Below are 72,089 nucleotides of genomic sequence, written 5' to 3'. Positions count from 1 at the left end.
ATGAGCCACATCTTAGTGAGGATATCTGGAAAGCATTAAAGAAAGAGGTTGTATATTAGGAATGCACTATAGACCCCCAATGAAGACAGTAATTTCAAAATACATCTTTTTAATATTAAAAAGGCAAGTATAGCCATGGGGACTTTAACTACCCAAATATTAACAGGGTTAACTTTGCAAATAGTGGAGTAGAAGAGGAGAAATTTTAAATGTAATCAGTGATAGTTTTTAACACATCACATTTTGCAGCAAAGTTTAAGGATGATGGACTGGGATACGCTTTTAAGTGTGGAAATTGTCGAGGAGCAGAGGAACATGTTTACAAATGTTTTACATATAATGTGTCCCAAATTTTTAACTTAATAGGGAATTAAAAAACACTCTGCAGTGGGTTGATAAAGAGGTGAAAAAGGAGCTGCAAAGGAAAAAACAGCTGTATAAGGCATATGAGGCTAATAACTACAATGTGAATTGTACAGCTTCTAAGTACACAAGGGCAAACATTAAGTAGGATATTAGGAATTCTAAAATGCAGTTAGAGAGGAAAATAGCAGATAAGGCAAAAGATGACCCAAAGAGATTCTTTCAGTATTTTAGTGGTAACGTAACAGTTAAGGAGGAGGCGAAGTGCATCAGAAATAGTAAACAGGAATTAAAACATACAGACAGTAAAATAGAAGATGCTCTGATCTTGATTTTTTCTGTGGTCTTTACAAGTGGATAAACTCCCAATGGTAACAGCAACTACTAAGGAGGTACAGTACCAAGTGACTTGGAAATTGTAGAGGCAGCAGCTTAATTAGTCTGAAATAAAACAAATCATCAGGACCAGATAATATTTATCTTCGAGATCTCAAGGGGGTTAGAGAATAAATTTATAAACCCTTCACAGATATTTGTAGAAATTCACTGTGACTGGTGAAATTCCGAAGGACTAGAAAATGGCAAATATTGTCCCATTATATAAAAGGATGATTGAGCAGTTCCAAATAACTACAGGCCAGTAAGCTTCATGCACATCATAGTTAAATTATTGGAAGGAATTATTAAGGAAAAGTTCAAGCAAGACATGGCAAGAATATGAGTTTTATTCAACAGTTAGCAAGGGTTCAGATGAGGGAGATTGTGCTTTACTAATATGCTGGAATTCTATGAGGAAGCAACAAAACGATGTCATCAAAGTGGCTCATACAATATTATTTATCTTGACTTTCTGAAAGAATTTAGTAAGGACCCACATGACTGGTTTGGCTTCAAACTAAAAGAAGTGGGAATTTAGGGTAATGTGTGTAGATGGGAAGAGAATTGGCACAGACATACTGTAGGAAGCAGAGGGTTTTGCTGCAAGGAACCTTATCAGAATTAGGTGATGTTAAGAGTGGCGTCCCACAAAGGTCAGTGCTATATATATATATATATATATATATATATATATATATATATATATATATATATATATATATATATATATATATACAGTATATATACTGTATATATATATATATATATATATATATATAATTGATTTCGACAGGAATACAAATAACAAGTAGGTTACTTTTGTAGATGATACCAAGCTAGGAGGATTGGCAGACAATCTAGAATCAGTTGAACTATTACAGAAGAACTTGTACAGATACAGGCTTGAGCAGAACTGTGAGAAATGAAACTTAATGTAAATATAAAGTATTTCACATACAGTAGGACTTAAAATGTGAGGTTTGAATATACAATAGGAGGCCGGAAAATTGAAAGTACAACTTATGAAAAGGACTTAGGAGTCATAGTGGATTTGTCACTATTAACTTCCAGTGTTCAGAAGTTGTTAAGAAGGCTAACAGAATGTTAGGTTATACAGTAATTCCCCTCCTATCGCGGAAGTTACATTCCAGACCCACCCGTGATAGGTAAAAATCTGCGATATAAAAATACCACATTTTTTTTATAGTTTAAGCCTTAAAATACCCACTCCACACACTTTAAACACATGTAAACTTATTAAAACACACTTTGTAAACACATATGATATATGGATGTCAGGCTAAGGATATGAGTAACATCTCTCTATTATAAAACATTTTAACTTCACGCAAGACAAGGCAGTGAGACAGGATAAGAGCTGCTCTACACACTTTTAAATGATTGACATGCAGAGCGACAAGCTGAAAAACAAGCAGCACAGAGCCAGCACAAAGTCCACATCTCCTTAGCTCACACTGAGCTCCCCCTTCCCAACACAAAGTGGCAGGAGTGTAGGGCGCCTCGGAGGAGGCGGGGTTTAAGCGAAGCGATCGTGACCAATCCCAGCACCTCCTTAGGTGTGTTCAGCCGTCACCCCCAACCCCAGAAAGCACAGAGCAAACAGAACAGGAATGCATCTAGGCAGTAGCAGCACAAAACCAGTAGCTGATCAGTCCACTTCTGCTTAGCCTATGTTCAGCTGCTCCCCCTTCACAAAGAGAGCAGCAGAGACACGAAGTGGAAAAAGGACAGCTGCTGTACAGGCTTTTAAGTGATTGAAGCAAAGCGCAACAAGCACAACACACAGCTGGCCAGTATCAGGAGCAAGACACCAGCTGAACCGATCGCATCTGTTTAGCATGCGTTCAGATCCTTCCTTCACAACGCGAGCAGCGATATAAGTGCCGCGAAAAAGATATTTAACCACGCCTGGGGCAGGAAATAAAGGACAAATATTGTTTTTATAAAAGTTTTAAAGTAAGAATGAAAATAATGCATATGTAACAATTCCCATGAAAATAACAATCTCTTTAAATTGTTTATCCGGTAAACCAAACGAGAGCGTGTTCGAGTGAAGCGAGCAGGGGGTGGAGCCCCCTAGTAATAATAATAGTATTAATAAATCTGTGATGTAGCAGGGGCGTGATAGCTGAACCGCGATAGAGCAGGGGATTACTGTATAGCTCAATGTGTAGAGTACAAGTCCAAGAAGGTTATTCTGAAGCTTTATAACACACTGTGGAGTACTGTGTGCAGATTTGGTCGCCATACTACAAAAACGACACAACAGTGCTAGAAAAAGTCCAGAGAAGAGCAATATGACGATTCCAGGAATGCAGGGGATATAAGTTATAAGGAAAGATAAAAGGCTCTCTGAGCCTTTTCAATTTAAACAAAAGGAGATTAAGACAATGGATCGAGTTGTTATTTTAAAATGAGTTGAACAAGGACATGGGGACACAGTTTAGAAACTTGTTAAAGGTAAATTTTGCACAAACATTAGGAAGTTTTTCTTTACGCAGAGAACCAGACACATGGGACAAATTGCCAAGTAGTGTGGTAGATCAAAATTCAACTTGATATCATTTTGGAGAAATTAAGTGGATAAGACTGGTGATCTTTGTGGGGCTGAATAGCCTGTTCTCAACTAAATCTTTCTAATGCTCTATTTGTGCTAAGGAAAATGCTGATGATGGCAATGCCATAAACCTTTGAGTAGTTTGTCTTCAATTTCATTTGATTTTTCTCATTTTAAGAAAAATTAATTATTCCCTTTTTCCAAGCAGAGTGGGTTAGGGTTCTACTAGTTAACCAAAAAAAAAAAAAAAAGCAGCATACGAACAAAACAGTGTAAGATGTATTTTATTCATTCTCCTAACCTAATTATCCAGAGCAAAGTCACAGGACAATTGAAGCCTGTCCCAGCAGTCATTGGCGCACCACAACCTCTGGACAGGATGCCAGTCCACTGTGTGGCAAACACACACACACATATAAGGACTAATTTAGCAATTTACCTAAACTGCATGTCTTTGGAGAGAGGTAACCAGAGCACCCGGAGTAAACCCACAAAGACACAGGAAGAACATGCAAACTGCAAACAGGGAACACCTGGGACATGAACCCCAGTCTCTTTACCACTGTACTACCCAAGAGGTGCACTCTTCAGATGTCTTTAACACAGCTGGAAAATATAACTTATGCAGTGGACATTGAGTGAAGTTTAGGAAAGTTGTACATGGTTCCTTTAGAGAAACACCTTGTGATCCAATAAACTTCACAAAATACAAAATAAAGATTTGGGGACCGTCCTCGTATATTGTCATCAGACAATAAGAAAATAATTGATTCAGAGTCTTTGAAAAAGCACAATGAACCATGAACTGTTTTCAAAATGACAGTTATATAGCAAGAGAAAAACATGTGACAGGAAACGGTTGGCAAGGTGGTGATGTGGCAACAGGAACCGGAAGTGAGGTGTTTTGTGGGTGCCGGAAGTGACATCATCGTGGCCATTTTGGAACCCGGAAGTTGTGGTATTAGATTTCTTCTTGTTTTCTGTTGATGAGAGAAAAGAGTTCAGGTAAGTACCATGTGACAACCCCTTATCTCGCGAAGTTTACTCACCTTTATGCTCTTTGACAGCCTCCTAATCGCCCATGTGTGACAACCTCTAACCTGAAGTAACATAAATGTTGTAATGAAGGATTACTATATATTGCAGAGAGCACATGCTCCCTAAAAACTAGGTTATTTTAACTGTAGCCTAATGCCAGCACCAAAACACACACAAAGAAATAAAAACAGTATGGGAATTAATACACAAAGATTAGAAAAAAATCACATAGTTTAGCTTTAAATTCTGGTATAACTTTGAGCAAATACCTGTGATGGCACCACATTAACATTATCAAATAACAATCTCTACTATGACAGAAACATTGCAAATTTCTTGTCAGAGGCACAGGATCTCTATCATCAGTGAGGTCTGATAGCTTGATGACTTCTAATAGGACAACATTCAATGTTTGAACCAAGAAGACCATGATGTGCGCACATGAAGCCGTGTGCTGGTTTAATTAAATAATTACCAGTCAAGCAGTGGCATGGTAATCAGCATCCTCCAGATACAGGATGAATTAAGTACAAAGGGGATGGGTTAGATCAGGAAAACATTGTCTTTTGGAGCTGTTTTGAAAAAAAAGCAATCGCTGCTTGGAGCGGAAATGAGAGAAGGAATGGTCAGCATCAGCTACACCATGGTGCTGTGGAGCTGACAACAGAGAATGAGAGAGACAGAGCTGGTTTGGTGGAGGGAGGCTCAAGATGTGGCGGCATCCCATGAAGGGCAAGATGCTCTGGGAATTTTGGCCGCCAATAGCAGTAGAGGTTCAGGTCGAATTGGTGGACAGGGGATACGTTGGGGTCCATTGTGGGAGAATGAAAATGCAACAGCATTCGAGGAGGGACAAGGTATTCTGGGAGTCATGGAAACCCCTAGTGGTGCAGTTCGGGTCTGCGTGTCGGCACAGGGTGCCACAGGCTGCACCACAGAGACTCCCAAGGCAATGACGAGGACATAAGTTAGAAAATAGATGGAACAAAAAGGATTTCACCTACCCACTGTTTGAATTTTTAGGGTATTTATTTTATTGAATTTATCTATTTATATATTTATTGAATACTCTGTCACTGGTCACAAGTCACAGGTTTATTTTACAGCAGAATTTTATAGATTCATTAATTTATTGACTTATTGATTTGAGCATGCACTATTTTGCACACTTATTGCATCTTTTATTATCCTGGTTTTTAATAAACTTCCATTTTTCTGATTTTAAAGTCCTATTTGTCTGCACACTCACCATGGTCCATCCTCAACACATAACCATCGATGAACTGGATGAAGGAAGATGCCTTTGGCCACAGGTCCAGGGCATCATATATACAATAATGTATTAAAATATATAGCTTCATTTTATTGCATAGAAAATACAAGTCAGTTAATCTTATGTACTCCTTATCCTGATCATCTATGCTCCCAGTCTATGAAAATTTGTGCAAAAAAAAAAAAAAAACACTGAGGGAAAACTAAAGCAATGTGAATATAATCCATCCATCCATCCATTATCCAACCCGCTATATCCTAACTACAGAGTAACGGGGGTCTGCTGGAGCCAATCCCAGTCAGCACAGGGCGCAAGGCAGGAAACAAACCCCGGGCAGAGCGCCAGCCCACCACAGTGGATGTAATCACTGAGTTTCAATTAAAGGTCCTAGCCTTCCACAATATTATATATCGGTCTGAACAATCTGATTTTCATTTTGGTAAGTAATTGTTAGGGTTAAACCAAATACATGTTTTAATTGAATAAAACAGATATCCATACCATCAATAATCTAAAATTAACATTCAAGACATTAAGAGGTCCATTCAATGTATAGCATAAGCCGGACTTTTCTTGAAACAAATCAGATAAGCCGTGCTTTCAAGTCAGGAGAAAAATACTTAAATCCTATTCCACACTTTATTTCCAAATATATACCAGATGGCTGTTACTCAAGGGGTTGGTTAAATGCTACATTTGAGCATTACAGGACTAAAATAGATCATACTGATGTAAGTATTGAAGTTATTGGCTAAAACACAGGTTCTGTATCTATAATAGCATGTAGTATAATTATCTAATTTATTTTCAGAATATTTTTTTGTGTTCTCATTTAGAATTTTAATTTCTGGTAACAACCAGCTAGAAATGAAGAAGCCTCAATTTTATTCTTGTCATATTTTGTTATGTTAATTTTAGATAGCTAACCTTCATTTGGCTACTTTAATTAAACCATCAGGCCTGTGATGCCTTAGAATTAATGTATTTCCCAAGATTCATGTCTTTGTAAAGGACAAGCCAAAGATATTGTAGGTGCATTAGTTCACTAAGTGGCAGATAATTATTTCTGGAGGCAATGTGTTTATATTACCAACAGCACATCCACCATTATACACACTGCGGCCTGAAAGAAAATTGTGATGAGCAACTTGTGAGTTTTTGGATGCCTGTTCAAAGGCTGTCAGTGTTTCCAGATTGGTTACCTTTATAACTTGTTTGTGCATTACTATAGTTATTTGTACTGTTATTATTATGTGTATTTTACTGTAGATCTTTCTGCTCTTAAGTTTACTGATTGACTTCCATTTTTGTTTGCTTGCTTGTTTACTGACAGGTTTCGATCTGTTTCATGGGTGCCACCATTTGCTTTTTGTTGCTAATTACTTTAAAACTTGCAGCTGGAATTAATTAGTTGTCCCTTACTTAAAGAAATGTAAGACACTGTTGCATAAGCATTAGCCACTGTATGTGTGTGAAATTACACACATCATTAAGCCCTCATTCAGCTCAGGTATCTTTCCTACCATGTTCAAATATGATCTGATAACCCCACTTCTCAAAGAAACCAAACCTCGATCCATCTTAAGTTAGTAATCACAGACCTGCCTCTCTCCTTTTCTTGCTGTGACTAACCAAGCCTCTTCTTTCAATGTACAGAATGGACTGCTTGATACAAACCAGTCTGGCTGAAAGAGGAATCACTCTACTTGACTATGGTTGACCAGCTATGGTTAGCTAAAGCTACCAACATGTCATTAGTCCTGATCCTTCAAGATCTCTCCTCTGCCTTTGACACCATCTACCATGAGATCCTCTCTGACCTTGGCATTACTGGGACAGCTCTCAGATGATTTGGTCCTACATCTTGGGCAGACTCACTGTGTGTCCTGGTGAGTAGAGGTGACAAGGTTGCATCAGACATGCAATGGGGTGACCGAAGGATCAGTGCTGGGTCCTTTACTCTTCTCTCTCTGAACAACCTCATTGGGTCCCATCATCTAGTCCTATAGTTTCTCATATCAGTGCAAAGCTAATTATATACAGCTGCACTTGCCATTCCCTTCTGAGGACAACACGGTGTTGTCAATATTCTCTGCATGTCTTACCAATATTTCAACCTGGATGAGCGACCACCATCTACAGCATAACCTGGCAAAGACTGAGTTTTTTGTTATCATGGCCAGCCAGTCTGTTCAACTCCCCAACTCATCTTGGCTCATTGTTGCTAACAGCTGTTCAGTATGCAACCTTTTGCAGTAACTGATGAGCAGCTGTCTTTTACTGACCACATTTCAACTGACTCTCATCCATGCATGTTCACTCTATATAAATCATCAACAAAATCAGATGTTATCTGACTGCGTATGCAGCACAACTTCTGGGCCAGTCTTTGGTCTTGTCGAGTCTGGATTTCTGAAACTCACAACTAGCCATAGGACCAACATATGCCATCAAGCCACTGCAGTGGGTCTAAAATACCTTTCTTGCCACCTCACTAATTGACTCAGTTTTTCTAAAGTCTTATTGCCGAGTATAAATTGGTACTTTGTGGGTGTCTGTGAGTCAGTAGCCCCTGAAACAGGCCCATCCTGGGTTGGTTCCTTCATTGTGCCCACGGTTGTTAAGGTAAGCTTCCATACCTTGTAAGCTTGAATTGGATTAAGTGCTCATGGTTTTAAGAAAAACATCAAAATGTTTGCCATTCTTTCTTTGAGGTGAAATTGTAAAAAATAAATAAAAATCATGCTTGGTTAATCTTTAATTCTGTGACCATGTGCAATAATTAAATACAATACAATAAATACAATGGAATTATGTTATGAATACAATTTTTACTTTAATTCATTGTTCATTATCATGACAGTTTATAAATTAAAATATAAAAATTAAAATACTCATTTTAATTGTATGTATATACAGTATTTTGAAAAAAATGCACATCCTTCTGGTAGTTTAAACATAATATTTGATTTTTAGCTCCTATGACCAAATCCAGTATTTAAACACTTTTTAAAGATAAGCTTGGAGAAATTTCTTAACCAGTGTTGGCCAGAAGCTTTGGAGAATGAAGAAACAATGATTTTTTGCTTTAATCATTAAAATCAATTATTAGTCAACGGTCACTGTTTAATAAACATACAACTTGAGATAGGACTTGAGTGTGGAAGTGTAATTATCTGTCTAATTTGAAAATTGCAAAATAATGAAGCTGCGCTTGTGAGAAGAAAAGAAATCAGTTATGTGGGTGTGGATCAATAATTCATTTCCTGCAGATTAAATAAACATTGAAAAAAGAAATGAAAATGAAGCCAGTTATTCCAGTCACAGTGTTGTGATGCTAACACACAGCATGGTCAGACAGTACACTTCTTTTTAAGGTATTAAAATGATTTTTTTTCTTCATACTTCAGATGCAAAGGGTTCAGAATGTCCTTGCTTGATAACTCGGACAAGTTCGTTCCATTTGGGCAGGTAATTTTTTTTGTGGGTATATATAGATTCAATTTTTCATTCTTTATTTTGTGCTAAGAATCCTCGAGTGCTGCTGTCAAAATTATGTATTAGCTACTAACCTTTTTAAAAGATACATACAGTGGATTCAGAACATATTGCAGACCCCTTCACTTTCTGCACACTGTATTGTGTTGTACAGTAAATTTAATATTAAATGGGCAAATTTGCCATTTTTTACTAATCAATTTACACTCAATAATCCTTAATGACAAAGTGAAAACATGTTTTCAGAAAGGCTTGCAAATTTATTAAAAATCAAAAACTAAAATCTGTTATTCAAAGAAGTATCAATACTTTTAATTGATTGCTTGGTAGAACGCCCTTTGACAAAAATTAGAGTTTTGAGACCTCTAGGGTAGGTTTTGCATGCCTGGATTTGGGCAGTTTATCCCATTCTTTCGAGCAGATCCTCTCAAGACTGGGTATGAAGGGTTCATGTTCAGATCTCCCCACAGATGCTCTATGGAGTTCAAGTCTTGACTTTGGCACACAAGAACAGTCAGAACCTTGTCCTGAAACCACTCCAGATTTGTCTTAGCTGAATGCTTCATGTCTTTATAGTGCTGAAAGGTGAACCGTCGGTCTAGTCTGATGTTGCATGAACTCTGGAGGAGGTTTTCTTCTTTCTCTGTATTTTGCTCCATTCACCCTTCTCTCAATTCTGACCAGTCTCCTTGTTCCTGCCACTAAGATGCACCTCCATAGCACAATGCTGTCACCACCATGCTTCACCTCAGGGAAGATGTTAGGCAGCTGATCAGTAGTGCCTGTTCTTTGCATGACATAAGATGATTTTAAATTTTGTTTCATCAGACTAGAGAATCTTTTTCCTCATGCTCTCAGAGTCCTTTAAAGACTGTTTGCTGCTAAGATGTTTGTTTTTCTGACAGGTCCTTCCATCGTAGTAAGGAATTTCTGAAGCACTGCTAGACTAACAATAGGGTTCTTGATAACCTTGCCTAGTTACTCAGTTGGCCTCTAGGAAGAGTCCTAGTGGTATCAAACTTTTTTCATTTCACATTTATTGAGGCCACTGTGCTCCTAGGGACACTCAACGCCCACTCACTCTTGCCTTGATGTAAGCCACAACACAATTTGATTGTGGTGGCTTACAAAGAATTCCTTGGACTTTATGACATGTTTTTTTTTTTTTATTTTGACATTGTGAATTGTGGGAGCTTATGTACACAGATGTGTGCCTTTCTAAATGATATCCAAAAAATTCAATTTGCCAAAGGTGGACTCCAATTATATTATATCTAGACACACCTCTAGGAGAATTAAAGCAAACCAGATGCACCTGACCACAACTTGGAATGCCACAGCAAAGGGTCTGAATACTTATAAAAATGGGTGATTTCAGTTTTTAATTTTTAATACATTTCTAAACCTTTCCAAAAACGTTTTCACTTTTCTTTGAGTATACTGTAGATCAATAAGCACAAAAGGCAAATGTATTGTTTTCCATTAAGTCTGATACACAAAGTGTGCAGAAAGTGAGTCGGTCTGAATACTCTGTGAAAGGACTGGACTGTAGTTAATAATTAGTGATTAGCAAAACATCCAAGTTTGTTTTGCATGCAATTTTGCAAAATTGCCCTAAAATGTGTTTTACACTTGTATCTAATGTTTTGGGGTTATTTTAAATTTTATTTTTTTTATAGCAAAATGCAAATAATAGTACTTCCTAAGTGTTATTCCACAAGTGATATAACGTCTTTCTTCCTTCATAACCAACATGGACCAGATCTTCAATGGATAGAAAGTATGTGCTTTTTAGCTGCACCCACACTTCCACGCTCTGCAACAGAATACATTTTGTCATGTCTTTGCACATGGAAAAGAAGGTTACAGATGATAAGAAAAGACAGACAGATAGATAGATAGATAGTTAGATAGATAGATAGATAGATAGATAGATAGATAGATAGATAGATAGATAGATAGATAGATAGTGTCTCTTGCGGCTGGGGTGGAGCCCAGCCGGGACGCCCGAGGGGACCGGAGGGGGGCTGGTGCCTCCTCCCGACCATGAGGGGGCGACCGCCCTGGTTTTGTTGGTTGGCTCGGGTAGGGGGTTTGGAAGCCCAACCCTGTAGGGGCCCGTGGCCACCGCCAGGCGGCGCCCTGGTGCCTGAAGAACCCTGGAGCCACACCAGGAAGTGCTGGGGGTAAGAAGAATGGGGACACCCGGGGGGCTTCCGGGTGCACTGCCGGCACTTCCGCCACATGGGAGCGTGTCCAAGGAGGAGTGCCAGGAAGTAGCTGGAGCCCATTTGGGGTGGTATAAAAGGGGCCGCCTCCCTGCATTCGAGATCGGAATTCGGGTGGCAGAGGACGGAGCTGGAGAGAGGACTGGAGGCGGCCAGAAGAAGGGCAAGAGACTGTGAGAGGCCGGGACTTTTGGGGAAACGGTGCTGGAGGCACTGGGTTGTGCACTTGTAAATATTGTATATAGTTGGTGTAAATAAACGTGTGTGTGGTGAAACAACGATGTCCGTCTGTCTGTGTCCGGGTCCCGTTCCACAATAGATAGATAGATAGATGTCCCAAGAGGGAAATGTGCCTTTTTACAGAAGCTCTTTAAATAAATAAACACATAAATATATAGATAAAAGTAAAATTAAAAATTATATAAAATTTTAGGTTAAACCATATCATACATGTGCGCATGGCAGGCAGTCTAAAGGCTTAGTTGAGGATAAGCAACAGGGACTTGGGTCGATGAACAGCCTTTAATTAATGCCTTTTCTCCCTCTTTTGCAGACCTTCAGAAGGGAAGACCGCTTAAAGCTCTGCCTACTTCTGGTTCCAGACCACTCTCTTCTACTAACCTCACTTCCCTTCATATCCTGCCTCTTCCTGCCAAGAAAGTATAAGAACGAGCCCACCACTCACCACACTGGTAGATAATTGACTCAGTCTTTCATGACTACTCTAAACCGTTGTGTGCTGGTAGTGACAATATACAGGGTGGACTCCCCAAATCCTTATAATTGTTTTGTTGTCTTGTTTATAGTTGGCGTAGTCGGCAGGATCACGTTCCAGAATGTCTGAGGAACAGGACATGAATGCTATCCTTACCAACCTAGCGACCAAACTAAAGTCCAGGATTGAGGATCGAGGCACAGCTTGCAGTCCAGCAAGATCAGTCCAGAATGCCTTCTCAAGTGCACATCCCGCTTAATGATGAGGATGACTTTGAAACCTACTTCGTGATTTTTGAAAGGATGGCGAAGAGGAACCACTATCCACCCCACAAAAACAGATTAATTTATGTTAAGGGACATTATGCTTAATAATGCACTAATAAGACCATTACAGTACAGTATACATCTGGAGTACTGTACATGTGTCTGGTAGCTATGATATAAAATAGAAATAACAACACATGAAACTGTGTCAGAGGCAACCAAGTACATTCCAGGACTTAAGGACATGTCCTACACTGACAGACTCAGAGAATTAAACCTGTTTAGTCTCAAGCACAGTTGACTGCATGGGGACCTAATCCAGGTATTTAAAATCCTCAAAGGCTTTGGTAAAGTACAGTAGATTCAGCAACATTCTTTCAGCTTAAGGGTGAATTACATACTCAAGGACCCCAGTGGAAATTAAGGGGAAGCGCATTTAAAATCGGAGCCAGAAAGGATTTCTTTGCACAAAGAATTGTGGGAATCTGGAATAAACTATTAGGACATGCAGTTGAAGCAGAATCCTCTACAACCTTTAAGAAGAATCTGGATGAGATACTGAGACAGCTTAGCTATTAGCAAAACAAACAGGCCTGATGTACTGAATGATGTCCTCTTGTTTGCCAAATCTCATATGATGTTTTGTTCTGTTTAGTATTGTCATTTAATCTAACACACCTGATTTAGAGTGCAGGGAATGTGTAAACTCCAAGCGCACAATGACTGGTCCAAGTTTTAAAGTCAGGGCTCTTGATCTATAAGGAAGCACCACCATGCTTCCCATGGAAATGGGTGAATGTTGTAAAACTGTTACTATTAAAATTCTGGTAAGATGAATTATTCAGTCAAGGCTTGAGGAACCAAAGTAAAATTTTATACAATAACGAAAAAAATCAGCAAAACACATAAATGTACTGTAAATATTTTATTGATCCACATATACAGGTTAGGCCACACAGCGTGTTCTTGAAATGATAATACACACGGAAAATATCAAATTTTCCACTAGTGCACTAGGGAGGCTTGTGCTCACAGACACTATAAGTACGGTTCTTAGATTAACAGAATTTAAAAATTGCAGCCCTTTTCATAAAGCACTGCTGCTATATTATAAACACAGCATGGCTGCACTGGAAGCAGGTAAACTGTGACAGTAGTTATTAAGAGTTAGAAGATGTTTGATTCGCATGTTGGCGTTTGTAGTTCTTGCTGGTACTTAATATTTAATTCATATTTTGTTTCAATAGAACTTTTATTCTTTAATAATGATGCAGATCATGTAATGTACAGAAACGTTACTGTGAATTTTTATTTCATCTAACGCTGTTCTACTGTTTAGTGCTACATAAACATTTCATGTCATCAGTGCTGTAAAGTGATGAATTATACTTATAAACATCGGCCTGAGTTTTCTAAATAGGCTCTTAATTGCAGTTTTTAAGCTGTGGTCAGTATGAAGTGCAGCACCCCAACACCCCAAACTACTGACACAATTGCATAGACAGGATTTCTTTTACATGAAAAGGCTTTTCATTAACACAGTTACCTTTACAATGTTTCTTTCTTCTCCATTCCTTAATTTTTTTTACCTTTACTCTTCCCATAAGACTTTCTCCCTGCTTTGCACTTGACACCAGCTCTTCTAGGTGAAGTGTAGCAATCTCCTTCATACCAGACCCAGGAGTACTTCCAGTGCTACCATGTTGCTGGGGACAAACTGGGGACAGCTCCTCCACCAGTTCTCTCTGGTAGCTCTCAGGCAACCCAACTGCCCACTGGAAATATAATTCCAATGCTGGCCTGTGAGTGTGTACACGGAAGACCCTCCAGAGAGTTGATGCTACCTATTGTGCTGGGGGACACTTGACCCCAGGAGGCAAACTCGTTCCACCTTTCCCTTATCAAGGCCTCCTGGCCGGGTAAGAATTCCATCTACCTCAGCAAGAAAGCCAGCCAACCTGCGTCATCTAAGACAAAGTGCAATTTATAATATCTTTCATTTTATGACACTTCTTTTTTCAAAGAATTTGATATTGAAATTTGTAATATAATAAATTATTAATACTTTTTACATTTTTCAAATGATTTTGTGTTAATGTCCAGGTGGCATATGATGTATTAAACAGAGAGAATGAAAGGATCTGGCAGGAGAAAAGCAATTCTACATACAATAAGTCATAGCTGCAGGCTTCTCTCATTTTGAATTTTTTTTTCTAGTTTGACTTTGAAGTCATTTATTGTATAAATTCGACTTGATTGTATACAATGTTATTTTCCTCAAATCAAATAAAAAAAAGAAATTAAAAAAAAACTATGTTTTCTCCAAGTTTCACCAGATATATTGCTTCTTGCACTACTTCACTTGCTATCTTACACGTACCTAACAAATTCAAATATTTTCCATTTCCTATAATCAGTAATCCCTCTATGAATTATCAGATCTTTTATATCCATTTAGAGGTCATGGGAGGCCAGAGCCTAACCTGGAAGCATCAGGCATAAGACAGAAAGCAATCTTGGATGGACAAGGGTAATATATAGTGGTTAAAGGTAGTAATATTTATTCCAGCCAATCGCAACCCAGAGTTAGATTTTGAGGTCTTAAGAATATACAGTATGTTGTCACACATGGGTATCAGAGGGTCACCTTCCGGGTTTATCTTCGAAGCACCACCCTGGGACACAAGGCGGTTTGGTTTCTGACAGTGTTGTCTCTTCTTATGCCCAGAGCACCAATAAAATACCAAATGAGGGCAAACTATTATTAAAAGGTAACATTTACTTTTTGATTTGTGTCGTACCTCGCTTGACCACAATGGATATATTCTGACTGTTTGGTACATTTGATAAACCAGGACACAAGTTATGTTTTCAAGTACCACCATCCAAGCCATTGGATGCATTTATTAATCGATACTAAATGATCAAGAAGACATTTTTCAAGAATAAATTGTTGACATTTAATGGAAATACCTTCTCCTTAGACAATCAAGTTTCCAAATTCGTCCTTTCCTTTTACCAGAAAATGAGTTGTCAACCTGCTTTGGGGTAATAAATGTGATAGCTTTAACAGTATTTTCCATACAATTGCACTTTACCATTTTGTCCTGGGCACCTGTGGTGGAGTTTCTTCTTACGGGCTTAGTGGAAGTGAACTTTCCTTCTTCATCTTTGCAAGTCTCCTATAACGTAATAGTGACATGTGACAGGGAAAGGCATGCCTCCACTTTCTGCCCTTAATTTAATGGGAGCTTTAGACTCCCTTAAAGAACTAGTCACTCACAGTCTTCTCCTGAAAAGACAGAAGAATATGTTTTAAAGCATTTGGAATTCCTTGTCCTTTCCCGCAGGGTTTTCCTGGTGGTCCCAACTCAGATTTTAAAAGAAAAAGTGGAAAAATCTGTGACAGTATGTATCTATGTAAGTAAGTATTACAATCATAATTGGGACTAACTGACATGCTGACACAGTTGACTGCATTGCTGCCTTTAGGCTCTTGAGTCTTGGGGCATGAAGGATGTCTAACAATTTTTTTTCTTTAAACCTCCTGGTGCCCTTGATGTAAAGCTTTCACAGCTGAATTATTTTTACTGTACAAGCACTCTCTGAGGTGACCATGAGCACAATATGGATCCCTTTCTTCCATCACATCTAGTCCAGTGACACTCTTTGGTAAAATTACCCTTGTATGACACAGCAGATGTCTAGAGGAAGATGGTACCAGATGGTGGTTTCAGTTTATGCCCTAAGGACAATGGTAATTTAGATTTTTTTTGTTTCCATTTCAAAATGAGAAAAAAACTAACAAAAACTAAAGATATTTTATCATTTTTGAAGAGGTGTATTTGGCTGGTTACATTTTTCACTCTTTGTTGTGCAATTAACAACATGACCTTGAATCTGGCATGCTCCGTTAATTATGCTTAGCTTTGCTGTTTTACAGCCTGTGAAAAATGAATAATTAAACATCTGCATTCCATCACAAGTCACACAAGGGATCCCATTATCCATGCATTTGTACCAAATGACTCTGTCTTGGATCCCACAGATCTGACGTTGCAGGGATGTTAATAGTGTTTTGATGGTGTTGTGCCAAGCAGGGTGTCAATTAACATCTTTCAGACCTATAGAAGCCTCCTCTCAGCTGAAGACCTTGGACTGCCTCTGTCAGCACATACTGTAGATGGAATTGAAGGAAAATGAAAGGTAAAATAAATAAATAGTCATGAACACAGACATAATTACACACAAACAAAGGCAAACAGCTGATTACCTGGGAGCTAAAGAGAACTGATAATTGTATATTCCTGCAGCTTCGATTTACTGAGTTGTAGATGATATACTATATAAAGCAATTCAACAGGAGCTCTATAATAACTGCCAAGGGTTCTAGGGGCCTATTATGTGCGCTACAGAAAAAGATAATCTCCATGGTATTCTATATTAATTCCATTCCTGCGGAACACTACTAATGTACTTTACTGTAAGAGTTTACAGTATACTTCTGTGTTTTTATTTTCACTATGGACCGCACCCAAGACTACATTTCCTACGACTGGTAGCGCCAAGCAAATTACTTCACTGAGAGTCATGAATTTCATGATTTCTACAATTATGTAAAAAGTCTAATAGACCCATTTTTTAGCTCTTTCATTTGTGAGCGTTTACTAGTTAAACCCAGGTATGCCTTGTACTGTAACATGTAGAATGGCGTAGTCAAACAACTTCTGTGTAGGCACACTCTAAGATAGTTACTCTAATGTGTGATTTCTGTGCTAGTACAATTGACTCTAGTTACCCAAATGTGCATTCTCTGCGCTGGTCCTCTTAGCTGGCTTCCTTTGATTAGAACAATGGAAAGATTTAGATGAGAACAGACCATTCAGTCCATAAAGCTTGCCAGTTCATTCCACTTAATTCCTCCAAAATAACATCAAGTCAAGTTTTGAAGGCCCCTAAAGTCCTACTGTCTACCACACTACTTGGCAACTTATTTCATGAATCTATGGTTCTCTGTGTGAAGAAAAACTTTGTAATGTTTGTGCAAAATTTACCCTTAACAAGTTTCCAACTGTGTCCCCTTGTTCTTAATGAACTCAGGACTAATTCATTCCATAGTGTTAAACAGTTCGGTCACGTCACCACTTAACCTCTTTTTGCTTAAATTGAAAAGGTGCGGCTCTTTTAATCTCTCCCCATAGCTCATACCCTGTAGCCCTGGAATAAGCCTAGTCACTCTTCTCTGGACTTTCTCCAGTACTGTTATGTCCTTTTTGTAGCCTGGAGATGGAAACTGCACAGAGTACTGCAGCTGAGGTCTTACCAGTGCATTATAAAGTTTCAGCATAACCTTCTTGGACTTGTATCCTACACATCGTGCTTCTGAATACTTGAAGTTGATAGTGACAGCCACTATGACTCCTAAGTCCTTCTCATAAGGTGTACTTTCAGCATATCCTTCTTGGACTTGTACCCTACATATCGTGCTGTATAACCAAATGTTCTGTTAGCCTTCTTAATGTCTGGCAGTTGATAGTGACGAGCCCATTAAGACTCCTAAATCCTTCTTATAAGGTGTACCTTCAATTTTCCAACCGCCTATTGTGTATTCAAACCTTACATTTTTACTTCCTACATGTAATACTAAAAAAATAATGTAAATAATACAGTTATTTACATTAAATTGTCACCTCTGTGGGACACCACTCTTAGCATCACCAATTTCAGATAAAGTTACCTGCACCATTACCCTCTAATTCCTGTTTTTTTAGCCAATTCTGCACCCATCTACACACAACACCCTGGACTCTTTTAATCTGATGCACAACCTTTCATGTGGGAAATTATCAAAAGCTTTCTGAAAGTCAAGGCAAATGATATCAAATGCTCCACTTTGATCATATCCTTTTGTTGTTTACTCATACGCGTAGAATCCTAGCTTGTTAGGAAAACATGACCCCCCTCGTCTGAACCAATGCTGACAGTTCAGTTAAACTCCTGTTTTTGCCATATGTTGCATTATCTTTTCCTTAATAATTCCTTCCAATAACTTACCTGTGATGCATGTTCATCTTACTGGCATATAGTTACTTGACACATGCCATATGTTCTGGCTTAAGGGAATACTCCACCTAAAAATGATATTTTATTTTATATGTTACTGACCCCACAGAGCTTTTAGCGATGACCAAGAATAAACTTTAATCTCAGATTTTTGTGTTTTGTACTCAGTGATTTGAAAACTGAACAGTTTTCTTTTTGTTCATTGTAAATTCGTCTTCAGGGATAACTGGGTGGGGTTTGGCATGCACATTGCTTATTTAATAATTTTTTTGTCATTTTTATTTGTTTAATACATTCTTTATTGTCAATTCATTTGTGCCACTTTATTATGTGTCTCTATGTGTGAGTGTGTGTGAACTGGGTAAAGGCTGGGTGCATTCCTGGGGTCCCTGAAATAAACAAAACAAATCACCATTTTAGGATGGTGTGAATCTTAGCGTCTTGCAACCTCTACATAGTATTCATCTGTAAAGCTTTATCCATCATGACCACAGGCCTCCTGTCTCTCAGACCAATTTAACAAACATACTGTCACTCTTTACTGTTTAAATCACCAGCTCTACTCTGAGCTCTACTTTCATGAAGTGTTCAGGTGGTTTAGAATTTTCAAACTGAGTGAATCGTCTAATTGCTCCCATTCACGTTTAAGGTAAATTCACTTATGATTGTTTCCAGATGTATGTTTTATACATTTGAACCTGTGTAGCTAGCTTAGAATAACTAAGTGGGTTAGAGTAAATATGCAAAAATATAGGAAAGTAATTCTTCATCTAAAGAAATATAGATGTATGGAACAAGCTAATAATTAGAGCAAATGGATTAAGCATCAAAATAAATCCTGACTTGACAATTTCATAGACGTGTTACTTGAATATTAGTAACTGTTGTCAGTTACTATGACTGCATCCTTAAGTGAGCCTTGGTATATGCTGGTGACCTGCATAGGTCTGCGTTCTGTCTTCTGCACTCCTCTGAGATAGATATGATGAGGCTCTTACTATCCAGAACAGGATAACCTGGATCAGAAAAAGGATGGGCAGAGGTTACATTAATAGAAATTTCAAAGAATATATGTTCTCATCAAAACCCTCTTTAATTCTTTTATGAATTATCACCTGTTTCATAAATGACTTACTATAACCTGATATTGCTTGCTATAGCTGGCACTTCAGATCCATATTGTAAATACCTGGTTCAACACTGCAATAAAATATTAGCATTTTGCCAATTAATCCAGAAAGCTCAGCTATTCAGTGGTTAGACCTGTAAGTTGGTCACCGCATTTTTTGAAATCTGCCCACGTGTGTGCTGTCTATGACTCTGTTCTTAAAGTTGGAATGTTTCTAACTGCATCCCAAGAAAACACATTAGTTTGACTATCAACTCTAAATTCTCATACCATGAGTAAATTTAGGTGAAAGTGCCCCAAAATAGGGTGGTGACCCATCCAGATATGATTGTGGCCTCACACCCTTTGGCTCCTTTTGACCCTGAAATGGGATGGACAGGTTGAGGAAACATTGTTTTATTGTCACATCTCTTAACACAAATGAATGATATACAAATGAATGAAAAACACAATAGAGTATACACATAATTATACATTTAAAAATGAATTCACTAAATACACACTGTGCAAAAATAAACACATTGCATTAGAAAACACTTAAGACATACAGTATATTCATGCTCAATACACTACATACTAACAACACAGAAAAAATGTGATCAGTGGAATGTGCTAATCATGTATCCACAGTATGGCTGTGTGAATTATGGGACGGGGTGATGAAACTGGTTACTGCGCCATGTTCAGCATCCTAACAGCTTGATGGAAGAGACTGTTCCGGACTCTTCTTGTCTGGAACTTGATGCTACAGTAGTGTCTGCCTGAAGGTAACAGTGAGAACAGTTCACGAGTTGGATCACTGGGGTCATTGAACATTTTCCTGCCCTTCCTTACACACTGCCTAAGATATACTGTAGGTCTTGTAGGCTGGGAACATTGTCTCCAATGATTTGTTGGGCAGAACACATTACCCTCTACAAGACTTTGTGGTTGACAGCAGTGCACTTCCCATACCAAACAGTAATGAATCCAGTGAGGATGTTTTCAATGGTGCAAGACTAAAATGATCTGAGGGTATGAGGGCACATGCCAGACCTCTTCAGCCATCTGGAGTTGTTGGGCCTACTTCACCACTTTTTTTGGTGTGAACAGTCAATGTAAATTCTTCAGTGATTTGTTCACCAAAGATTTTAAAACTGCTCCATCTGTCCACAGTAGTCCCATTGATGGTGAGAGTGGAGTGTACACCTCCTTGCTTTCTGAAGTCCACTATTACCTCCTTAGTATTGGCTAATTTGAGGAAGAGGCCGTTTTCCTGGCATTAGTGGGTCAAAGGCCGTAATTTCCTCACTGTATTTAGTCTTGTTGACATTAGCAGTGAGAACTAATACCATTGTGTCACAAACATTTTAGACCAGTACCTAGCCATACAGTCATGGGTGTAGATGGAATATACAAATATGTCATATTCGATCATTTTCCTTAATAAATAAATGACCAAGTATAATATTTTTGTCTCATTTGTTTAACTGGTTTTTCTTTATCTACTTTTAGGACTTGAGTGAAAATCTGATGATGTTTTAGGTCATATTTATGCAGAAATATAGAAAATTCTAAAGGGTTTGCAAACTTTCAAGCACCGCTGTAGGAGAGAAAAAAGATGATTGGCTGGGTATTAATTCATTGAATTCTTTATACCCTCTTCTCTCCGCTTACATATTGTACTGCTATGATACTATTTAAATGAAAAGCTTGCTATACTTTGCAACACATATAAGGTGTCATATGTCAGTACTCTTTAATTCAGAATATTACATTTGTTAAAGAATGCCTGTGTCCCCTCATAATATCTTATGAAAAACAGGATATTCTTTCCCTGAAAATGAATCATTACATGATCTGTAAAAACCTAAAATGCATTGGATCAAAGGCAAGTGAAGGCTTCCTTTTAGTGTTTCACCTGTTTATGATTTTATTCCACAAGTAACAGATTTGTTCTGTTTGATCAGTGCCCTTGAGGGAAACAAGGATTTCCAATGGCAGAAGCAAGAAAAAAAAAAAACAAAACAAGTTAGTCAGAGAGCCAGATAGTGAGGCAGATTGCAAGAGTAAGGTTGTGAGATAACCCTTTTTACAATTCCTTAGCACATCACGTATTCCATCACCTAGCTTATCCAACGCCTACGGCACTACTGCAAATGCCACTCGATGTGTCCCCTATTTTGGTGTTCATGAAATGCATTCAGTATCAGCAAGCTACCTCTTACTTTGAAACTATGATAGGTTTGTCTCATGTAAAGTCTCTAATAGAAATGATGAGGTTGAATTTGGCCCTATTAGTAAAACTCTCTTTGCTTTCTTGACCTTTAGACTAAAGAAGGGCGATGGGCTATTTGTAGTAGAAACTGTGCAAAAGGGAAGACAAAAAACTAATAGTGTAGAGAAAACTTCACAAAGCTCAAGTTATGCCTTTTGGTTTAGCTAAGTATAAGTTGATGGCTGAAAAACGTAAAACTAAGTAATAAATAGAATAATATTATTTAATCTCAAGGTTGTTAATGTTGGGACTTAAATGGTGATATTTAAAATTCATACTGTATACCTAGAAGAACTTAAAAGGTTTTATTTTTTGTTGTTAGGTGAAATGTCAGAGAATCGTGATAGCTTGCCAGGTTTGAAATGCAAGTGAGCGCTTTTTAATTTTTCCTTCCTGCTTTTTTGGCTTCTCCCTTTGTTTTCAGCCATCCAAAATGTAGCAAAGAATTGATTTTGGGTTTTTTCCGCCTCAGCTAATTTTAAGAATGAGGAACACTGAAATTGTTTAGCTCAAAATAAACTTTAAATAATATTCTAAGCATGAAAATAACTATGCCATAAAAAAAATCGAAACAATTTCAATTTCAGTGAATTTGATATCTTGCGGAAATGGTTTGTGCTAGAGAAATTCCAGTATAAGAAATGGATTCGGCACACCTAAACTTATAAAGTACGATTTTCCCTGTATGGGTTAAAATCATTGTAAGCTAACACAAAACATTTTCCTTCCTCTGCTAGAGATTAATGAGAATCATAACTGAATATAAGAAGCAAAGGTCAAGGCTCAGTGATGGCTTGAGAACAGAGGAACACTAAAACACTAAATACTACAAAGAGTTGAAATGCCTTTGGTTAAGTTAGATACAGGAGGCTATGTCGCTGGTAACTGGTTACTGTCATTCACCAGCTCATGTCTATGGCTACGTTCACATTACCAGGGGCCTCACATTTGATATTTTGCCTTAATATGACACAAATATGATGTTTTCAGGACTGTGTGGGCACAGAAGTCAGGTCTTTTCAAATCAAATTTGAGTCACTTTCATATGTGGTCCTAGACTGAATACTTATCTGATTTCGTGGTCTAGCGATGTGAATGAGAACAGTCAGAATGGAATTCATACGCATGGGCTGAGTGCTGCTGTCATCAGCCAAGCCATGGTCCCACCATTGTTAGCTCCTTTCTCGTACCCACACATCTGTTGGTGAAACAGTGCCAGCAAAGCTTAAAAGCAGCAAAAGCTAGCCATCTGACTTTTTTGTCTTTTCGACCTAATAATGATAAACTGTTTTCCATCCTCCAAAGAAAATGCAATGCGTACACTAGCTATTAGTGCATCCATTTTGTCGGTTTATGTAATACCATGAGTTGTCTCACAAATATAACTTTATTTGCTGTCGGTGATGCAGGTGACATGTACACACGTGTCACTGTGCAGATGTTTGCCATTTCAGAGGACAGATGTGTTCACATTGCATTTTGATACAGGTCACTTGTAGTTATGAATGTAAACCATCCAGACAGGCAAATCTGATCTGAGCAAAATATCGGAATTGAGCAATGAGGCTTGCAATGTGAACATACCATAAAAGTTGTTGCATAACAAAAAACATCTTCAGGGACTATTAGAGTAAACTAGAATCCAATCAAGAAATACACGCAAACATCTACAGAGATTAAAATCTCTAAACTGAAGGAACCTTACCTGGGGACTGAACTAATTCAATTACCATCATGCCACACGCTTATTAAAATACAGTGCGTTTAGTTCATTTGGGGCACACTGACATTTTATTCGGCTGACTGCTGGGCCTGGAAATCACTGCTGCTTTTTTATTTTTAAATACACTAGAAAAATATAGTTAATTGCATTTTCATTAGTCAATGACTGGTGGTCAAACCTGGCTGCAACTTTTCTTTGTCATTCAGAACTATCACACACTTTGTTTTTTTCTTGTTTTATTCTCCTCTCAAATTAACCTTTCATTTTCTTCACTATCAGTTTGTCCTGACAGCAAAAGTCATAAGACAGCTTTCATTTCATGTTGAATTGAATTTTACGGATTTCCTATAAAAATAGATGGAGTCTGGGGAACTGGAGATGTCAAACTTAAGTAAAGAAGAAATGATGCCATATCTCTGATAGAGGGAAATGCTTTTTTTCTGTTGAATAGTGCATCTGGTAACATTTATAATACATACAGAAAATATTTGACACTGCATAGGCTTTATAATAATGTAGCTATGGATTACATGAGCTCTTATTCTGAAGCACCCTTACAGAGAAAGAAAACCTAAGCATTATTTCACTTTGTTTTTACTTGCATATTTCTTTTTTTACTTCAGTTTAATTTTTTTCTGTCATATATTTGTAATACAAGACTGTGGCCGGGACGCCTGGAAGGACCACAAGATGGACAATACCTCCCTGGGCCACAAGAGGGCAGCCACCCTTGTCTGCATGGGGGCCATGGGAACAAAACTGGGAAGCTCATCCCTGTTGGGGCCTGTGGTCACTGCCAGGGGGCGTCTGGAGGATTAAGGATCCCTGGAATACAACACTTCTGCCACAACTGGAAGTGCTGCCAGAAGTAATTCCAGGAACACCCAGAGTGCTTCTGGGTGCTCATATGGCACTTCCGCCACACCAGGAAGTGCCGTCAGAAGACTATCAGGAAGCATCTGGAGCAGATCTGGGGCATTAAAAGGGGGAGGCCTCCGCACTCAAGTAGATGTGCCGGAGTTGGGAGGAAGGAGACGGAGCTTGTGTGTGGAGGAGTAAAAGCGGCAGAAAGAGAAGAAGAAGAGTGAAGAAAGAAGGGACTGAGTTTGGGATGATTAGAGCACTGTGTTGTGTGCAGGAATAAGAGAAGGCAATAAATAATGTGTTTTTTGGACATTTGGTGTCTGTCTGTCTGTGTACGGGGCACTGTCTGCCACAAAGACATACACCATGTTTGACTTTTCCTTCCCATATTTTTTAATTTTACACATTACAATAAACCATCAGCAAGTCATGCTGCCATACTAGTTCAATATACAGTTTATTGCGTGGATAGGTAGTGAAGGCCCTGGAGAACTTTATTTGTCCCCAGAAGGAAATTTGGCTTTTTCACAGAAGCTCTTTAAATAAATACATAAACAAATAAATATACACATATACTTTGGTCTGAACACACAAGAAAATTAAAAAGAAAGAAAAGTTCTGACTTGGCTGTCACAGTCACAGTGAGGCATTATGCAGAAATATTGCTGTTGGTATAATGGAGCCCCTGTAGTGTTTCTTGACACACTTCTAATGAATAATTTCTTGGCTGAAAGTACTCAGTGTTAGCGTGTCAGAGAGAGGATGTGCAGCATATATAAACACTCTGTGGCCACTCCTGACAACAAAAGGATGTTGGAAGTAATACATTTTAATTACAGATTCTTGGCACACATTTTCCTGATGTAAGAACACCTTCCTGTTCACAGCTATCATCGTGGGTGGTGTTTTCATGATAAAGGCTTTACCTCCTACATAGCTTTATTTTTCCCATGGAGAATAAAGAGGCCTGTAATGTTCAATCTGTAAAAAAGGCCAAAATAGGTTCTGTAAGGTAATGTAGGCTAGACCATTTACTGCTCTACATGTGAGAAGGAGAATTTAAAAATCTAAAAGTATAAAAGTTCTATAACCAATAGCACATTTTCAAAGTGCACAAAATAACCAATAAAATATCAAATTGATGGCATTTGTTAATAAAAGTTGAGTCAAACATTCTAGCAAATATCCTTGTTAAAACCTAAAATAATTTCTATATTTATAGATTAGCATATCATATAGTATTATATCATATCATATTCTCTAAGAAATCATTTGATATTATTTATATGGTGTGGACCACCCAGGCTGGCACTGCCAGCTGAACTCAACACAGATAGGCGTGGGACACAAGTTCAAGGCGTACACTGATTTTTTTTAAATTTTTTTTTTTACCTTGTGGGAAACGCCTTCCCCGTTCCCACAAGCACCAACACAAAGCAATTCTCTTCCTTCTCTCTTCCACTACTCCAGTCAAGCTTCATCTTCCTCCTCCCGACTCTGGCTCCCCGAGAAGTGGCTGCTAGCTCCTTCTATAAGGCACCCGGAAGTGCTCCAGGTGCTGATGACTCATTTCCGGCAGCACTTCTGTGTGTGGAGGAAGTACTGCCTATAAGGGCTCAGCAGTTCCTGTGGCACCTGCAGATCCCAACAGGCTGCACCAATCTCCAACTCCTATGAAACCCTGTGGGAGTCCAAAGCATTGCTGTAACCAGGGGGGTTGCCATCTAGTCCTGGGGAGGTAACCCCCTGGCCACGCTAGCTCCCCCGGTCCTCCCATTGTGGAGGCGTCCTGGCCGGGCAAAAGCACCAGCCGCATGCTACAGTTGACTTTCAGAAAGCATTTCATAAGGTGCCACTTGAGAGGCTGGGCATCAAACTAAAAGAAGTGTAAGTTCAGGGTGATATGTGCAGATGGCTCAAACACAGGAAGCAGAGGACGATGGTGCGAGGAACTTTATCAGGAATGGGTGATGCAATGAGAGGTCAATCACATTGACACCTTTTATTGGCTAAGTAAAGAGACAGCTTAGGCCCATTCTTTAGGCAAAATGTAATGATGTAATTTTTAAGTGGAAGTAGTTTGGAACAACTACAGTTTTTCCCATTGCTGGACACCCAGCCAGATTGAGCAATCTGCTGAGAAGGGCCTTGGTAAGAGAGTTTATCAAGAACCCAATGGTCTCTTAGGCTAAGCTGCAGTGAATCTGGGTGGAAATGAAGGAAACTTCCAGAAGGATAACCACCACTGGAACATTCCACTAATCTAGTTTTTATGGCCTTGTGGCCAGACAACACAAAAAAGCCCACTTGGAGTTTGTAAAAATGCAGCTAAAATTCTCAGGTTATTAAAAATAAGATTCTCTTTCTGATGAAGTTAAAATGAACTAAGCATCACATCTGGAGGAAACCAGGCTCTGCTCATCATCTGTTCAATATAATTCCAGAGGTGAAGCATGGCGGTGGCAGCATTATACTGTAAGGTTAATTTTCAGCAGCACTGACTGGAAGACACAAAACAAAGACAACACAGGAGTGGCGTAAGCTCCACTGTGTAAATTTCTTGAGTGGTTTTCTTGAGTTTCTTGAGTACTTATTAACATTAAGCTATACAGAAAAAAGAACAACGAGTAAAAACAATATTGAGCCTGGCTCATGAGTATAGATCAGAAACATGGATTGTATTATTTTTCCGGGTTTCTTTTATTGAGAAAATGGCAGCCATTACAACACACATCAGTTCCTGAGTCGTATATACTGTAGCTATAATAAGCCTGCACGCTGGCACCATCGTTAAGCCGTAGATTACTTGACTATCATAGTTAATGAAATACATTGGAGGATGATAAGCATTGGAAAATGGTCTTTAGAACTCTGTTATTTCATATTTGGTTCTTTTATTTTTCAGTTATCCATTCATAGTATCATTTATGTTGTGAATGCATCACTTTAATTCAAGCACATTGTGCAAATAAATAAATAAATAAATTGAAATCCACTATTGCTGCTTCTCTAACCTATCTCATCTTCTTATCTGATTTCCTGATAAGGGTTGTGTCTCAACCTGCTATTATTATGTTAATTATCTCAGAACTTATGTTCGCCTTTCAGCATCCTTATTTTCTTACCTGGGATTGTCATTTTGAATGCTGTGGACCTTGGGCCTCATGTGTAGAACCTTGCGTAAATTCTATAGTAAAATTTTGCTTATGCTAGAAAGGCAAATATAGTATACACATAAAATAATTGCATTTATGAAACCATACATATGCCACATGCCACACCAAATTCCTTCATAAATGTCAAATCCACTTAAAACTATGCACTTATAGCTACTCCCTGTCACTGCCTGTCAGTAACCTGCGTGTTACATCGTCACTTTTAAACCATGGGAGGACACAGAAAGCAAATGTGAACTTGAGGTATTACTGACATTTGGTGGAGTTTAAAGAGTACCCATAGGGCCAATCCCTCAAGACGAATGCACTATGTTACTAAAGTAAGTCTCAAATAAAAAGCTTTTTTTTTTCCTCAATTTGTTAAGGCCAGTTAATTTAAACATGTTAATCAATGCATTAAACGCAAAGTAATGCAGCAGTAACACTGCTCTCTTTTAGTATGGTGTCTCGTGGTTATGTGCCTGGTGTATACTTTATGGAGTTTGCACCTGGGTCCACATGTGCATGCTCTAGGCTCCTCCCTTAGATCAGAGACATGCAGGTTAGCGATGTTATATCATCTCCTGATGTGTGTGCGTGTGTGTTTGTTGTGTGTGTTCACCTTGCAATTGACTGGCCTTCTGTTCAGGGCTTGTTTCTTCCTGCGCCTACTGCTTGCTGGGATCGGCTTCAGCTGCCCCCTGCTATACTGAAGGTAAGTTGGTTTAGGGGATGGAAAAATCAATGAATACTATAATCTATCCTGCCTAATGCAGCTCTCACTTGCACATCGCCTATCTGCCTATCAGACTGAGAAAAACTTGTTACATTTTCAATTACAGGTTAGTTCACTGATTCGGGCTTAGCTTGAAAGAGGTTATTTCAACTTAAATATGTTGTATACAGTATTTTCATCTTTTACACACCTGACAGACTCTCCTGTCGGCCCACAGATTCTTTGCAGTCAGAACTAACAACTGAAACAGTAGTGTGTGCATGGCAGCATGGTGGTCTGAGCAAATCTCCATCACACGTCATGCATGTACCTGCAATTTCTGTCCCGCTGATGAAGCAACTAAACTTTCAAATCAGTCACTCTCAAATGTTACACTATGAATACATTTTCTAACTTCTTAAATAAAAGTGATAATTTTTCCATAATTTCACTAAACTACACAGACAAACAAACCTAAAAACACAATTTTTCACTCATTTAAATATCATTAATGGTACTTGTGTCCTTTTTCCTGATGACAACTTACTTAAAAGCCAATTTAGACTTCTTAGAGCCATCATCTTGTAGTTGTGTGGTTAACACAAGAAGCGCAAAAATCATGCAGTCCCTGTTCTCTCATAGGTTTACTACAACTGGATTTAGAAAACAGATGGATGGATAGATGGATGGATGGATGGACAGATATCACAATGTGACTGACGCATCATTGAAATGCTTAATGAAACAAGATTTTCTGTTTGTTTCATTGTCTTGTTGCACAGAGTTGCTAAAATGCCAGCACCTAAAAAGTCTGCATAGGGATTACATACACGTTCCGTAACTTCGAGCCAATTTCCATACCAAGTTCATCTTCTTCTATAATACGCTTCCATGGTTGTCCGTTTGTCTGTCCAGAATATTAAATCACTTGTAGCTCCAAAACCATTTGACCTATCGACCAGATATTTGGTACACATTTACTACATGACCTCTACTGTCTGCTTTTGGGGTGATGATTTTTATTTTTATTTTATTGTAGAATCAACTCTCAGCCGCGGCCAGCAGGGCAGCCGTGCGGCGCATGCGTACGGGTGACGTTCTCATCCCTACCACCTTTGCCATCACTTCCTCTACCTCTTCATACCTTAAATCATTCTTGAGGCAGATTTAAGTGAAAGCTTAAATGAAAAATTAAGAAAAATGTACTATGTAATTGCAACACAAACACTGACTTAATCAGTTTTAATGCGAAAAGATGCCGACGGAAGAAGAAAAAAAGCGAGCCACTAGAGTGGAGAAAACAAGAGCTGCTCACAAAGTAGCAAACAAATGCTAAACGTACAGAGAAAGAGGATGAAAACTGTAAGTCAAGTGTATTCACAGCACGTTATTGTGCAGTTACTGGGTTTTATAAAACCTGACTTTTGCATAAGAAATAAGAAGTAGCACATTTCAGAGTGTAAGCAAGTTTTACACAAGAGGCCCCTGGTGAACTTCTGGGGCATCCTGACATGCATAAACTGACAAATTTTAAATGTTCTTGTTAAGTAGTAATTTCCACAGCTTTCTGTAATAAAGGGTTTCAAAGGCCTCATAGTTGATTGTTCTAACTAGTAGGCATAGGCGATACTGGGAACATTAATAATGATTTAGTTAAGGAGAAAAGCAGATGAAGATTTCAGTATAGTACCTGAGAGTCACAAGACCATCTTGGTTTGGCTATTATCATAAATGACCCTAATAAAATCATTTTTTCCTTTGTAATGTCTCTAATTATACCCTTAATAAGAATGGACCTTCTAGATCCTAATCCAGGCCTTAGTAAGCTTTTGCTGCTGGGATGGAGTAACGGTCATCATGTAGTTTTCCTTCTTGTAAAAATAATTATTCTCAACCTCTTGTAACACAATTACATCACAGCTAATTAGGAACTCATTATGTAAAATGTTTCGGAGTTTTGATGCTGTGGAGAATGTCTTCAAAATGTGATTTGTGAGAGCACATTTTAAAAGGCAGCTATGAGGGATATTTTTAATTGCCAATGAGACTTTACTGTTTTCCTATCCCAAGGACATCATCTATGCCATCACTTGCTCATCTATCAAGTGTTTAATTAATAGCTGCAAAAGAAAAAAAAAAGCTTTTCTTTTGTCACCAGCCTGGCAGAACACCATCTTGCATGAAAAGAAACACACTTATACTCAATGGCTCTTTGAAGTTCCATATGCTTATTAAAATTCACAGAAAGCGTTTAATTAAATTGGCTCCCAGATAACATCTAGAATGACATTTTCTTACACAGGTTATCCCTGTTAAAACGTCTGAAAAATGTATAATAATTGCACCCGCTTAAAGGATAAACAAAGGACAAGTGTTTGGAGCAATCATTTTTTATGTGTCATATTTATTTTGTGTCCTCTTTGAAATTGGACTACTGGCTGTTGAAATAAGCACTACACATTTTAAACTATTGACTGACGGGTTCACAATCACAGATTGTATTAGATCAGTAAATAACATGTAATACAAATAACTATGATGCAGGTCATCCAAATGTTTAACTTTACTTCATTGTAAATTATAGTTTAATGGTCACATTTGATTGGTGAAAAAAATCTCACAATAACAACAAGCAAAGTACAAATTGATTGCAATAAATTAGGCTGTCCAACCATCCATTATCCAACCCACTATATTCTAACTATAGGGTCACGGGGGTCTGCTGGAGCTGTACTTAAATTGAATTTGGATTTTATTACATTTTAATGATTAGGATGCAAATCAATTAGTTACTACTTTTCAGTTTGGAGAGCTGGGTGACCAATATAAAGTAGTCTTTTATAAATACAGAAGCATCAAAGAGCACTGTTTGTTTATTTTTTAACATTGGTAATAAATTCTTCAAAAAGTATGAACTGTTCCTCATAGAGAATAGTCTGCTTTTCAAATTTTAAATATTACAAGACATTGTTTTTTTACTTGGTCAAGAATGATGGGTTGGAATCCTTCCAATCCTGCAAGGCACGTCTCAGTCTTTTCAAAATCACTTGTGAGTTGGGCATAGAATAACTTTTTTTTTTTACAACATGATGAAAATGACTATTTTGATGCAGACTTATAAACAGTAGTCTCGTCATTTAATATTCATTTCATTTTACTAAGAACTTTTTGCAAAATCAATCAAAATCTTTTTTCTTTTTATTTGATTGTGACTCTAAAATGGTTCATACTGCAGTATATGCGTATAAAAACAATAATGAAAGAATCAGACAAAAATGCCTCTTAGTTCAGCAGTGACCAAGATGTTATTCAGATCCCAATTAGGAGCCAAGTGCTTGGCATACTTCAGGTTAATGCGGGAAGCCACTTGACCACTTGAAGGTTCATCAGAACAAGTGGAGCAGAACTTGAGTTCTAAAGGCGAGCTGATTTGCTAGGTCTTTAATGGGATTAGTTTAGCATTCTTAATTTTGAGGGGTACATTAAAAAAAGAGTAAATGATATGTTACATTCAGCAGCATTGAGAACTGGCATTAAAATGTATTTATTTAAGTGACAACACTACTAGATTTTTTGCTGGCATTGCATTTTTTGAGCTGTTTAAATGGGTGAAGTAATACTTCAGAAACAGAGTGAGCATCTGATTGCCAGTAAGGCTGAAAAGCAGAGATGACTTAGCAGGAAAGAATAAAGGCAAGATGGTAAAAAGAGGGTTTTAGTTTTGTCAGCTATGGAAATCCTTTGTGAATTCGTTTATTGACAGGTGGATTGCACATACAAGAAAAAAAGACCACATATATACGGTGAACATTTTCAGAAAACCATTCAAACTTTTAAAATGAAATGTGTGGGAGAAGATAGGAAAAGAGAGTCCAGAAAGACAAAACCTGCTGAATGAACATGTAAACAAAAAACACCTTAAAATCCTTGCATTAAAATGTCTACTAATCATAACGAGTATTGAAAACAAAATAAATGAGACTTAAGCAAATATAGTGGGTTGATATTACAATATTAATGTAATCACTGACTTATGGCCAAAGTAAAATCATGAAGAGGGATTTATTGTAATATTAAAGGCTATACATCTTTAGAAAAGATAAAACATTGCAGGAAAGGAAGCCCAAAAGACTGAAAAAGAAGAAACGAAGATAGTTCTAATAGTTCAGACAACAGCCTCTTTTTAAACTTAATAAAATGTATACACAGCAAACGTAATACGGTGACTGGAAGGACTTTTAAAGAGAATCTCCTGTTGGAAGGACTGGTGCAGAAGCTAGAATGATGTTTATGCCAAAGGATTTCTTCATCACTCAATTTATTTCAAGCCCACCTTGAGGTGATGACTGTATAGACCTTGCACTTTCTAATAACATGTATAGATTAAGAAGAAACAGAAGCTATTGATTTTCTAAGTGGCACCAATTACAATAGGTCTAGGTGTGAAAAAGACTTTGAAAATAGTGATGTGAATACCTGGAAGGCTGAGGAGTTTAAATACGGCCTAAAGATAATTAGAAAAATACCAGGAGCTCTAAGGCAATGTTAAGGGAAAGACAAGAAACAAAACCAAATGACAAAAGAGGAGTGCAAACCTGGAACTGTAGTGAAACACTGCCTTGGGTAGTCACTGTTTAAAAACACTAACATAGAGACTGTTTTTATTCAGAAAGGATCCAACACTTTTGGTCTCGTCCGATGCGAGAGATGGACGTCTGAAGTAGAGCTCCGCTAGCAGCGGTGTTATTTTTCATATTATTTGCTTATTATCTGAGATATCCTGTATTTATTCAACCCGAGAGGGACTGCTACAGTATATGTAAGCACATATAAACATGGCCAACAAGAAGGGGGGTTTGAAAGAATCGAAAACTAAAGCTACACCCAAGCTATGATCAGCAAGCCCCAGTTCAAGATACGGCCTTTCAGAGACAGACCTGGATCAGATGGGTGAAAGTACAGACTCCTCGGGACCACGGTCCTCTACATCGTCGCCGGCTGAGAGCGAAAAGGGGAGCAAAGGTGCGATCGTGAGTGCAGATTTGGATAGCTTGCTGATCGGAGAAGATCACCTGAAACTGGAAAGGGCCTTGAAGTCTGCGGCTTCAGTTACGGAATTATGTGAGCCGGGAGCAGCGGGGACATCGGCTACAGCAAAGTCTGCTGCTTCATCTACGGTACAAGAAAGCACAATTGAACTGTCTGAACTGAAGGTGTTGCTCGCTGAACTCACGCAAGATATAAAGAAAAGCGAGAAGGCTAATGAGAAAGCAAGGGCAAAGGCAAGCGAAAAAATGAGACAGGAGGGGAGACAGGAGTTGAAACTGGTAAATGAATGGCTGCAACAGGAATTCCAACAGGCAAATGAAAGGCTGCGTCAAGAGGTGCAACTTGAGCTTCGACAGGTGCTGGGTAAAATTGAAGAGCGCATTCAGGAAAACTCGGTTAAACTGAGCACGCTTACTGATCATAATTGGAGGATCTCAAGGAGACATTCACAAATTGGATTAAAATGGCGAAAATGTAGTTGCCAGTGCTGAGGAAAAAGCAGTAAATGTCAGCTCCAAATGCAAAAAACTCGAAGAAAAACAGACAGACTGGCTGCTTTGGAAGATGGGAGTAGAAGGTATAATGTCAGAATTGAAGGTCTGCCTGAGAATTCGAGAAAGTTCAAACCCTGTGAAATTCGCAGCTGAACTTTTTTCTAAAATAATCGGGGACGACTTTAAAGCAGAATTTGAGATAGCAGCGCTTACGCGCGTGATCAAACACCGTTAGACCCGACCAAGATCTTTTATAGTTCGTTTTGAACGATTATCATTTAAGCTAGAGGTGATGGCACTCCTCAGAAACAAGGAAGATATTATATATGAAAATAACCACATTCATATCTTCCCTGACTTCTCTCCAGCAACAGCTACTAAACGCGCAGCCTTCTACAACATTAAACAGCGGTTACGGCAAGCCAGCGTCAAATACAGCCTCTTGTATCCGGCAAAACTGAAAGTGGAATGGCAGGGTCAATTCTATGTCTTCGCTAGCAAGGAAGAAGCAGAAAAGGAATTAAGAAAGCTGATCCCGGACTATTCTGATACATAATAGTGAGTCATGGTGGTTAATGATAAAGCAAGGATTAATAATCTACTGTCTGATCTATTCGTTTTAAAATACGGGTTTTTATCAGCATATATTCTCATATATTCTCATTATTACTTAGTATTACTAGGCGCTATCTGTTTATGTTTTATTGTGCTTAATTATTCTTTTTTCTAATTATTTCATCTCTACCTTAAATGAGACTGTTCAATATCATACCCTTGGTTTATTGTTATTGCTATTACTGCATTAAGACTTGTTATGCTTATTCTGGACACATTTTTAACACCATCCCCGGGTTTATTATCTGGGTGTATCATCTTAATGCACTAAAATTGCTGAAGACTATATATATATTTTAAGTGCAAAACTCTTTTTTTTTTTTTTTATTTTTTTAGAGATATCTCTATCTTTTAACCCTAAAGCTGCATTGGGGCTTGTTTTGCTTTGGACGTGCTCTGTCTCTGGGTATGTCAGAGGACTGGGACTGTGTGAAGTGGGTTTTAGCCTCACTTGGGGAGGCAAAAAGGAGGGTGGGGGTTAAGGGGGGGAGAGAAAGAGAGCAGGCCTGATCTATACCTAATCTATCCTCTCAATCTTTATAATTATAACTACCAACGTAATAATAAGCTGCATGGCAACAACTCTAGGGGAAATAGGAAATTAAGACCTAAACTGTCTCACTTCCAGTTAAGACTATAAAATGACATCAAAAACTCAGAATCAGTGTCTCCATGATGGGACAGTTAACTTGTAAGCTGGAATGTTAAAGGCCTGAATCACGAATTAAAGAGAAAGAAAGTACTCTCTCACCTAACAGGTCTAAATGCTAAAATAGTATTTTTACAGGAAACCCACTTACTAAGCAAGGATCAGTTCCGCTGCAAAAGACTGGACTGGCCAAATGTTCCATTCTAGTTTTACGAAGAAAACTAGAGGTGTGGGAATTCTCATACATAGAACAGTACCATTTGTAGCATCAGATGTAGTATTGGATCCTGAAGGGAGATATGTAATGGTCATGGGAGACTTATCTAACTGTAAAATGATTTTGATAAATGTTTATGCACCTAATGTTGATGATAAGGAATTTATACAAAATTTATTTGCATCCATTCCCAATCTGAACACTCATAAAGTTATAATGGCTGGGGACTTTAATTGTGTTCTAAATCCACTTTTAGATAGGACTTCCTCCACAGGGGAACGCATCTAACACGCAAAGATAATTACAAAGTTTATAACTGATCACAACTTATCAGACCCTGGAGGTTTTAAACCCAAATTCAAGAACATATTCTTTCTACTCACCAGTACATCATTGCTACTCAAGGATTGATTACTTCTTTATAGACAATAACTTCTTGCCTAAGATTAAATCTTGCAAATACGATGCTATTGTTATTTCTGACCATGCACCTATGATCTTGGAGCTAAAATTACTAAGCCCCATACACTCACCCCGAGATGGCCCTCAACCGCTTCTATTAGCTGACGAGAATTGTACTGAATTTATATCCAAACAAATCAAATTCTTTCTAGAGACAAATACATCCCCGAGATCTCTGCAGGAATACTCTGGGAAACTCTTAAGGCCTTCTTAAGAGGACAGATTATCTCATATCTTTCCCACAGAAATAAATCTGAGGCCAAGAAAGTAGCAGAGATAAAAAGCGAAATTATTAAAATAGATGAAGAACACGCCAGACTACCAAGCAAGACTCTACATAGATGAAGGCAGGCTCTACATTCGGAATTAAACCTCTTGACAACTAAAGAAACTGAACAACTAATCTACAAATCCAGACATCATTACTATGAACATGGAGAGAAAGCTAATAAGCTTTTAGCTCAACAAATTCACAAGCAAGAAGTGCGCGACGCAATCTCAGTAATCACTAACACGAACGGAGATAAAATTGTCAAACACAAAAATATAATGCACACTTTCAGAGACTACTATAAATCCCTATATACTACTGAGTTTAAGGAAGACAACACAAAATCTAATGCATTTCTGGATTCATTACAGATACCACAAATAGACGCTTCTAGTATGGAGGAACTTGATAAACCTCCGGCATTATCAGAATTACTAGATAATATAAAGTCACTCCAAGGCGGGAAAGCAGCAGGCCCTGATGGCTACCCTGCAGAATTTTACAAGAAATTTATTAGCAACATTTACAGAAGCCAGAGATAACCAATCTCTTCCACAAACCTTTCGCCAAGCACTAATCACTGTCTTTACAAAACAAAATAAGGACATATTACAATGTGCATCATACAGACTGTCAGGTATGCCAGGGGCAATGACCCGGCCGGCAACGCCTACCCTGGATCACGTGGGGGCCGCCTTCCTGGTTGCTTTGAGGGCATGAAAGCCCCACCCTGTAAGAGCCCGTGGTCACCGCCAGGAGGCGCCCCAATGCCTTGGGGACCTGTTACCTCAGCACTTCTGCCACACCAGGAAGTGCTGGAGGGAAGAATTAAAAGGGCACCTGGAGAGCTGTCGGGAGAACAGCCGGCACTTCCGCCACGCTGGGGCGTGGCCAATGAAGGAGTGTCGGGAATCACCTGGAGCTCCTCCGGGAGAATATAGAGCCGTCTCCCTTAATTCAGGGCTAGAGTCGGGTGGAAGAAGGACAAGGCAAGAAAGGAGAGTGGAGGCGGCCCGAGAAGAAGGCATTTGTGGCCAGGACTGTGTTTGGGGTTTGTGCACTGATTTTGGACTGGGTTTGAGTGAACATTACTGTAAATATTGTTTATAATAAATACGTGTGGTGGTGAAAAACAACATGTCTGCCTGTCTGCGTCCGGGTCGGCTCCACAAGACCAATTTCACTTCTGAATAACAATGTTAAAATACTCTCTAAAATCTTAGCCAGAAGGATGAAGAAAGTGCTCCCCTCGGTAATATTACAAGACCAAACTGGATTTATTAGGGGCCGGCACTTATCTTCAAATCTTCGATGCCTGTTTAATGTAATATACTCACCAAGTAAATTTAACACCCCAGGAAAATTATTATCATTGGATGCAGAAAAAGCATTTGACATGATTGAATTGAAATAACTTTTTACTACATTGGAGAAGTTTGGGTTTGGCCCAAACATTTGTGCATGGATTAAATTACTGTATACTAACCCAGAAGCTTCAGTTTGCATCAACAACATTTGCTCAGACTACTTTAAACTAGAACGTGGCACTAGACAAGGATGCCCCTTGTCACAGCTGCTGTTTGCTATTGCCATTGAACCACTGGCAATACATTGTCGAAATACTGATTAGATAAAGGGGATTAGCAGAGAAGGACTGGAACAGAAAATCTCATTATATGCAGATGATATGGTACTGTATATATCAGACCCAGAAAATTCTGTTCCTGCAGTCTTAGCAGCACTCACAGAAATTCAAAAGATCTCTCGTCTCAGAATTAATCTGAATAAAAATGTACTCTTTCCAGTGAATTCTCAAGCATATAATATTAGATTAGATACCCTACCTTTTATCATTGCAGAACAGTTTAAATACCTAGGGGTAAACATTACAAATAAACATAAAGCTGTATATCAACAAAATTTTGCCGTCTGTATGGAAAAAATTAAACAACAACAACAACAACTTTTATTCATATAGCACGTTTTCATACAAACAGTAGCTCAAAGTGTAAACAAGACTTGCATAGATGGTCAACCCTTCATCTCTCACTAGCTGGAAGAATTAACACTGTTAAGATGAATATTCTTCCTAAACTCCTTTTTTATTTCAAAACATCCCAATATACATTAATAAATCATTCTTTAAGCAATTAGATTCAACAATAACCTCATTTATTTGGAATTCAAAACATCCACGCATCAAAAGAGCGACCCTACAAAGACAAAAGGCAGAAGGTGGCATGGCTCTACCTAACTTCCAGTTTTATTACTGGGCAGCAAATATACAGGCGATAAGAACCTGGACACAAATAGAAGAACATACACAGGCTTGGACCACAATAGAAGTAAAATCCTGTAGTACTTCTTTGTATTCCTTGCTCTGCGCTCCAATAAACACACGTTATCGGCAATATACTAATAACCCAATTGTGCTCCACTCACTTAGAATCTGGAACCAATGTAGAAAGCATTTTAAGACGGAGAAGCTCCTATCTGTGGCACCTCTGCAAGAGAACCACCTTTTTCAACCTTCACAAACATATGCAGTTTTTAATATCTGGAAAAATTTGGAATTAACTTGCTTAGAGATCTTTATATAGACAACGTCTTTGCATCCTATGAACAATTACATTCCAAATTTAACATTCCAGCTACACATTTCTTTCAGTATTTTCAAATCAGAAACTTTGTTAAACAAAACCTTCCAGATTTTCCTCATCTTGCACCCACATCCAAAAAATATCGCTCAATCTCAAGGACTTAGACTCCATCTCTACAATATATAAAATCATTTTACAATCCCTCCCTTTCAAAAATCCAAGAGGACTCTGAGAAAAAGATCTCTCAATTAATATATCAGAAAAGGAGTGGAAAGTAGCAATTAGGAGAATTCACTCGAGCTCCATATGCGCAAAGCATACAATTATACAACTTAAAATTATATATTGAGCACATCTGTCTCGACTAAAACTCTCCAAAATGTTTCCAGGGCATGATCCAACCTGTGAACGTTGCAACCAAGTCCCAGCCTCACTAGGTCACATGTTCTGGGCCTCACCAAATTAACATTATTCTGGACAAAAATTTTTAATTACCTTTCAGACAGCCTTGGACTCACAATCCCTCCTAATCCATTAACAGCTGTGTTTGAGGTTCTTCCAGAGGGGCTTAAAGTGGAGAAAGACAAACAAACTGTGATTGCATTCACTACAATTTTGGCACGCAGACTTATTCTGATAAACTGGAAGAACCCAAACTCTCCTCTTTTAAGTCAGTGGGAAACCGATGTGTTATATTATTTGAAGTTGGAAAAAATCAAATACTCAGTTAGAGGATCCGTACAGACTTTTTTCAAAACATGGCAGGATCCAATCAGTAATATTTTAAAATAAGTTCATAAAGCACAGAGAATTTATTAATTTAGGTATCTTTACAAGCCTTAAATTTAACGCCATTTGGCTTGCTCTCTCCCTCAAGGGTGGGGATCGATCTGTTCTTAACTTAATTGTTCTTTTTGTAAAAACTTGATTGCTTTGTATGGATTGTAATAAAATTAATAAAAAGAAAAAAAAAAAAGAAAGGATCCAACACTAAAACACTCAGATGCTGTTCTCTCCAATCTTTTACAGGTTGAGGTAGAAGGCAAACATTGTAATGTGACCAGCAACAGGCCTGGTGACCGTTTACAACGTGGCTGAAGCCATGGAAAAAATTCACAAAATGGCGAAGGCCACAGGAAATACTTATGATAAAAAAACACCAAACTGGAAGCACAAAATTGTAGGATTACATATTTGGCTAATACCTTTATCCAAAGTAAACAGCAAAATCAAAATATGTCATTACTATTTACTGATATTTTTTGTAGTTGTAATACAAGCAAGCTCATTGAACCGTGTGAGGCAGAGTTTGAACTGAACCTTGTCTTGCAAGACCTAGTGCCACCCCAATGCCTGCCTATGAAAATCATACTGAATTGAAATGAGAAAACACCTGGAAAACAAAAACATTTGTGCAATAAACAATACATGATCTAATTTCAGGGATCAATGCTATGACCTGGGTGAGGAGCTTGTGTGATTCAGGAAGTTTTGAATGGTGCCATCCTGTGCCCTGTACTTCCTGTAGGGCCATCCATATTGTTAAGTTTGGGATGAAGGGCTAACACTAAGCATGATCCAGAGATCCCCAGTGGTGGAAAAGCCAGATGAATTAATTTGACATCAGTTTCTCAAAAAATTAAATAAGGGTGAAATCAGGTAGGCAGGCTTTGATAAACACATTCTATACTATTTATGGACTTTTGGAAGATCACTGCAACCATGACTGCTGTTGTTGAAATTCTGTTTAATTTAAAATCGAGACCATTCTGCAGTTTCCAAGATGTACATCCATTATTACATCAAGGATGAGGGAGCCCAGCATACAAATATCTTGATTGTCTAGGCTTGACTGAGTAAGTGTAGGAGAGCATTTGGTTTATTAAGCCAGGAAAATCTGCATAACAGAGTTATAATTGTGTGTATGGCACTTTTAGCCATTCTACTTCCTTCTCTTAATTTTATAAAAGTCAAAGATGAGGAGAGGAGAACAATTTGCATGAAAGCTCGCAGTCCCAAGGATCAGATCATTAAGATACAGACCTTTTTCCAAGCTGCCCTGAGATAAAATTAAGCACCCACATAACTGAACAGAAAAATGAAAGTCGGTCTTTTTCCACATGAGTGCAAGAAACAACTGAGGCAACTGGCCAAACTGAGCTCTTCAGGACTTCTTGTTGTATGGCTTTTTCTGCTCAGTCTGATTAATCCACTTTGCTGAGCCATCAGTTCACCTTTTATAATCATACCCATGGGGTTATCCCCCTTTAGGTTCCGTTCACGACATAAACCAACACTCTTTGTAGTAAGTTCTACTATATCATTGAGACTCACTAAATATTTACGGTACTTAAAAAAAAGAAAGTGGTCACTGGTGAGGGAAAAAGACAATTGAATCCTGGAGCCTCTGACAAGCACTTTGTTAACCAACAAGTGCCAACTTGAAATGAAGGGTAGAAAGTATGGCATTTTGAAGTGCATTGTATTTTTCATGTTTCCAGACTAAAACCTATCCTTTTTAGGACTTTGTTGTTATAATGCGTCTGCTAATGCAGCTGAGGCAGATGAGGAATTGGAATATAAGATCCCGACTATACAGAATTCTTGATGTTAGGATGCTCAGGACCATTACTTATTTGTTTGGTCATGGACTCCAGCACATGGCATTCATCTTATATAGGGGATGATCAACAGAAGAGGCAGAATGAGAAGCCTTCCTACCTCCCTTGATGGAAGTCACTGTGGAGCTGGTGGCAAACCAGTGTCCAAAATGCTAGAGAAAACTTTAGTCTGCCATTTGAAGGCCAACAAGAAAAAATAAAAATAAGACGTTACAGGCCCAATTCTTGAATCATGAAAAGTTAATCATCACCATCAATTTCAGGGATATACTATAATACCACTAGATCAAAACTGTGATGTCTCTGAAATACATCTACAGGACTTTAGAGGGTTTTAAGGAAGTCAGAGTGATTCAATATAAATGAAAATAGTCCCTGAACAAAAGTGGTCAGTGGTGATTAGAGATGAATTTTCAATGTTAAGAGTGATGGTCCAAGGATAAGTGGTAGACTGAAGCCGGAGGAGACTTTAAGGGCCAATTCATATTTTCCAAGTATATGTACATGCATTTGTGCCCACAAACAAAACAATGCAAATCCTTAGTTTATATAGCTCCAGAAAGCTTTCTGCACCCCTCCAAACTCACACCTCAACCTGTAATTCTCATTGTGAACATGTTACAAAAACACACATATCCCTTAACTACAAAAATAAAAGAAAATACGTATGCAAAAGATGTTGATGAAATTAATACTCCAAAACATAGTATGAAAAAACAATCATCCGATTTGCTCAAAGAATCAGGCATTCACACTTCCTCTCTATAGAACTGTTTAGGGAGTACCAAAGGTTCTAGAAGCAAAACTAGTGATAAGTAGGACATTAGCATGATAAAGATGGGATTGAATTATTGTTTGAGTTGTGGTGTTTTTGGGATACAGACAACATATGACAGTAATATAAGAAAAATAAATTGGAAGTCTACACTAACTTCTAAATATTTTTACTCCTGAAAGCCATCAACAAAAAATGCCTAAGTGGATGAAAAGCGTAGATGAAACAAATACAGTGTATATAAAAGAATATATAAATATCATCAGTCTATAAAATTACATTTCTAAAGCAAAGAATGTCATGTCATTTTGTAACATATTAAATATATATTAAATATCAAAAGAAAAATTGTCAAAATTAATTGGGCAATACAATAACTATCCATCCATCCATTATCCAACCCGCTATCCCAACTACAGGGTCACGGGAGTCTGCTGGAGCCAATCCCAGCCAACACAGGGAGCAAGGCAGGACATAAACCCCAGCAGGGTGCACACACACACACCAAGCACACACTAGGGGCAATTTAGGATTGCCAATGCACCTAACCTGCATGTCTTTGGACTGTGGGAGGAAACCGGAGCACCCGGAGTAAACCCAAGCAGACACGGGGAGAACATGCAAACTCCACGCAGGGAGGACCTGGGAAGCAAACCCTTGTCTCCTAATTGCAATGCAGCAGCGCTACCCTCTGTGCCACCATTATTAAGCTTTGGTGACACAATTGAAAGAGAAAGTGCGAGAGTGAGACACACCAGGAGAACTAAAGGTATAGGAGGCATGCTGAGAGTCGCCTTCAAAGATGGGAAGTATAAAAGTGGACAGGAGGTGAGCAATGCGCCTTAAAATAACAGAGTCTAGGAAGCAGGCTTTATGGGAATGTGCTCAAGAAAGAAACAACAGGTCGAGAGAGGTTCAGGCACACAAGAATAGCGAGGAAAGTCACGAAAGCTACACAAAAGGCATGATATAGCAAATATTTCTAAATGTATACTATTACCTGTTTTTGAACGGTAATGTGACAAAGTAGAAAATAAATTAAATGCATTCATTTACCAAGTTTTAACAAAAGCAGAAATAAACAAAATGCCTTAGAGAGATTTAAAAACAATCTCAGTATTTAATGATTTTAAAGCAGAACAGACAAGCAATAGCTTTATTGAACATTAATAAACCACTGGGTCAGATTAAATTGTTTCAACAGTGCTAAAAGAAATTAAAGACGCCATTTATAATTCATAAGGTAACATACTGTATTCAAGCAGTTAATTGAGATGAAAGAGATAACCAATGACTGTAAAGTTGTAAATGCCACATGAACTCATAATGGAAGAGACTTAATGAATGTCATTAATTTAAGACTATTAAGTCTTACCTCTGTCCTTTGCAAAAATAAATCTAGTCAGAAATAAATTTTCAGACCACTGCTGTGAAACAATATTCTAAATAACAGTCAGCATGGCTTTAAAATTAAATGAGGAAATTCCTGCCAACCAAATTTATTAGACGGACAACTAGAGTATGCAGTATAATAGAGTTTATTTACAATTTTGAAAATATCTTTGAGGCAGGACTCCTATTTATTCTCATGCTATTGACATCAATGGCAACTTGCAAAATCCAATTATTGGCTAGTTATTGAACAGAAAACAAGAAATGCAAGTAACAGAGAGATGCTCAATGTCGGCTGAGATCATCAGTAAAGACCATCACGATTGTGGGATCTGACTATTATTTTTCAAGTTTATATTTATGAAATGGATTCTGATTTAGTGAGTAAGCTTATGAAATTTGTAGATGACGCCAAAACTGGAGAAATGTCAAATTTTGTAGCAAAACAATATAAGGATAACTAGGCAATCTTAGTAACAGACTGTATACTTTAAAACTGGAGTGCAATGTTGAAATGATCATTTATAAATGCAAGATAGGGGTCACTTATTTACAGGAAGAAACATCTAAACAAATAAGGAGTTTAAATTGAGAATATCTCAAGGTATTGTATAAAGCAGGCATGTCAAACACGCGGCCCCCAGGATGCATGCGGCCCGCAACAGAAATTTGTGCGGCCGCATGACAGATCCTAGTTGGCACTAAACTTGTACAAAATGATTACTATCATTTGAGATTGAATCATTCTGCATCTTCAGTGTTACTTATTGACTTTTCTTACTTCTGACTTTTGACAAAAGCACGTTTTCCCATTGCATTACGATACCGGAAACGTCATCTGCTAGTATAGCCACGAACCATGACCAAAGTTAATGAGCCGCGAAGTTGGAACTGAAGTGCTAGGCTGCAGCAGCCTGGTGCAGGGGCGCCTTAGGCATGTGCAAACTGTGCACCTGCACAGGGCCGTCACGCCAATATATATTGAATATAAAATAGAAAGAGAAAATAACGACACAGCTGACAGCAATGTGGCCGAAAAATATTGTGTTTCTTGTTAATTTGTACTTTGTATTTACTAATGTCGCTAGAGTCGGAACAGTAAGCTATACGTATTATTATAACGTTCTGCCGTAATGAGAATATCATGGGCCGCCATTTGGTTTTCAAGTTACGGACGCGCGCATATAGCATATAGAAGCATGTCATGAGCACGTTGTGGCTATGCAGTTTCTGCAACGGACGTGGCCATCCGCCGTGCATGAGATAAAATATTGACATTGGCGGGCAAAGAGGCCACCAATTCTTTCTCTGCCCAGGGCCACCACGAGCCTAGAGCCGCCCCTGTGCAGGCTACACTACTGGCTGGGTGCTGAGACTGGCCACTGGGCAGAACTGACCATCACGAGTAGTAATAGCTTCCATATTTTCATGTTTTTTGCTCTAGTTTTATGTAATTTTGTGCTAGTATCATAACGAACAGTTAGTACAGACTACAGCTGAAGATCTGAAGTGGATGTGAGAAGTTGGTGAGTTGTTTATTAACATATTTTTGTGATTTTGAATTTGTAAAATTAGTGTAGGTCAGGAGGCTTTGTGCATATCGGCTTATTTTACAATATGAACTTTGAAGTAAACTTAGTAAAGTAAAATGAGATTTTTGGAGGAATTGTTTTCCAACTTGAATTACTGAGCAATGAATTCAGTGAGCGTTTTCGTGATTTCAGTTCACATGAACAGGACTTTGCACTGTTCTATTACAACGTTGAGAATGCGCCTGAGAATATCCAAATGGAATTGATCGAACTGCAGTCTGATTCTATTCTGAAGGGAAAATACAACGAAGTTGTTGTGCCAGGCTTGTACGCTTACCTGCCACCCTTGTATGTGCATAATCCGTAAGTTGGTATCAAGAGTACTGTCTATGTTTGGAAGCACTTACCTTTGTGAGCAATTGTTTTCATTAATGAAAGCTACCAAAACCCCACATCGCTCAAGACTTACTGTCGAGCACCTTTCATCCCTCATAAAAGATTTCAAGCCTGAGATTGACGAACTGGTTACTAACAAGAGATGCCAAGTGTCGGGACAAAAGAAATAGATCTCACACTGTAAGACTCCTGTATAAGCAATGAATATAATGTAATGAATATAATATAACTAGCAGAATACCCAGCGCTTCGCAGCGGAGAATTAGTGTGTTAAAGAAGTTATGAAAAAGAAAAGGAAAAATGTAAAAAATAACGTGACATGATTGTTAATGTAATTGTTTTGTCATTGATATGAGTGTTGTTCTCATATCTATATACACTGTATATACGAGTATATACATATATATACTGTATACATATATACAGTATATATATATATGTGTGGCAAAATACCCGCGCTTGGCAGTGGAGAAGTAAAAAGAAAAGGAAACATTTTAATAATAGTGTAACATGATTGACAATGTAATTGTTTTGTCATTGTCATGAGTGTTGCTGGCATATATATATATATTTGACTTTATATATTGCAGCGCTTACTTTATATATTCCAGCGCTGAATTTATATATTCTGATGCTGACTTTATATATTTAAGTTTTTACTTTATATATTCAGAAATATTCCAACGCCGTCTTTATATACTCAGGTTTTGACTTTATATATTTGGGAATGACTTTATACAGTGTATTCAAGTTTTGACTTTATATATACAGAAACAGGTTTTGACTTTATATATAACGACGCTGATTTTATATATTCAAGTTTTGACTTTATTTATTACGACAGTGACTTTATATAATCAAGGTTTGACTTTATATATTCGGGAATGACTTTATATATAAAAGTTTTAACTTTATATAGTTAAATTTAGTCATCATTGCATAACTTTTTCTTTACCATAGAAATTTAAAGACTAAATTCAACTTCCATTCCTAACAAAGATATTTCTGGCGACTAAATAGAACCTACTTATATCCAAATTCGAGCTATTGAGCTGTCGCCTGCCTGCCTGAATAAGTCACCCTCGCTTCGCTCTTATTTTTTTACCGTTCATTTAATCATGGCTAGTGACAGAAAAATTATACAATGGAAGGAGGATTACACTGAGTATGGCTTTACCAAAACAATTATTGATGGCGAATCGATTTTTCAAAAAGCTTCAATTGGTGATCTGTTTTTCTGTGTTAACCTCATATTTTTTTATACTTCTTCTTAAACCAAGGGGGTGCGAGGGTAAAATGAATCGGGAAGCGCTGATCAATGTAATCGGTGTACCAGGAAATCATGCTTCGACAGAAGTTCCCCTTTGCTTGTATTGCAAAGTGTGATTAAATGCGTGATTTTTTAACGCGTTATGGAGCACATGCGTCGAAGCTTTTCAGCTGTGCTTGTGCTAAGAAAAGGAAACATTTTAAAAATAACATAACACGATTCTCAATGTAACCTTTTGTAAGTAGTGCCTGGAGGATTCAGTGTGGAGAAACTGTAGAGACAGTGTCTGTATTAACTTGTGGATTTTTCTGTGAGTATTTGGTGGCAGCGTCACAAAGTCGCTTCCATAACACTGCATTATAGTGATGGGTCGTTTTTGAACGATTCGTTCATTTTGAATGAATCTTTAATGTGACTCGGGAAGAATGAGTCGTCTCGTGGTAGTGATTCGTTCAGTCGCACATGCGCATTTGCACAACTTCCTATAGTTTCTGTATTGGAATTGATTCACCTGTTTCGAGACTTCGGGTTTTTCGAGTCGTTCGTACATCACGTGACAACCCCATAAGCTTAACCAACTCAGTCTGAGCCGGAAACAGAATTGATTAGTTCATCGCTCGAGTCTTCGGGTTTGAGTCGTTCGATCATTACGTGACAGCCCCATAAGCTTACATATGCAGTCTGAGCCGGAAAGAGAATTGAACAAATTGACTCGAAAAAAGATTCGTTCATTTTGCTGAACGAGACTCAAAGGTCCGAGTCGGTAAAATGATCTGAACTTCCCATCACTACTGCGTTAGCTGCGGAGCTCAGCTCAGAGCGAAATGAGGTGAATGGGAGGGGAGATGATGACGTGACTCCCCCACCCGCCTTAACTGTCAATCCCCCACAAACACAGTCTCTCGGAATTTGCATAAGCACAGCCCTTCACCTGCAATTTTAACTTAGTCACAAAGTGATCAAAACTCTCGTTTATATCCTGCGTCCTCTCATTAAACTTGTATCCCGTGATTACCCGTGGGCATGACAAATGCCAGCGGCAGCCTGTCTATGAACTTAATTTAAACTTTAGGTTTACACCGTGCTTTGTTTCCGAAAGTAGCAGCAATCATGAATATGGTTGTACAGTATATGTCACTCACTCGCTTCTTATTGTTTCGCTGCCTTCTCAATTATATAATGCATGTTTTCTTCAGCACTTTTTGGAGCTCTTCCTGGTTTTCTATGCACTGCGTTGACAGTCATTTCATGTGATTACGTGGGAGGCGTGATGATGTCACATGAAACTCCGCCCCCCACGGCTTTCGAGCTCAACTCCATTACAGTAAATGGAGAAAAATAGCTTGCAGTTATGACCATTACGCATAGAATTTCGAAATGAAACCTGCCCAACTTTTGTAAGGAAGCTAGCTGTAAGGAATGAACCTGCCAAATTTCATCCTTCTACCCACACGGGAACTTGGAGAATTAGTGATGAGTCAGTGAGTGAGTCAGTCAGTCAGTGAGGGCTTTGCCTTTTATTAGTATAGATGAATATAATATAATAATATAAGGACCTAGCTAAGAGGCTAAGACTCTAATTGTACACTGTTGTGTGGAGATTGTATGAAAATAAATTGCTTTTCTTCAAACTTTAAGTGTTACATTATTTTTAAGTTTTCAGTATTGTAACAAAAGCTACAGTAACTTTGTATAATAGTATAATAGTATTTGTTACAGTGTGGCCCGCTGATGCACGTATGGAAGTCAAAGTGGCCTACCAATAGTAGTGAGTTTGACATGCCTGGTATAAAAGATGTTAAAAATACAAATAAAACACTCTGAAGCAGAATAATGGCACAGTGGTTAGTACTTCAGCTTCACAGCTCCAGGGATGTAGATTTACTGTATATCTCAGGTTGGTCAGTGTCTGAGTGAAGTGTTTTTTCACATTTCACAATACGTTTATATATTTTGAGTGTTTTATTTATTTATTTTATTTTGTCCAATATTAAACACATACTTCTTTAAGTAATCTGATGACAGACAGATTGTTCCAGAAGATTTGATAAGAGAAATACGTGCAAACACCTCATCTTGTCAGAATTAATTACCTATGCTGTGTTCATTTTCCTTGGGATAGATGTGTTATTCTAACCTCAGATTATAATGTGATACCCTAAAATAACATAATAGAAAAATGTGTATAGACTTAGACAAATACATATAAGTGTAAAAACAATTGCAGTAATGGAAAGTTGGCCCCGCTTTTTGAGGACCCACCCAAAAAGCACAAGGAACAGTCAACAAGATTTTCCACATAGTGTGACACACGTGCGATTGGGAGGCAGTTAAAGGGCCTGAATTATAGCAGTACCTCGCCAGAGCAGGGGGTGGCGAGCTGCACTGACTTTCTCTCTCAATTCTCTGCAGACCCTCCAGAGGAAATCCTGCTCACTTCTGGCACCTATGATGACGTCACTTCCGGTACCGGTGCCGTTGATGATGTTACTTCCGATCCCGATGACGTCACTTCCTGTCTCTGCCTTTAAAGCCGACATCTTAAAATCCTAAAATCAGTTCTGTTTTGGACTCTGTTCGGTGAACAACTCAACAATTTGCCCTTTTGCAGGCAGGGTAAAATATACGGGTGGCTGCCCCAAACTTTTTCTGATGTCTCTGGCTCGTTTTTATTACACTAGAAACTAAAACACAAACAAATAACATAAAATTGAGAATAAACAGACAAATAATATAAACAAATAACAATATTAACATAAATGATAGGGTTTAATAAATTACAGATGTATAAATGAGACATAAGAAAGACATTTAAACATAAGCTAGGGAAGGACCCCAGGGGTAAACATGACTAAGACTATCTTAACAATTTAAAAAAAAAAAATCTGGGTAGAATCTAGCTCTACTACCTTCATCTTTATCAAACCTAGGCAATTACAGGGTATGTATTGATAGAAGATGTGTGAAAACAGATGGTTCCTGGAAGAAATATTTTTATATTTACAGCTTTAGCACAATGGTGCAGTGGTTAAGACTCTTCACACAAAGCACATGATTGTACCACAAATGTGACCCGAATTGTGGCAGTTAATCTGCTTGTGTTACAATGACAAAAGAATGGAAATAGTAGTTACTGAGTGCACACCCATAAGGATGTGATTTATAGTTCCTAGTAAGCTAACCTGCATTTTATTTTGAATGTGGGAGAAAACTAGGTGTCCAAAGGAAACTTGGAGATTAAGTCAAGATTTGTGCAGACTCCATACTGACAGTAACCTGACCAGGATCTGAACACTTTTTCTGTAAAATAAGAGGCAGCGTAGTTAAATATTTGACAGACTCAAAGAGCAGCAACAACAATGTATCAAAGGGGAAGCATAGAACCACAAGGAAGGCAACTTTTTCCTAACAGTTCTGCTACGGGAAGCCAAAAACCTGACCATTCTTAATTTACATTTTCCAATTTGAGTTTCATTTTATCAGAATTTTAAAGTGCAAATGAAATTTAATAGACCCCCTAGGGACTGTAAATTCATTTTCATATTGCAGTTTCATTATTGTACATGATTAAAACAGATTATCAACCACTTCTTAAGAGAGTTAAAGTAAAAAAAAAAACTAATTAATGCTTACCAATTTTCAAGATAAACTAAAGGAAAAATTAATGAAAGCTTTATGATTATAGAGAGCAAATTAATAAGAGGCTTTGTTTCTAAGTAATCCATTTTTTGCACTAAAAATGCTTATCGTCCAACTTAGAAGACATTCATAAAAAAGACCCTTGTGGATTTGTGACTTTTTTTTTTGTCTGGGCAAGAATGTATTTCAGAATTAGATGTCTTTTGAATTTAGATTGTTTTATGACTTCCTAAAAGTTCTTTGACATGTAATGCTTCTCTTTGGAGTTAAATGTAACTGGATGGTAATTTGTCCTCTGTCAATTTCTAGGAACGTGGCTAAGTAACAAGTGAATGATTTAAAAGTATGAGTTGTAATACTTTTGCTAATGGATTTAGGATTTTCTTAACTGTGTTCAATAAGAATTTTCAACCTGATGCAACCATTTGATACAAGCAGATGAAATGGAGGCATTGGGTGACCCTTAAAGATTGTATGCTCACTGTGTCCACTCACCTATGCACTCTGGATTTACTCAGCGTCCTTGCTTATTCATTGTGCTTGCTTTTTGCTGAGCTGTACTTTCCAAATTGCCATGGAGAAGAATGACTCCAACACCCAGCTTTTTGTTTACTGCCAAATTCATTAATTTTTAATGAGGACAGAAATTTAATGTTTGCTAAATACAACCTCGCCCTGCCTGGGAATTTGTTCCTGCCTTGCTCTCTGTGTTGGCTGGGATTGGCTCCAGCAGATCCCTGTGACCCTATGTTAGGATATAGCATGGTTGGATAATGGATAGCTAAATACAACCTGTAATGTTTAATTTGTGTGTTTTATTTTAGTGTTTTAATATTTGGATTGGGGTGGCACGGTGGCACAGAGGGTAGCACTGCTGCCTTGCAGTTAGGAGACCAGGGTTAGCTTCCCTGGTCCTCCCTGCGTGGAGTTTGTATGTTCTCCCCGTGTCTGCGTGGGTTTCCTCCCACAGTCCAAAGATTTGCAAGTTAGGTGGACTGGCGATTCTAATTTGTTTTTGGTGTGTGTGTGTGTGCCCTGCGGTGGGCTGGCGCCCTGTGGGGGGTTTGTTTCCTGGCTTGCACCCTGTGTTGGCTGGAATTGGCTCCAGCAGATCCCTGTGACCCTGTAGTTAGGATATAGCGGGTCGGATAATGGATGGATGGATGTTTGGATTACTTAAATGTAGCGCTTAGGTGAATAAACTTTGGGACCAAAACAAGCATTACTTTTGACAGGAACCTAGCAGGCAAGTGTCCAACACATGCAGGCACATTATAATGACTCATAGGATATTTTTCAGAAGATGGGATAAGAGTTTGAAATAAATGCAATTAGATTAAAGAATTCTGGGACATAAAATGTAAAAGTAAAATATTTTATCTATGTATACATTTCAGCTCAGAAAAATTAACCCGTGTGTAATACGCATGTAAGAAGATTTGAAACAGGGGTTTCTGACTTTATAAATCAACATGTTTCTCAAAGTTAGCTAAAAGTAACCTCACTTACAATTTACGTGACCGTGGTAATTTATCAGTTCTCGAGTTTCAGCTGTTGCAAATCTTACATTAAATAGCCATCAAATACACCCTATAAAAGAAAGGAGTTTAAAAGCATTTTCAGAGACATCACAGCTTCCAGAGAGAGAAGACAACTCTGTCAGATTTGCTAATTACCATCCCACTGCTACCAGGCATCACCCCTGCCTTAAGGAGACAACAACAATAACATTTATTTATATAGCGCATTTTTATACAAATGATGTAGTTCAAAGTGCTTTACAGGATGAAGAAAGAGAACAAAGACAAATTTTAAAAATAAAATTAGGCAATGCTAATTAAACTAGAATAAAAGTAAGGTCTGATGGCCAGGGAGGACAGATAAAAAAAAAAGTCCAGACGGCTGGAGAAAAAAATAAAATCAGCAGGGGTTCAGAGGCCACAAGACCGCCAACCCCCTATGGGCATTTTACCTAACATAAATGATCTCAATCAGTCCTCATGGTTTTCAGGGTTCACATGGAAGAACTTGAAGATGATGATCATGTGAACCTCTGGCCTTCCATCCATCAATGTAGGGACTGCATGGTGCTTTGATCAGGGGGTGATGGTGCAGATGACCACCACAGAAAACAGGAAAAAGAACAGCAAAGAAAGTAGGGGTCAGCATGGATTTCGGACTCACCAGGAATGATAATGATAATTAAATTGATATACAGAATATCAGGACTAAATTAAAATGAAGCTATGAGAAAGCCATGTTAAAATAGTGAGTTTTTAGAAGTTTTTAAAGTGTTCCACTGCATTAGCTTGGTGAATTTCTATTGGTAAGCTATTCCAGATTTTAGGCGAATGACAGCAGAAGGCTGCCTCACCACTTCTTTTAAATTTAGCTCTTGGAATTATAAGCAGATGCTTATTTGAAGATCTAAGGTTACAATTTGGAGTGTAAAGTGAAAGGCATTCCGAGATATAGGATGGAGTGAGATTATTTAAGGCTTTGTAAACCATAAGCAGTATTTTAAAGTCAATTCTAAATGGCACAGGTAATCAATATAGTGACATCAGAACTGAAGAGATGTGCTCTGTTTTTCATTTCCTAGTTAAGGTTCTAGCAGCTGCATTCCGCACTAGTTGCAATTGATTGATGTCTTTTTTGGGTAGTTGAAATGCGTTACAGTAATCTAGCTGACTGAAAAGAAAAGTGTGAACTGATTTTTCAGCCTCTTTCAAAGTTACAAGAAGTCTAACTTTTGCTATATTTCTTAAGTTAAAAAATGTTGTTGTAGTAATCTGATTAATATGTGATTTAAAATTTAGGTCAGAGTCAATAATTAACCCTAAATTCTTTACCTCCATCTTGACTTTTAATCCTAATGGATCAAATTTATTTCTAATACCCTCATTATATCCATTTTTGCCAATCACTATAATTTCTGTTTTCTCCTTATTTAGTTTATGAAAATTACTACTCATCCATTCAGAAACACAAATAAGACATTGAGTCAGTGAACCAAGAGAGTCATCAGGCGCTATTGATAAATACAGTTGTGTGTCATCAGCATAGCTGTGGTAGCTCACATTATGCCTTGAGATAATCTGACCTAATGGAAGCATGTAAATCAAAAACAGCAACGGACCCATGATAGAGCCTTGTGGAACACCATATAGAATATCAAGTGTTTTATTGAAGTGAATTTTCTCCCTGCCAGGTAGGTTTCAAACAAATTTAAAACACTGCCAGAGAGGCCCACCCATTGACTATGATGATTTCTAAGAATATTGTGATCAATGGTATCAAAGGCAGCACTCAAATCTAAGAGGATGAGAACAGATACATGATCTCTGTCTGCATTTACCCACAAGTCATTTTCTACTTTAACAAGTGCAGTGTCTGTACTGTGATTTGTTCTGGAACCCAACTGAAACTTATCAAGAATAGCATGTTTATTGAGGTGGTCATTTAGCTGCATAATGACTGCCTTTTCTAGGATTTTAATTAAAATATGCAAGTTAGAAAAAAGTCTAAAATTTTCAAAAGCAGAGGAGTCATGATCATTTTTGTTGAGGAGGGGTTTAACTACAGCAGTCTTAAGACAGTATGGGAAGACCTCTGTATCTAATGATGAGTTTACTACTGTATGTCAAGAACGGCAGATACTTCTTTGAAATAACTTGTTGGTATTGGGTCAAGGACGCAGGTGGAGGGTCTCAAATCAGGTAAATCTATTAATCTGGTGAAAAAATTTAATTTGTTTAAAATGGAGTACTGGAGTTTAAGAGGATCGGTAGTCGAGAGATGTACTATATTATTTCTAATATCATTAATTGTGTGATTAAAAAATATAGTAAAAGCCTCACAAGTTTCATTGGAAGTTGGAGTGACTTGGGTTTAGCAGACAATCAATTGTAGAGAATGAGACTCTGGGATTACTAGCATTGTTATTTATAATTCTAGAGAAATAGCACCGCCTCTCAAGATGAACTATGTTGTTGTCTTCTGTTATTTTAGCCTTCGATATCTCATAGTGGATAATAGGTTTAGTTTTTCTCCAATCACGTTCAGCTCTCCGGTATATTCTCTTTAAATTTTCCTTTAGAGACAAAGACTAGACCACTAAAGCTGTAGCCAGCTGATACAATGTTTGCTGTGTGTCTGTGATTTCAGTTGTTCAGGTTGAATGTTTTTCATATCTACCATTTATGTCAGCTTTTCCTGAAAATAAACATATGTAATGATTGAAATAACATTTAGGTATTACCTCATTGAAGCTGCCCTATTGTCTACTGACGTTTAGCAATGATTGATGAGTGTTATTGTAACAAGCTGTGTTCATTAAGTTTTTTCAGTGGTACTGATCTGAATGTGACTCAGCAAGGGAAGACTTTCAAGCGAGCTCTTGGCTTCTATTAGAGTATTTGTGCAGCCGTTGCAAAGGTTGCTCTTTGAGAATGGAGTGCCACATCCATGAATCCCAACAGGAGAGCAGCTCTTGAAGTGGCTCTTGGCCTTTGCTAAAGTATTCTGAAATGTTGCTCTTTCAGAAGAAGCGATCCGGAGGTCGTCGAACATATCCGTGAATCCCGGCAGGAGTGCAGCTAGTGAGTGAAGTGACTTCTAGCTCCTGCTAAGGTATTCTACTCAGTGAATAACGTGCTATCGAGCATAAAGTGCATTGTGTTGGCTTAAGAAGTGAGTTATGAGTAAATGTTAAATATTTAAGTATTATGGAGTGTATTTGTAAATCAACGCTAATAATTTAGGCATTTCCAGTATTAACTTGGTAACCAATTTAAAAAGAAAAGCTTCCATTCAAACTGTCTTTAATTATAGTTTGAATGATCAAAATTCTAATTGAGGATATGTTAGATTACCAGTTAATAAAACATTTAATTTTAGATATCTTTAATTCAACCCCATTAAACATATTTCACTTAATATTTTGACTGGGATATATAGTTCCAGATATCTAATGGTGTCACTGTGGCATAGTGGTTATCACTGCCACATCATGATCTGGGGTCCTGGGTGTGAATTGGCTGTATGGCATTTCCATGTTCTTCTCTAGCTAATACTGACATAATCAGCAGGGCCTCATGTATAACGCCGTGCGTAGAACTCGCACTATAACATGGCGTAAGCACAAAAGCCGAAATGTGCTTACGCACAGAAAAATCCAGATGCAGGAATCAGTGCGCATCTAACTTCCACGCTCTTTCGCTACATAAATCCCGATCAGCGTGAAAACTAACGCTCGTGCACGCGCATTTTGTAACGCCCCAAATCCTCCCAGAATTACGCCTATTTGAATATGCAAATCAATATAAATCGCCCTTAAGCGCAGCCTTCTGTGAAAAGACAATGGGAAAAGCACGGGGAAAATATAAGAATTTCAGCGAATACCAAGTGGAGGCAATGGAAAAACATACTATTTGTTCAAATAAACCGTGATATAATCAACAAAAGGAAGTTGATCGAGTGGCATAGCGTGTTGGAGAAACTTGAAAGCTCACATTCACAAAATCGCACAGTGTCGGAAATAAAAAAGAAGTCACATATCAAGTTGCCGTGAAAAGAAGAGTTGTAAGCCCACTGTCTGAGTGTCATATGAAAGCTTATTAGGGTACAGAGAAAAAAGGCACACGGTGGGGAAAAAGCACTAAATGTCAACTTTAATCTCGAATTTTCCACTTTAATCACGTAGTTTATTTTTTCATTTAGTAGAACATTATAAACTTCATCTTAAAATCGTTTAATTAACCAGTTTCTCAAAATTACATCGTAATTAAAGTAGCACGTTAAATGCTTTGTTTTGTATTTGATCTTCTACTCGTATGTGATCTATGTGTGTGAATCACTACTTGCTTCTTAAACTGGCTCTCTTCCTCCAACTGGACACAGAGTCCATTACATTCGTGCTATTACAGCTCTCTGAATAACTAAAATACTGAGATGTATACGTGATGTCATTTTCATGATGATAGGAGCTAAAGCACATTATTAAACATGTGTTTCATGAGCCTCATGCTCATGACAAGCATTTATCTTTTGTCAAATTTGTCGCCATGCTTTTTAGCTGTGTTGTTATTTTCTCTTTCTGTTTTATATTCAATATATATTATGGCGTACCCAAGAGTCCTTGCTTTTCTTTCCCCAAGTAACCGATCGCCACACAATCAGCTCTGTAATAGAAGTTAAGCCATCTGTAAGCTTAGCGGCGATTCTTCAAAACATTTAAAGAACACTGAAATATCTTCGTAGTACATGTTAAATTATTCTATCCTTCACGACACTCCCAGTGAAGAATATAGATTATTTAAATGAAGTTAAAGTTTTATGTGTATAATTTAACAAACATATTTTGCTGCATTTCACCTTAAAAATGATATCGTCATCATATGTAAATACGCTTTATAAAGTGGCTCAGGTTGTGAGATATTATAACTGTAGTGCAAGTTTACAGTGGGGTGATTGTACTTATAAGTACAAACCGTTCTACAAGGAGCAATTGATTGAATGCATTTAAAGTTCTTGGGATTAAACTGTTTCTGAACCGCGAGGTCCGTACAGGAAAGGCTTTAAAACATTTTGCAGTGGCTGAGGTAGCGTGTCCTTAAAGCTGTATACGATAATTCTCTTTCCGATCAGCTGCTGCTGTGATTCACACTCAGATACAGTGATATAAATACTCCGAGTCGTGCAGTGAGAGTAATAAGGAAAAGATGATCCGCTGTGGCAACTCCTAACGGGAGGAGCTGAAAGAAGAAGAAGAAGAAGAAGAAGAAGTGAGAGTAACAACGCTAAAGCAGTTATGGTATTTGGAATACTATGGCTGTTCCCTGGACCATTATATTCTTACGAGTTAATTACAATCAGATGCATTACACTAATAAACGATATGCGGTTAGTTTCAGTGTATTTATAAAGCCGTCAGGAAAATAATGAGTAATCACACAAGAACAGTAGCACTGCTTTGACGCTGGGTGCCGCCAGTCTGCAAAACCGAGCGGAGAACTTGCGTACGACAAGACATGAGGTACCGTGGAAAAATGCGTGGCTTTACGCCAAGTGTAGGTTTTATACATCGCGATTTGAACGTGGAAAGGTTCTTACGCAACATTTCTTTGCGTATGCACCAATAATACATGAGGCCCCAGGTCTGCAACTCCTAAGAATAGCTATGAATTAAGAATATAATGTAATTAAATTTAAATACTGACCAGTTAAAATTACAAATGTCTTCCATTGAAATTTTCATCAGTCCACATTTTTCACACTTTGCTACGTTGCAACCATGTGCTAAAATAATTTAATATAACTTTTTTCTTACATTAAGCAATACAATACCCTAGAAGGACAAACCACAAAAAATGACTAAAAAAAACTACTGTATTGCTAATTTATTAAAAATAAAACACTGAAATAACACATTGTCACATGTTTTTTAGGCCCTTTGCTATGACACTTGGAGTTTGTCTCAGGTGCACACCATTCTACTAACCACCATTGAGATGTTTCCACACCTTGTTTGTAATCCACCTGTGGTCCATTCATTTGATAGGACCTGTCTGTAGAATGTCCACGGTTGTCAATGTGTGTTAGATCAAAAATGAATCTAAGAAGGAATTGGATTGTGTTAGTGGCAGTGGCCTTTATTATTCTTAAAAGGTTGACGTTTGGAATGACTGGAGCTGGCCATCCAGCCAAACTGAGCAACCAGTCATCACCTGTGTGATACAATTCCAACAGTGTAGCATGGTCATAGCAGCTTCTTTGTGTGGGGTTGTTTTTCAGTGACAGATACTGGGTGACTAGACAGGGTTTAGGGAAAGCTAACAGGAGAAAAGTGGAGAGATATCCTTAATGAGAGCCTTCTCCAGAGCTCTCTGGGCCTTATACTGGGCTGAAGGTTCATCTTACAGCAGAGCTATGACCCCAAATACTAGGCAAAGACAAAACAGGAGAGGTTTAGGGACAACTCAGGGAATGTCCTTGAGTTGCACAACCACCAGACCTCAGACATGAACCCAAGTGAACATCTCTGGAGATACCAGAAAATAGCTGTCCATTGGGAGTCTCCATATAGAATGGCAGAGATCGATCTACAGAGATGGAGAAGAGGTTAGAGGCAGGCACTGATACAGGGTATTGCCGCACCCACCACAGGATCCCAAATTAGGACCAGAGCACAGCCATGCAACAGGTGACACCTCAGCACCACACTAGTTCGAATGGACGGGAACAGTGTAATGTTTTTTTCACAGTCGCTGGAGTGCCAATCCTGCCACCAACCCACACGTTTTCCATGTAAGTTGGAGGACCTGCTTGCAGGGCTGGATGCGGGTTAACATCATACCCAGGGCAGAGCAATTGCAGGTTAAGGGGATTGTTCAAGGGCACAGCAGTGTAGAATCACTTCTGGCATTTACAGGATTTGAACCAGCAACCTTCTGATTACTGGCACAGATCCCTCGCCTCAGAGCCACCACTCCGAATGGCAGAAAAATTACCAAATTCAGGCGAGCAAATTGTCGAATTATACCCAAGAAAACTTCAGAGTTTAATGTCAGCCAAAACAGCTTCATGGTTTGCTCTTCTTTCTGATTTTCATTGGCCAACCTCAGGAAATAAAGTTTCTGCTCCTGTAAATATTCATTGAAGCCTACTTTTGTGATCTGTTTAAATAGTAAACTGTTCATTATTTCAAAGATTTTATAAAATATGGCCTGCTGAAACTCATTTGAAATCTACTTGAATATAACATGATGTTGAGAATTCAAGTGTACGTTTGAAATTCTATAAATAAAAGGATTTTGAAAACTAATATATCTAAGTGTTGTGTCGTGGTTTAGATTTTGGACTGGTATTGTGGGTTCAAATCTAACCAAGCCACAGGGGATGCACAAACCAGTGTGTTTCTTCATGCCAGTCCAAAGCCCAGATAAATGGGGAGGGGTTACGTCAGGAAGGGCATCCGGTGTAAAATTTAGCAAAATCAATATATGGACAACAGTACAAATTTCCATACTGGATCAGTCGAGCCCTGGGTTAACAACGACCAACACCAGTACTGTTAGACAAATGTGACTACTGACACTGTGTGATCAAGAGCAAGTCACTTCACCTGCTTGAGCCTCAATTGGAAAAACAAAAGAAATGCAATTGTGTCTCAAATATTGTAAGTCACCTTGGATAAAGGTGTCAGTGAAATAATAATAATAATAACTTTTGTTTTCCTAAATATATGGAATTCAAAGCCAGGCAGCACACGTCCTGACAGCAGACTTTTTCATACAAGTGCTGCTATATGAAAACACCGCTATATGAAAAATTCCTGCAGACAGAATGTCCTTCTTTAGAGCACAGTACTTCTTTACATTGATTTTACCTTTACATGTGTTGCTCACAGTATTTCAGTGATGCATATGCGTGATATTGAGATAGATATATGCTTCACAAATAAAGACCTTCTCAAATGAAAAGGTGCTCTTTATTTAACATGAGAAAAAAATTGCTTGCAAGGAAAGATTTATTAGAGATGATTGACCCTGTGGCTCAGTTTAACAAAATGGCAAGTGTAATCCATCATTAGATAAGTCTTATGCGTTACCATGCATCTCTGTCACTAAGTAGCCAATGCAAGGTGTGTGTGTTTGCGGACAGCTTAATTCACACTGATCGATGTGCACAATCAGGCCGGGCATGCAGCAAGTCAAAGATTGTAGAATTCATGGCAAGGAGGTGTAAGCAGTGGGCATGAGGATGTCATTTTCTCTTGTTTCTCAGAAATATCCACCAAAGTGTTACAAAGTTGACGTTAATACAAGTATATTTATATACTTTTACTTTGACCCTTTTTCAGAACATAAAACTGGCCAACATTGGTAGCCATTCTTCGTTTTCTAAATTAAACATTTCATCTTCAGTAATGATGTTGGTTGTAACAAGCTTGACTATAACAGTATTTTCAAAGGTTGCAGCACTAGAAACTTGAGACATTTTTGGGAATGAGACCTTTCAATTTAATTTTCAGATTTTATAATAAGGAAGTCAGCTCTTAATAACATAAATACTAAATATGTGAAACAGATAGTCTAACCTAACTCAAAAGTGTATGTTACAGACATATTTCTCAACTCATGTGTCAAGACCCAAATTGTGAACAATGTTGTAAGGCCCCTGCTTCACTGGGTCAAATTTTGAGAATGTACTCTTCTCAAACATTATTGGTTTAAAATCTTTTCTTATTTAATAGAATTCTAGTAATCTCTAATTCATTTATAGCATAGTTTAGGGTACTATCTAATGGAACATTAATGATGGATTGATGAACAAACTATTGTGATCACTCGTTTTCAATGCTAGCACATCATCTCGACTTTTATAAGGAGAATACCAACCCATCTGTGATGACATTATAGGAAAAAGATGTATTTTTCTTAAAAATAGAATTAAAAAAGCAAATCAAAATAACTTCACAAGGAACAGTTTCAAAGTTCTTAAGATTCTGATCATTTTTGGTGTGTTTGCATATAATGAAAAAAGCACATACTGTGTATGTCTGTGAAATTATTTAATTTAAATTTGGTACTGTTATTCGTCAAGGAAATTTGTCAGGAAAATTCTGTTTCTATTGAACTGTCTTGAAGACAGCACACTGTACCAAGTTTTGATATTTCAAACCCTCACATTTAAAAACACTGCTGGTAAAAGTGAAACTTAAATTATAGATTAGTATACTGTGTTCAAACTTCCCATAACAGTGAGTGAGAGTTTATGAGCTGCTTTCCTGTCTGTAGAAACGGCTCCTACAGCTTCACAGTGATGGACCCTTGAAATTGTGAGATGGACGGGTCTTCATTTTATAAGCTGAATTTTGTTTAAATGCACTCCCCAGCTCTTCACAAAAGAATTTAACAATTTATTAGCATAAATCCATGTTTTTGAGACTTTGTGAGCATTTGACTTGATATCTGACATATGGATTATACTACTTGACTAAACTGAGATTTTTTTCAAGGACTTTTTGATATTGTTTTTTGCTTCCACAGTGTTGGTGCCCATATAATTATCCATAAAAACATGAGATGAAACATTTTTATCAGTCATTACTTCAAGCAACGTGGGATGGGTAACAGTTAAAAAAAATGTATTTCTGTGCCGAGTATTCCTTTAATAATAATAGTTATAATGGTCCTTTTCCAAGCTCAAAATGTTGAGGAAAGTTCTAAATATCTCTCTATATATAAAATCCAATGTCTGCCTGTCTGTATTTCTGTCTGCTTTTCATGGGAGAACTACTTAAAGGATTTAGATTGGGTTTTTTTCTATAATTTTCTTGAATGCTCCAGTTGATTTTGCAACTTTTGCACTATGTGTCATAGTTCACTTGCGGTGCTCATTTATTTGAATCTGAGAGACATGCAGCAGGCCGAGGAGAGGGGACCCTATCACTCATCCACCAGCCTCGAGGTGTATACCTTACCTTTGCTTAGCTAGCGAACAAGAGAACTACTTAACGGATTTAGATCAGGTTTTTTCCTATAATTGCTTGAACATTCCAGTTGATTTTGCGACTTCTCTCACCACGCTAAGAATCATAGTTCGTTTGCAGGAACCGAAACAGAGGCTGCGGGCCGAGGGGAGTGGGAAGTGTGATGTCAGGAGTGGCTGGGCCCTCCTAACTGACCTGTTTTACTACTACATGAGCAGAGCCAATGGGGATGGCTAGTAAGAAATAAATAAATACATATTGTGGACGCGGCCCGGACACAGACAGGCAGACATGTTGTAAATCACCACCACACGTTTATTTTACAACTATTTACACAATAAAATCAGTGCACACGCTCAAACCCCCCACACAGTCCTGGCCACACAATGCCTTCTCTTCATGCCGCCTCCACTCTCTCTTCTGCTTTGTCTTGCTTCCACCCGACTCCAGCCTCAAATGAAGGGAGACGGCCCCATTTATTTCATCCCGGATGGGCTCCAGGTGTATCCCGGCACTCCTCCCTGGACACACCCCAGTGTGGCGGAAGTGCCGGCTGTTCTCCCGGAAGCTCTCCGGGTGTCCCTGCTCCTCTTCCCCCCAGCACTTCCTGGTGTGGCGGAAGTGCTGAGGTCCAGGGTCCCCAAGGCATTGGGGCGCCCCCTGGCGGTGACCACCTGGTCCCTACAGGGTTGGGCTTCCAAGCCCCCTACCCATGGCCACCAAGGCAACCAGGATGGCAGCCCCCACGTGATCTAGGGTGGGCATAGACCTTCTTCCGGTCCCTCAAGGCATTCCGGCCGGGTCGTTGCCCCTGGCATCCCTGACAATATATACACACATACATTCACCCCGATATAAAAGGTTAGGTGGATTGCCCTAGTGAGTGATTGGGATGTTTGTGAGTTTGCCCTGTGATGGACTGGCCCCCTATCTAGGGGGTGTTCCTGCCTTGTGCCCTATGCTAGTTGAGACCACCCACCCCTTGACTCTGTTCAGGACTAAGCAAGTTAGCAAATGAGTGACTGACTTTATGCTTATTGGTGTATATAATTTATATTTATAGATTTATATATCCATTCATTCATTTTCTAAGTCACTTCATCCTGTTAGGGTCCTCAGGCCTGCTGGATATCACAACAACTCCTAGCATAAGACAGGAACAAATCCTGAACAGGGTGCAGCCTTTTTAATGCATCAAAAAAAAAAAAAACAAAACTGGAAAATGCAAAGAAAATAAAATACCTAACACTAGGAGTTTTAGCTCTTTCCAGGAAGAAACTGTCCACATTGATGTCATGGTCAACAATGAACAGCAACTTCCAGTTCAGTTTCATTTTATATGGGGCCTTGGGTGAAAGTGTCCGAGTCTCAGGACACAGGAGAGAAGTGACATCAGGGTTCACCCATGGAATTGCCCCGCAGTCTAGGCAAAACAAAGAAGGAGCTGTCAAGGACTGAGTCTACCCCTAATCCTTCCTATATTCTTTACCTGCCCAAAGTCAGTAAGTTGCTCTTTCAGTTTTCCTGTGTGTTAATATATAACTAGCATATAAAGCTGAATGTGTGTTTGTCCGGTATTCAAATCCACATTGTTCAATCTATGTGCACCACATTTTGCACAGATTCCCTATTTGCAAAGGGGGTCTGAAGTAGCTGTACTAATTCCCAGCTTCTGCTATACAGTAAGTCCTTTATTTAACTGTGTGAGCTTATTTTTGATTCATCCATCTGATGCTACCATCCACTAGCGTTTTCACCATGTCATGTCCATGTGACACGGATATCATCTTTGTCCTTTAAACACTAGCGCTGTACATTTTCAAAAATGGGCTTTTATAGGGTAATGTCGTGCAATTATTTTCTTCTGTTCTCATTTAAATTGATTTGAAGAAAGTAATTAGCAGTAAACAGGCAGTAAAACCTGTCGCATGAACCCGTCTTACAGGATGATATTTTACCGCATGGAGAAATGAAAGCTTTAGGCCCTTAGGCTTTAAGGATAATTTGCTGTGCATTATGGTAATATTGTAGTGACTAAGGTCTTAATGTTCGATCTTTAGATGGCAAGATGTGTTCACAAAATGTGGTGTTAAATCTAATAAACCGAAGTATATTGTGATTTTTTTTAACAATTAAAATGTGAACAAGACCATTTGATTTAAAATGTGCTTCTGTGGGAGTTTTGAATTTAGACAAGGGAATTGAAGGGTAAATTAGAAATTGTGAAAACAACTCCATAAAAAAGTAATAAAAGGACAGTGCTCTTTGAGGGTTACTTTCTATTTAGGATCCCTGCTGAGCCATGGCCTGCACAGAGATTCTACACAGGAGCTCCTTTATATGGTTTCTCATTCCCAGCTGCATAGAAGCCATTTTCCAGGGTCACATATTCTCTTCATTCTGGAACACAGGTGGCTTCACCTTCGGGTCTCATGTGAGATAACAGTTTCATGTTAGGTTCGTCTCTAATATTGCTTTTTCCTAGCAGATTGTCTGAATGTACAGTTCCAGGTCAGATGTGCAGGTAAGAATGTCACTGTACTCTCTACATGTGACTATACTACTGATAGCACTAGTTGCCCCTGCTCCTTTATCACTGCACCAAAGACAGAATCCATTATATAATTGTCACCTTGGCTCTAATGGCTTATAATTTAATATCAAGAAGGGGTCCTGTCTGAAACATAACAGAAACAACCTATGCTGTGTGTCGACATTGCTGAGTGGTTGAGTCAGAAACACAGCAAATGGAGCTGAAGCCTCTAAAATGGACTTTCACTGGCCAGCCCAACAGAAGCTCACTTTAGACTACCTTCAAATTAGAAACTTTGTTAAACAAAACCTACCCAGTTTGCCTCCCCTCACACCTACCTCTATTCTGGAAAAAATATTGATCAGTCATGAGGACTCTGAAGCATTTCCATAATATATTTAAAACCATTTTGAAGGCTGTAATGGCTCTCGCTGTGGTTCGCTGGAGTCCCAAAGCTTTAGAAATGGCTTTATAACCTTTACCAGACTGATAGATCTCAATTACTTCTGTTCTCATTTGTTCCTGTATTTCTTTGGATCTTGGCATGATGTCTAGCTTTTGAGGTGCTTTTGGTCTACTTCTCTGTGTCAGGCAGCTCCTATTTAAGTGATTTCTTGATTGAAACACATGTGGCAGTAATCAGGCCTGGGGGTGGCTACGGAAATTGAACTCAGGTGTGATACACCACAGTTAGGTTATTTTTTAACAACGGGACAATTACTTTTTCACACAGGGCCATGTAGGTTTGGATTTTTTTTTCTCCCTAAATAATAAAAAACAGCATTTTGTGTTTACTTGTGTTATATTTGACTAATGGTTAAATGTGTTTGATGATCAGAAACATTTTGTGTGACAAACATGCAAAAGAATAAGAAATCAGGAAGGGGGCAAATAGTTTTTCACACCACTGTACAGTCAAATGAAAAAGTTTGGGAACCCCTCTTTAATTCTTTGGATTTTTGTTTATCATTGTCTGAGCTGTCAAAGTAGCAACTTCCTTTTAATATATGACATGCCTTATGGAAATAGTAGTATTTCAGCACTGACATTATTTTAAGTTTATTGGATTAACAGAAAATATGCAATATGTATCATAACAAAATTAGACAAGTACATAAATTTGGGCACCTCAATAGAGATATTACAAGGTTCTGGCTAGGAAAATCACGGATTCTCGGCAGCGTTTGACGCAGATGGCAGCTCGTTAGCAAACATTCTAAACAATTAAGACACATTTACGGCAAATTTATTTACTGACAACGCAAGTAATCTGGTAAGCATAACTCACTCAACCTGGAGGTAAGTGAAAAAAATTTGGAAAGTCTACAAAATTATATTGACCAAGTTTTTGAGTCTGTTGTCATGGGGCCTAAGAAAGCAGCAGCTGACACGGAAACATATGCTACCAAGAGAAGCCGTCCTCAGGATTCCCCCGAGGCGACCTCATCTCCCCGCAAGGATATATTAGAATTATTAGATTCTATAGATAAAAGGCTTTTGGGATTTGAGGGACGACTCCACCTGCTCGAGGTTCTACACCATGAGTTCCAGAACCTCCAAAAATCTCTGGAATTCAGCCAGGAACAGGTGGAGCGGCTTGCTGCTGAAAACGCGTCTCTGTGGGAGACTGTGTCTTCCCTGACAGAGGGAATGACACGGATCTCCCTGGACAACAAGACCCTGAAGGAGACGGTTTTGGATCTTCAGGCCCGCAGCATGAGAGACAATCTGGTGTTCGCAGGCCTGCCAGAGCAGACGGGAGGACAACCGGAGGATTGCGAACAAAGAATCAAGAACTTTCTCCAGACCCACATGAAGATACCCGAAGAAACGGTAAAAAATATCACGTTTCACTGGGTACATTGCCTTGGAGCCAAGAGAGCAGACAGCAGAAGACCTCGTCCCATCGTGGCCAAATTTGAGCATTTTAAACAAAAGGATTTTGTTAAGAGCCGTGGGAAGGAGCTCAAAGGAAAAGATTTCAGCGTGAACGATCAATTTCCTAAAGAAATTTTGGATCGCCGCAGAGTTCTGTTCCCACTCGTAAAAATTCATCCAAAAGGGAGCAGCTGTCATTTCTGTGGACAAGCTCTACGTCAACAACAGGCTGTACAAGGAGCGAGGAGTGACAGACTGACTTTATTAGCCCAACTTGGTCATAAGTTTATTATTCTTATCGGGATTCACTGGGTATGAGCATGTCAGAATAAAAAAGCTGCTATATCCGTGTTTAGATGATGGGATCACCTGTTCTCTCACCACCCCACACCTCTAGCACCTTTTCTTTTTACTTCTTTTTTTCTTTTCTTAACCTTTATCACTCTTTCCTTTCCTTCTTTTACCTGCTTCTGGAACTTTACATCTGCATGACACAATCACACAACTTTCCTACACTGCGTCAGCACACACACAACGCGCATACAAACACTGGATTATAATTATTACATTTCATCATCCAACCACAAACACTCTTGGTTCTGTCTGATTATTATTATTATTGTTATTATTGTCTGATTATTATCAGCATTAGTATTACTATTATTAGTATCAGCATTATTATTATTATTATTATCATCAGCATTATTATTATTATTATTGTTAGCATTATTATTATTATTATCAGCAACATTAATAATATTATTATTGTTATTAGCATTATTATACATATATTTTTTATTTACTTATTTATTGCTTTATTTTTTCAGATTAAATTATACATTTATTTACTTAATTTATTCACATGAAGGCACCATACATTAGCTAATCACACACACAACTATGGGTACACTAAGGTTTGTCAGTTGGAATGTTCATGGAACTGGCTCTAGAGAGAAGAGATTAAAGATTTTTGATCAGCTTAAAAGACTGCAGGCAGATGTTGTCTTATTACAAGAGACTCATAGGTCTGCCACAGTTGCAGATGAACTTAAAACATCTGAGTTTCCCAGACTGTTCTCTGCCTCCTATAACTCTAGACAAAGAGGTGTAGCTATTTTAATACACAAAAATACCAGTTTCACAGTCTCAGATCCAGATGGTAGATTTATAATACTAAAACTATCTATACAAAATCAAAGCTTATGTATTGTTAGCATATACTGTCCAAACATAGATGACCCCACATTCTTTCATAATTTTTTCTCTGTACTCTCCGAACACTTGGACTGTCCACTTATACTTGCGGGAGATTTTAATTTTTGGATGGATCATTCTTCAGACAGGCTCAGTACAGCTGGGACTCAGCGCAATTGGCATTCCACTAATATAGTCAAACAGTATATGAGTGATTATGGGCTTTGTGATGCATGGCGATCTTTTTATCCCAGCCGTAGAGAGTATACTTTTTTCTCACACGTTTCCTAGTCAGCAGCTCATTATTGGCTGACATTTCAGACACTGAGATACACCCTATAGTTGTCAGCGATCATGCTCCAGTTTCTTTAACTCTGTTAAATAAGAAAACAATCCCATCAGGTAAAACTGGAGGTTTAATACGTCACTGCTTAAAGATGAAGGTTTTGTGGAATATTATAAAAAAGAGTGGGCTTTATATTTAGAACACAATGACCTTCCTGGAACATCAGCATCTGTTCTCTGGGAGGCAGGGAAAGCAGTGATGAGAGGTAAAATAATTTCCTTCTCATCACATAAGAAAAAATAGAAAACAAACGTATTCAGGAATTAGAAGAAATCATTAAGTCTCTAGAGGCATCCCCAGAAGAAGAATTACAAAACAAATTGCGTAAAAGTAAACTAGAACTTAAAGGAATTATTGACAAAAAAACACAATTTTAGCACAAAGACTACGAATAGAAAACTTTGAACACGGTAATAAATCAGGCAAGTTTTTAGCCAACCAGTTAAAAATAAACAAAGAGAAAACTGCCATATCTGCTGTTAAAGACTCAACTGGGAATATAGTATATGACCTGAAAGAATAAACAACATTTTCAGAGATTTTTACAAAACCTTGTACTCACCACAGATTAACCCATCAGATAATGAGATCAATGAGTTTCTAGACAGGATAATACTTCCTAAATTATCAGATAGCCAAGCTACAGTCCTGGACTCGCCATTAACATCAGATGAGCTTCAGGAAGCTCTTAACTCCATGCCTAATAGGAAGGCTCCAGGTCCAGATGGGTTTCCAGCAGAGTTCTACAAAGAATTCTGGATCATTCTGGCTCCAACATTCTTCAGAATGATGAGTGAAATAGAAGAAAATGGTAGACTACAGCCAAACATGAATTCAGCCAACATTAGTCTCCTGTTAAAACCAGGCAAAGATCCTATATTTCCTACCAGCTATCCCCAATTTCTCTTATTAATGTTGACCTGAAAATAATTTGTAAAGCCCTTGCAAAAAGATTAGAGAAGGTAACCCCTTTCATAATACATCCAGACCAAACTGGTTTCATTAAGGGGAGACATTCATCCACAAATTCACGTAGATTACTCAACTTAATAGACTTTTCTTATAGCAGAAACATGGAAACCAGTATATTATCTCTCGATGCAGAAAAGGCTTTTGATAGAGTTAACTGGAAGTTCTTATTTGCAACTTTACATAAATTTGGTTTTGGAAACTTCTTCATAAACTGGTTAAAAATATTATACAGTTCACCAACAGCATGTGTCAGGACAAATGACCAAACATCAGATAGCTTCTGTCTTCAGAGGGGGACCAGGCAGGGATGCCCTCTCTCCCCCTCGCTATTTGCTATCTTTATTGAACCACTAGCAGCAGCAATCAGGCAAACTACAGTTATTAAAGGCATAAAGTGTAAGAACATAGAACATAAAATCAGTCTTTATGCAGATGACGTGTTACTTTTCTTCAGAATTCTCAATCCTCTCTCTCCCAGGCAATTGAACTAATAAACTCCTTTTCAAGAGTTTCAGATTATTCAATAAACTGGTTAAAATCCACAGTTCTTCCAATTAATTTCTCTTTGTCAATTCCCTTAATACACAATTGGAATCAGGGAATATTACATACCTGGGCATTCATGTCTCTCCCAGGCTGGCAGATCTAACTAAACTAAACTACATCCCACTATTAAAGAAAGTGGAAGATGATCTTGCTAGATGGAAATCCTTACCGATATCACTTATGGGGAGGGTTGCCACAATTAAAATGATGGTTTTACCAAGAATCAATTACTTATTTTCTATGATCCCAAACAAGCCATCATCTGATTGGTTTAGATCCCTGGACTCCTCCATCACTAAATTCCTTTGGAAGGATAAACCTCCACGAATTAGCTTAAAAACACTACAGAAGACCAAAGATAGAGGAGGGCTGGATCTACCCAACTTCTATCATTATTTCTTAACCAACAGGCTCCAATATATACCAAGATGGTTGCAACATAACCCGCTGGATGAGTCCTGGTTAGATGTAGAACAGACACTTTGCAATACTATAGAGCTTTCGGACCTACCGTTTATTAGCTCAAAAATAAGAAAGCATGAAAGCTTTAAAAGTATTAATATCAGTACCTCACTGACAGCATGGTGGGAATATCTAAAAATGACAGAGTCTTCACTAATTCCATGCAGACGCACACCCATCTGGAATAATCCTGACATATTGCAAAACAATAAAATGATGAACCTCCCATACTGGAAAAGTAAAGGAATTCTATACATGGAACACATATTTGAAGGATTGGATTTCATTCCATTTAACAGAATAGTCTCCCAATTTGGGATAGACAAGAATAGATTTTTAGAATATCTCCAAATTAAATCAGTAGTTAAAGAAAAAATTTAAGCTTAATAAAGTAGAATTACAAACACCATCAAGGGTATTAGACTTCTGCAATCTCAAACACCCCAAAGTACTGTCTAAAGTATATAAAACATTGACCAAATTAGATGATACAATAGCAATTCCTATAGGTCAGGGGTCGGGAACCTATGGCTCGCGAGCCAGATGTGGCTCTTTTGATGGCTGCATCTTTAATAAACAAAATAGACAAGTCTTTAATAAAAAAATAATAACGTTAAAAATATAAAACACTCTCATGTATTTCAATCCATTCATTTCCTACCGCTCGTGTTCATGGTTGCAGGTGGCTGGAGCCGATCACAGCTTTCCTCCGGGACAACACCAAATTTTTATTGGATAATGCGTACGTACACGGGTCATTGTGAGGTCAGGAAGTAAACTTCCCTCCTTTTAATGAAGTAGTCAGCTAACTAATTGCAGAAACCCTTTTATCGAAGAAGATGGCTAAAAGAAAAAAAGATGAGGAGTATCGTACTTTTCAGCAGGAATGGACAGAGGAATCCACCTTTGTGGAGAGAGCAGGTTCTGCAGTGTGTCTAATATGCAATGATAAAATTGCATGTCTGAGCGAAATCCGGACCTTTCTTGAAATGAAAAACGTCGAGCATCCTGAGTTAGCTAACACTGAGTGGCTCCTGAAGTTCTGCTATCTCGTGGACATGACTGAACATCTGAACCAGCTCAATGTGAAAATGCAAGGCGTTGGAAATACAGTCTTATCCCTTCAACAAGCAGTGTTTGCATTTGAAAACAAGCTAGAACTCTTCATCGCCGACATTGAAACGGGTTGTTTACTACACTTTGAAAAACTGGGAGAGTTTAAAGATGCATGCACAGCAAGTGACCCTGCTCAACATCTTGATCGTCAGCAGCTAGCGGGCTTCACATCTAATCTCCTGAAGTCATTCAAAGGCGCTTTGGAGAATTTTGTGAGCGCACTCGTCTTTTTAAGTTCATCACCTATCCACACGAGTGTGCAGTGGACAGCGCCGACCTGAGTTACATCCCCGGTGTCTCCGTCAGAGATTTTGAGCTACAAGCTGCTGACCTGAAGGCGTCAGACATGTGGGTGAATAAGTTCAAGTCACCGAATAAAGATTTGGAAAGACTTGCACGACAGCAAGCAGAGTTGGCGAGCAAACACAAGTGGGGAGAAATTAAAAAACTTTAACCCGCGGACCAGCTGATTGTCAAAACTTGGAACGCGCTTCCCATCACATAACACACACTGCAGCATGTGAGTATTGCTGTACTGACAATGTTTGGCTCTACGTATGCATGTGAACAGTCTTTCTCACATCTAAAGAACATTAAGACCAACCTACGATCACGTTTAACGGATGGAAGTCTCAACGTCTGCATGAAGCTTAACCTCACCACGTATCAAGCAGACTACAAAGCCATCCGCAAAACCATGCAGCACCAGAAGCCGCATTAATGGTAAGAAGTACTTTTTTCATCATTGTTTAGAAACTGCATAACAACGTTATTAAAAAGAATTCAGAGACTTATTGTACTTTAAAAGTGTTGGTCTTACATTAAATGCACACATTTACTTGTATTTAGTTTTAAACATATTGTAAAGCTCTCACGGAATTACATTTTAAAATATGTGGCGTTCATGGCTCTCTCAGTCAAAAAGATTCCCGACCCCTGCTATAGGTAAATGGGAGGCGGATCTATTAGTTAGCTTTGACCAGACTTTCTGGTCCCAAACTTGTTTTAAAAACTTTTAAAACGATCAGAAACCCCAATTTACAATTAGCTCAATACAAAATTCTACACAGAGTACACTATACAGGTCATCGGATGTTCAGGATGAGATTTGTGCCATCTGAAACCTGCACACACTGCACAGACAACATTCCTGACAGTTATATCCACGCACTGTGGTCATGTCCACCTGTTCAGGGATTGTGGTATAGAGTATGTGAAGACCTGTCAAAGTGTCTGAAATGTGATATCCCAATTTCCCCCTTATTTTGCTTGCTGGGGAACCTAGAGGATGTCCCGGTTGAAACAAATTTGGTTCACGTGGTT

This window comes from Polypterus senegalus, chromosome 9 (genome assembly GCF_016835505.1).
Source record: "Polypterus senegalus isolate Bchr_013 chromosome 9, ASM1683550v1, whole genome shotgun sequence".
Classification (NCBI taxonomy): domain Eukaryota; kingdom Metazoa; phylum Chordata; class Cladistia; order Polypteriformes; family Polypteridae; genus Polypterus; species Polypterus senegalus.
Note: the sequence above shows the minus strand (reverse complement) of the source record.